This window comes from Triturus cristatus, chromosome 4_1, assembly GCF_964204655.1.
Source record: "Triturus cristatus chromosome 4_1, aTriCri1.1, whole genome shotgun sequence".
Classification (NCBI taxonomy): domain Eukaryota; kingdom Metazoa; phylum Chordata; class Amphibia; order Caudata; family Salamandridae; genus Triturus; species Triturus cristatus.
Genome location: NC_140585.1, coordinates 24,670,647 through 24,742,735, shown reverse-complemented (window position 1 = coordinate 24,742,735; position 72,089 = coordinate 24,670,647).

Genomic DNA, 72,089 nt, shown 5'->3' with positions numbered 1-72,089 from the left:
GATTTATAGTATTGAGGTGTGACTAAATTTAAAATTAAGACCAATAATTGATCACAAACTTTCTGGGGCGGATGTGGTGAAAGCAACACTAATTCAAGGCAAGGCGAGAATCTTCTTCAGCTTGCCCACCCAAGCTCAGTATTCGCAAGTCATTTTTTTTTTCAGAGGAACATAATCCATCATAATGAATTGCCGGCATCGATTCATCATCCTTCAAGCACTAAAGGTTACTCTTGTCCTCTTCATAGGTCGAGTCAACTTCAAGTTGTAACTTCTACTAGGCTATCCCCGCCACCATTATGATTTATTAGGGTTTCTTGTTTGCTAGTCTTCTTGTGTACTGTACTTCTACTACTCGTTCCCGAGTCTCCCTTAGGTGAATGACTGTCGAATTTTCTTTGTTTGCAAATGCTACTCTCAGTATCTACTACTACCACCACCACCATGGCACCTTGGGAAACCAAACCATCATCACCATGCAGCCATCGCTTTGCCTAAGTATAAATAAACATCAATCGCTGGTAAGAGAAGACGTTTAGGGAGGCATAATTAATAATATGGAAATTAATTCATTAATTCACACACACACACCCTTCTGAGTCCAGTTGCAGACTGCATAGACTAGGAGCAGAGACTGACAGTACTGGTAGGACAAGTCACAAGTGAGGGCACCGCATCTATCTGTTGGTGTGTTACACTATCGGCAGATTATTTCAATCCAAAACTGTCTGCGGCCCTCAGCAGCAAAGGAAACCATGTGAAGTAAAAGAGTATCCCCCCCACAAAACATTTACATTGTATGTAGTATTAATATTTTATTCCCCTAACAAAAACAAGGATTGGCATAGCCAATAGGTCTCGCCTTTGGGACCTTGTAAGTGTTTAGCCATCCAACAGTTGCATTACTAAATACTTAGAAGGTCCCAAAAGCGAGACCTATTGGCTATGCCAATGCTTGTTTTAATTCGCATAGATTGTTAGTGTATTTACAAAGCACCTGGCAACGGCAGGGCTCCTCCTATACCCCACACAAGCTGTTCTGCTGCTCTTCAAGCTTTTCCACTGGAAAGTATAGGATATCTTTTGTAGAGCGTGTGACTTCTTTTAATACAGAAAGCAGGCAAGCGCGCATTACTGGTAGTAAGGTGGGGTGCATTCTTGGAGCGATAGGGTGGAATGGTGAGAGAGTTCGAGATGGAGAAGAGACTAGGGAAGCTGGAAAGATGGAAGTGATTTGAGAGAATGGGAGAGTTGGGGTAGCGGTGAAAGGATCTCTGTTGTGGCGCGGAAGGGGGCAAAACTATGAGAGGCGCGGATAGGAGTTTGACAGCGAGAGTGATGACGTGCGACAAAGAACGACTGCACATGTCAAATGTACTCTGTGACTGCCCATGCACAGTGCCTGTGTACTAGTCCAGAATATTTGCTTAGTCTACAACTACACAATTATCTTATTTTTGTATTATGGCCATACTCTGTTACATCAATGTCAACTGCTTAATTTCACTTTCACCCTGACTACTACAACAAGGCAGATGATGTCTGATCCAAATGATCATTGATTATATAAGGGACGACGTGAATTGTGTAACCATGCAGCCGATAGGCCAAGGCATGGCAGGGTGATACAGTCAAAAATTACATAGGTAGGGAGTGGGCCTCGGAATTGGAGGGCGGGGCTTGATAATGGGTAGGTGTGTGTACATACATACACAATATATATGCTGTACTTGCAAACTACTGTGAGTCAAGGAGTATTCTGAAATACAACCTTGGATCAAAAACCTTGCAAAAAAAACAGTCCTTGTTTCTCTTTCCAGCGATTTTTCCAGTTATCATTGCATTGCTCTTCTAGCATTATATTTTTTCATTGTAATCTTACTCTATTCTTCACCCTTGGCTTTGCCACTCTGGCACGGTTTATTTTTTATTTTTATTTTACATCGTCTTCATCCAGTGACAGTCTCCACCTATGCTATGATGATTGAATACCATCCAGGCATCCATCCATTCAAAGTAAACATGGCTATCATTTTTCTTAATCTCTCAACAAACCATTCACCAACAACATACATTTGTATTTATTTTTTTTAAATCACCACCGTCCTTCCTTGCTTGCCTTTGAGGTTTACCCATGAAACCCCCTAGAGGAGTCTTCCTATCACCCATACAGTTTCACCCACCCAGACAGGTATCCTTTCTTTCACTTTCTACCCATCCTTCATCCACCCATGCGTCCTTCCTTGCTTGCATTTGAGTTTGACCCATCAAACCCCCAGAGGATTCCTATCACCCATAGAGTTTTACCCACCCAGACAGGCATCCTTTCTTTCACTTTCTACCCATCCTTCATCCACCCATGCATCTGATTCCTATCAGCCACCTATGCATCCCACGCCCTTCTCTGCCAGTCATATATTACATGTCACCCGCCCTTCCTCCTTCCGTCCTTCTGTGGAAATTTAGCTTGCAAACTGAACATTATCTGCGCCATCTTGCCCCTCCCCAGCACCACGCACAGCGAACGCACGGCTGCCATTTTAGGCACCCCACTCATTGTCAATCGCCAGCGCGGTCCCTTTGGCGCTGCAAGCATCCCCCGCGCGCTGGCCACCCCCGCTCTCTCATACAGGCCATAAACCCTCTCCTTCTGCGCGACCCTGCTACGGAACCACTTCCGACCGACAACCCATACATGGTCATGCCTCTCCTTTGATAACCCCCTTCCTCTGCGCCCCATTGTCTGAACTGGTCCCAGGCCATCACCTAGCCCTGCGGATGCAGTTTATTGCCCCTACTGTAAGGGAAACACCCCACATCAAAGGGATTACAGTAGAATCAAAGCCCCTACCCCCTGAGACCCGGCCGGTTGCCCACACCCCCGGGAATTAGCGGAATTCCCTGCTGCGCGATAGCCATCTCCCACTGCGGGTAGGGTGGGAACCTCTACTGTAACCATGTGTGGGATCGGATCTGAGCCGGGGCTTCAGGGGATATTTCCCCGCACATCAAGGGAATCTCAAGAATGTACTATGTATAATAAAGCAATAAACCAGTGTATAAGAGACCAGGTCTCAGAGATGCAGTTAGAGCACCTCGTGACGATACCTTGCTGTCTGATCTGATGTGTTCTGCTCCGACGGAATAAAACCTTGTTTCCTGCCTTCCAGTCTCCGGCGCCTGCCTCTTTTATTGGTAAATTATCGAGTGGTATGAGAGGCGATTACCGCCGGGCAAATACTTGAAAGGTTATCGACTGAAACTGCCGCTACCATTTAACAATTGGCGCCCCAAACGTGGGGCCCATCAGCGACACGTGGATCCAGTGGGAGAGGTCCCGACGACAGAGTGAACGACTGCAACGATCGGGAGAGCTCCTGCCCAATAGACCCTCGTCTGGCAGCCGATCATCCGAACTTCACTGGTTCCGAGCAGACCTCTCTCGAGTGATCTACGGTCCTGACTGGGAACCATCAGGAGTGCCGCGGCAAATACGGAGAATAGAGGACGATCGGGCGCTGGAGGCGGAAGACGAGAAACTGTCCACGCGGTCCGGGTAAGGTCGTGAAATACGACAAAAGTGCGAAATAATTGATTGATTGTTTGAATACTAGTATTGCTCATTGATTGTTCTTTTTGAGATATTCGCTGTCTACAAACGGGGAGGAGTAGAAATACTCTCTCTCTCTCCCTTTGCAGATAGTGAAGGGTAGGTAACGCAGACTTTTGTCCCCGTTGAAACCCGTCGTGCCTATCTTTATCTCCCCATTGATTGATTGTCCGAACATTGATTGCTTTGAAGAATAGTGCTTTTTGAGATATTCTCTGTTTGCAAATAACGTAGAATAGGAATATTCTGTCTAGTCTTTGCAAATAGTGAAGGGTAGGTAACGCAGACTTTTGTCCCCGTTGAAACCCGTCGTGCCTATCTTTATCTCCCCATTGATTGATTGATTGATTGTCCGAACACTAGTTGTTCGATATTGGTTCTTTGGAGGTATTCTCTGCTTACAAATAACGAAGAATAGAGATATTCTGTCTAGTCTTTGCAAGCAGTGAAAAGATAGGTAGTGCTGACTTTTGTCCCCGTTGAAACCCGTCATGCCTATCTTCTCCCCACTGATTGGTAGTTGGTTCTGCCCGGACCGCTTATTAGAGGTGAACCACCCGGCTCCACTGGAAGGCACCCCTAATAAGGACATGTTCACTAAATATGGACTAGTCGCCGTAGCTTATAGCAAGCTGTGGCATAAATATACCAAGAAGGACCCCGAAAGTCAGTGGCCACTGATGGGATCCTTCGACGACCGCAAGATAGAAGCGCTAGAAGTAGCTCTGCGTAGCAATAAGACGACGCCTACTATGCTTGACAGTATTGGCATGTGGCGCAAAGAAGCGACGCAACGGAAAAAGAGGGAAGAAGTAAAAGCAGAAAAGGAATTACGAAAGGCAGCTCACCTTGCCGCTAGAAAGTTAGAAGAAGACATAAAGGAGAGAAGGGAAACTAAACTAAGACAGGAGCCCGAAACTTCAGGCCAGTACGCTGTTAGGACCCCTTCTTTGCTCTACCCTGAGTTGTCCTCCAAGCAGCGAACGAATGACGAGTTACTGTTAGGTCCCCCGATCATTTACATGCCCCCTCCGTATGCACCCTCCCAATCAGTAGTGCAACACCCACAACCCCCGAACACGAGCGAAAGCAGTACAGGGGCCTCGGCCCTCACGGCCTCCGCGCCGGCTGAGCCTCTTGTACTGAACCCAATGTCGACTACAACGCTAGATGACCATGAGATGGGAAAGAAAGAGTCCACCAGAATGAATCGATTAACTAAGGATGAACGAACAGGAATCGACAAGATAGTAAAGGCACTGGTAGGATCCTTTTTTACCTTACAAAAACTAAAATAACGCTAGGAGTTAGCCCTTTGTGGGACATATGAAACCAAGGGAAGGAGTCAAGCTCACGGTCGAGACGACCGCGAGGTAGCCCGACTCCATTACTCTCGCTACCTAAACATGTCTGCCCTACTGCCCACCCCGCCCAATAAGCATGACAAAATCCCGCACAAACGGAAGCCTGCTGACACCCACCATCGACGTCACCAAACTAGGGCTAGATCGCGCACAATTGGGCTATGTTATTTTTCCGATTGCACAGTAACCTTCTTGTGCTCGTCATCAGACTACAAATATGTACAAACACTCCAACGAAGCAATGTAGTTATAACATTTTAATAACTTATAGGATACAACAAACACACCAACAGGGTAAACAGGTTAAAACACGTTTTAAAACAACTATTTACATGACAGTCTGCTGCAACCTCCATCCCAAAGCCTTAACGTCCACGTGACACCGTCCTCGCCTCTCCTTCCTCAAAATTGCAACATTGGCCTGTTTTGGGCGGTCCCTCTTAGTTGACTTTGGGCTATAAAAACCATGCAAAAATCCATTGACATCAGTGGCGAGCGATTGTGCGAATAGGCCGGAGGCTATACGAAGCGCCGAAGTTCTGGCAACACCAAGGCGGAGCCCGCCACGCTGTGCGGGCCTTTCCGCTTTCTCTTCTTCTTTCTTTAATGAGGGCTGGTGCCCTGGCGGGGGGAAGCGACGCGGACGGGCCTCCCCCACCTCCCCAGGTGGAGGCTCGCCGGGCAACCCAACCGTCTTTGACTCTCCGGCCAGCTAAGCTGCACCCAACCGTCTTTAATTCGCCGACCAGCTAAGCTGCACCCAACCGTCTTTCACTCACCGGCCAGCTAAGCTGCACCCAGCCATCTTTTTCATCGGCCTGCTGAATTTCACCCTGGCACGCTGTGCGGGTCTTCCCAGTCACTTCTTCCTTCAATAACGGAGGGTGCCCTGGCGGGGGGAGGCGACGCGGACGGGCCTCCCCCACCTCCCCAGGTGGAGGCTCGCCAGCAGATGAGGGCACCCCAACCGCATCTTTCACACGTCAGCCAGCTGAGTTGCGCCCTGCCACTTCATTCGCCGTTCGGCTGAGCCGGCACCCCTGCACGCGGCCGCCAGGCAACCACCCAAGCACCGGGTTCACCAGGACTGCCGCTAGCACCCGACGTGAGGAGTGGGCCCCCGCAGCAAGGTAATCGGGGACCCACCCCGGTGGTGATACCATCCAAACTGCTGTCGTCGCTGCTACTGGAATCACCCCGGTGGCAGTACCATCCGAACTGCCGCTGTTACTGCTGCTGGCTCCTCTCCGGTGACTGTACCGAAGAGCTGCTGCTACTGCTGCCCTTGAACTCCGGCGGTTGACCCCTCCGGTTCCAGGCCTGGCCCACCGTGAGACAATTCTGGACTCGAAAGCTTGTTTGCTAGGGCATGGGCCCCACCCTTGACAGAACGCTCCCCTCAGCCTTGCAGAATTGGTTGGAGTCATTTGACGTTCGACTCCTGCGGACTTCCGGTAAGGACAAAACCACCACCATTGCTCTTTTTGCCCCCGGGCGGCAGCCACCTTGCCTCCGCTTGATACAGTGAGACAGTAAAGCGTCGGCGGAAGAACCCGCCTGCTGCCCCGCCCTAAGAACAAACCGTGGCATTGCTACAAGGTTGCAGTGACGCCATGCTGACGCAAAGTTGACGCTAACGAAAGTTCTCGAACTACCGAAAGGAATCCTGGTTCAACAGCTAATTCATGGAAAGACTTAGACTGTGCACTGACCCGACCCCGCCCCAAGATGGCGCTGATGTAGGAGTGGCCTACAACTCCTTGTGGCGTTCCAGTCACGTGACATTTGTGTTAAAAAAAAGAGAGATATATATATATATATGCGATGCTTACACACATGATGGTGGGGAAAAGGGGGGGAACCGATTTTTATGTTAATCCAGTGTTGCTCATGTTGCTCGACGCCTCTCACACCGTGGCCGGCCTATAGCGGCTGTAGGCCCGTATTTCTACACTGACATTGTTTTAAATAAAGGGCTTCTTAAAAAGGAATTACGAAATCAGTGTCATGACTAATCATCTGGGTTGTTGAAAGTTTTTTCTTTTAAATAAATGATTGTTACTCCTAAGCGAAAGCATACAGATAATACAGACACAATTTGCCTAAAAATCTTTTTGTTTAACGGAATTTGTACCCATCACGCCTGCCCTTTTTCCAAGAATTGTCAAATCAATAATGAACTATAACTTAAGGTATATGTCGCATGCAAGGTATGGTATCCTGCACCATAATACACGACCAATTGAGAAATACATGCACGACCAGGGAACGCGAATTTAGGAGATGAATGAACTAGAGCATCTTTGCCTCAAACTAAAGAATAATGGGTCCGTGGTATTACCCAACCCTGCGGCTAGCCTGGTACATGGTAGGTAGAACCTTTCGTGTCTGCGCGCGCTGGGGTATTTTGAATACTGCACCTCCCCTCCCCTCTTATTTCCCCTCTATAGGTCACGACGAAGTTCCGACTGAAGAGTGGAGTGGACATGGACCGCACCATGTTCAATATCAGGGAAAACATAGACAAACGTTGTGAGATAGTGCGTAAAATTACAGACCACCATTGGGAACATGAAAAACTGTATGATATGATTGTGCGTGTGTACTACGATTATACGATATGAATGTGTATGCATTTCATGTTCGGATCACTTGAAGAGAGCGTCATTGTATGATTGAAGTGCGCGTCCACCGATCAAAGGGAGGAGAATAAAGGGTCAGACAACCCATAAGATGAACTACAAAATACTGAAGGTACGCAGCATGCATAGGAATAGAGGACAGGAAAGGAGAGGTCCCCGTGCTCGACGCAGCCCTGAGTCTCCGTCTTGATGCATGTACTGTCACACCCTATCCGGCATTTGTGTGTACGTGATCACCGAATTTATGTCTTTTCCCCGCTTGTGTTTTCTTGCATGGAACAGACCCATGCTACTCCATGTTGTGTGTGCACCAAGTGGCCTATTATCTTACCCATCTCTCTCTCTCTCTCGTTTTGTGTCGTATGTATGCCAAAATAGCCTACTTGATGCACACGTCTCTCTCTCTCTCTCTCTCTCTCTCTCTCTCTCTCTCTCTCTCTCTCTCTCTCTCTCTCTCTCTCTCCCCCTCCCTCGCAAAAGGCTCTCTCTTGCCCTCTTTTCTTCTTGAATAAATTAACGACATACACCCCTTTGGTAAGTGTATAATTGGCCTGAACACAGTGGTGTTCGAACAAATTGACAGAAACAAAAACGACCATACTTTACCACGTTACTACCTCTCCTTTTTACAAACATTAAGCCTAATCGGCTGAGAAGGAAAGGACAGGTAAGACGACTGATGTCTCCCAATCTGACCCTCAACACGGGGACTATATGTCAGTGGTTTTTGTTCTTAAAGGACACCATCTCCACCACCCAGAATTACCCCTGACCAATTAGCCCGAAATAGAATGTCTAAAGCACCCTGTTCTCCCAGAGATAACTCCAGCCCTATACTAGCCGTCTCAGAGTATCCCGAACGGAACAGCTGATGGCCCTGTTTTAAACTGATAAAGGGTCACCTACTGTATGAAAAGGATACTCATGAACGCATGACAGTAGCACCTCGCACTTACGGGTATTACCAAACCTTGTATTATAAGGCGCAGAAACCGACACCTAGAAGGCCAGACGATGGACAGGGACACCCACAGAACCCTGCACCACAGCAGTAATTAATAGATTAGTAACACGCACATTAACATCAGAATTAATAGACACCAATCATGTAGTAACAGATAAGAGCATTTCCGCAACTACTCAGTGGTTGGGAGAGAGAATGAAGTATGTAAATGTCTTCCCTGCCAAGATCTCTAAGACTTTCGTTTCTTATAACCTATTCAAGGATAACCTGCAGCCATCGGAAGAGAGGGGTCGGACGTGACGCACAGTCTGGCTGCGGATCATAAAGCATCTATGACATCGACCAAGGGGGAAGCGACGAAGCAACAAGGGTGTGAGACGAGACACCATTATCAGAACGATGAGCGCGAAGGGCTACATCGAGGCCCCTGCTCACTGACCAGCGTGCCTGAAGTCTCAACCCGTCGGGCCCGACTGATGGGCCCAGTGCTGAAAAGATTCTGCCCCCCTTTGGTCCGCATTTTTGATCCGATCCCATGCCACCCCATTCTCTCTTCCTCTTTCATTTGGACTAATGACTTTGACCTACTACCGAGGAACAAAAGGCCGGCACCCTGTCTCAAAAGTACCTGTGGTGAACTGTGTTAAGGAACAGGACTATGATCAAAGAACAGTGAGTGGTCACACCCTGCCACGTGAAGAAATCGGATTTGAGCTGGACCTTAGTTCCACCGCCGGTGCTCAACAGTGCCAACGAAAGAAGAACAACAATGAGAGCTTACCAGTGATAGCTCTTTATGAAACAAGGACACTGGAAAGAAGAACCCATGTCAAAGTTGAAAATCCTCTCCCAACCACCTTATTATATTAACTATCTTCTTATCAAGTTTTCATGATGTTGCATCAATCACTTCCGACTGTACACTGAGAAGTTAAGAAAATGTAACTTTGTACAGTAACATTCATACAACACCAGCCATGTACACGACTATACTGCAACTTTGAATGTACTTCCTCCTCGCCTACTTTATCAAACTGTATGAGACAATGTACAAATGTGTCAGATTACTCCTGCCTACCCTAACGACTCTGTATCTTTAAAATGTGTGACGAACATTGACAATACTGTAACTGAAAGGCTAACAAAGGTGAATATTGGCCGGACAAGCTGGCGAGATATGTTAAAAGGGAGGACTGTGGAAATTTAGCTTGCAAACTGAACATTATCTGCGCCATCTTGCCCCTCCCCAGCACCACGCACAGCGAACGCACGGCTGCCATTTTAGGCACCCCACTCATTGTCAATCGCCAGCGCGGTCCCTTTGGCGCTGCAAGCATCCCCCGCGCGCTGGCCACCCCCGCTCTCTCATACAGGCCATAAACCCTCTCCTTCTGCGCGACCCTGCTACGGAACCACTTCCGACCGACAACCCATACATGGTCATGCCTCTCCTTTGATAACCCCCTTCCTCTGCGCCCCATTGTCTGAACTGGTCCCAGGCCATCACCTAGCCCTGCGGATGCAGTTTATTGCCCCTACTGTAAGGGAAACACCCCACATCAAAGGGATTACAGTAGAATCAAAGCCCCTACCCCCTGAGACCCGGCCGGTTGCCCACACCCCCGGGAATTAGCGGAATTCCCTGCTGCGCGATAGCCATCTCCCACTGCGGGTAGGGTGGGAACTTCTACTGTAGCTATGTGTGGGATCGGATCTGAGCCGGGGTTTCAGGGGATATTTCCCCGCACATCAAGGGAATCTCAAGAATGTACTATGTATAATAAAGCAATAAACCAGTGTATAAGAGACCAGGTCTCAGAGATGCAGTTAGAGCACCTCGTGACGATACCTTGCTGTCTGATCTGATGTGTTCTGCTCCGACGGAATAAAACCTTGTTTCCTGCCTTCCAGTCTCCGGCGCCTGCCTCTTTTATTGGTAAATTATCGAGTGGTATGAGAGGCGATTACCGCCGGGCAAATACTTGAAAGGTTATCGACTGAAACTGCCGCTACCATTTAACACTTCTTTCCCTTTTCGTTCAACCCAACCATCAAGGTCCCCTGACTCTTAGTCTTCTCCATAAAACTTTCCCAGCTGAGTTGAAGTCAAATAGAAGAGGCCATTAGTTACTGCCACAATTCACTCCCTGTGCTCTTGTTATCACCACCAGGGGCCGAATTGTGGGGCTTTCCAGTATTCTAATATGCCTCCAGAAAATCCCGGGTATGCATATCCTGACTTCCAGGCATTTGGTCATCATTTAGGAATTGACATCCATTCCCAAGCCATGCCGGGTTTTGTGGAAGCCGGTCTGCTCATGCTAGAAACTCCATTTCGTATAATCCCCTGCTCACTGATTTGTCTCCACCTCTTCAGGCCAAGGATGGGTGGGGGAATTCAGCTCACATGTGGCTGGCTGCTGCTAGCCTGCTCACACCTGATGCGCATGAGTACTGTGAGCTCTTTTAAGCCCCAGATCCCTTCAGCCCAGGGTTGGGTATTGTAGCTGTTTTCCGGTGAGACCGATCCTTGTTTCCTGAGCTTTTGATATGCCTTGATTCCTGAGCTATAGTTAATCCTTGTTTCCTGAGTTCCTGAGCTATAGTTATTCTTTGTTCCTGGGCTTCAGGTATTTCTTGTTTCTGATTTGCACTGCTTGCAGTCCTCTCTTGACTCCTTGTTTCCTGAGCTGTGGCTATTTCCTGCTTCCTTGAACTAGCACTTCCAGCAGTGCTACCTTGACTCCTGAAGCTTTAGTAATTCCCTGTTCCTGAACACAGGAATTGTATCACAATTTTCTGGATCAAGTGTTGCCACAGTCACTTTATTCAGAACATCGTCATCTGATGTCTGAAATGCAATACTATCTGGGGTACAATAGATGGCACAGTTCATTTTACAAAGGATATTGCATCCAAGTAAATTTAGGGGACTGCAATCGCACACTACAAAACGGTGCATGTCTTTAAAGGGACCAATTTCCACCTCTACTGATTTATTAGGAGGAGCTTTAATTTGTCTGTTGGAGACGCCTACAACTTGAATGAATTCACCTGAGAAAGGAAGGTTTGGAATCTCAACTGATCATACAGTAGAATGGGTAGCACCAGTGTCCACCAGGAAAGTAACATTTACACCATTCTCCTTTCCATCCACGAACGGACCTGACTGATCTACCTCTAGAGTTGCGCCAAGCATGCACTCCTCTTCCTCTCCTAGGCACCGTCATAAACTTTCATCCGATTCATTTGCATCCGGTCGTAGCCAATACTGTGAAACAGCAGCTGGGCGCGGCAATTTCATTACCTGCTCTCCACCGTAGAATCCTGCCTCTGCACTGTATCTTTGAAGATTTACACTCTTTGGGGAGAGGTGGCTGCGGCACCTGACTCTGTTGAGTAACTACCTGTTGCTGTGGCGGTTGCTGATAACCCGACTCATTCTGCACCTGTGGATTTAATGATTTATTCTCGGTATTAACTTTTGGAGGTAATTAACACTCGTTTTTCAAATGCCCTAATTTTCCGCAATTATGACATGGCCATTTCTTTTTAGCTTCTTCTATATTCATCTGACCTTTTCCCTTACCAATGTTGGGTTTGATTTTTGTCTGCCCTGTGTCATTAATCTGGTTAAGTATTTGAGCTTCTTGCTGTTCTGCAACCTTCACCTGTGCCCACATTGCTTTTTCTTTGAGTTTACGTTGTCTAGCTTCTATGTCATCACTACAATATTTTGCATACCTTAACACCTCATCCACTGTACTAGTCTGCCAACATAACATGTGCTGTTTAATCATTTCACTTATCTCGGGTCTCAGACCATACACAAATCGATATACAAAGTGACATGTCTTTTTCACTCAAGCTCTCATATCCACTGTACTGTTTAAAAACTAGAAGCAACCTTTCATAATAAGCATGCACATGCTCTTTTGCTTCCTGTGTTGTTCCATCAATCTTCACCCAATCTGTTTCTCTTGGAGGAATCTTATTTTTCAAAAATGTGATTACTTGCTCATATTTTCTCATTACTTCTGTACCTGGAGCTCCTGTTTTGGCGTCTCTAGGATATTCTTCCTTTGACCAATCAATTGTGATTTTACATTCTGTCCATAAATCAGCAGGTACAACAATCTCAAACAATCCATCCTAATCTTCCCACAATACTTTTGAAACCTTTACAAATCTTTCCACTTGTCTGAACTATTCTACAGGCTTTTCTCTCAAACTCGGAAAATCATTTGTAAATGACAATATATCCTGTCTAGACCATGGGACATGTACATAACCTCCTCCTGGAATTTCTCTCATTGGACATTCTACCGCTATTGGTTCCTTTTCATTTAATGGGAAAGCTTAAATAATTGTATCAGTCATATCTTCTTTTTTCTTTGTGCATCTACTTCTCCATTTATCTACATATCCCCATTTTCTCAGTAACACAATTAGTTCTTTTATTTGAGTTAACCGTCCTGAAGTGTTCAAATTCGCTATATCTTTTTCACTAAAATCTACTCTATAAGGTTTCTGTAATCCTCTAACTTTTGCAAAATCTACTCCCAACCCAATTGCTGTTTCTTCCAATTTTTCATGCAAACTCCTAGCTCTCCATGTTATTCTTTTGCACATAAACATCAACTCCTCATTTTGGTATGTTTTTAACCAATCTGTAACCAAAAGAAGTACCAAAGCTGTTCCTTTGAGCTAATGAGACGAACCAAAGGGTGTACAAATAACCGATGTGAATAACACTAAGTCGGATATGGGAGCCCTCATACAACCATCTGGGTGTCGTGACTCACGTACCCATCGGGATGTAAAGCGTCATCATCGGGCTGCTCCTACGTCGAGTCGGCTGGTGCAATACCCGACGGGCTCTTTTAGGGAGCGCTCTTGTGGAGATCTTTTTATCCAGACAGCCGTTAGGTGAGGTGGGAGTAGAGGGCTCTATTGTAATGTAGATGAAAATGTATAGTGGGGAAATATTAAAATAGGTAAGGGAGTGCTATCTCAATCAATTTATTATGAAGCCTCCTTACCTAGTTAAAAATTGTGTGAGGTGGAGTGTAGATGCCTAGAATTATGTGCTAGGTTGTCAACACTGCCTCATCTGGGGTCAACATGTTTCTCGCTCTATCTGAGAATTACTCTAGCGATTCATCAGGACCTATTATATTCTATCTACATGTAAGCTGTACAACAAATTTATAATCAGCATTCTTATAGATTTTACCTGCAGCTCGGTCTACCTATAGGAGAGGGAAGGAAGACCAGAGTGATTAAAGAATGCATGAGCACAGTGTATTGTGGTTACAAGGTGCGTCTCGTGAGCTAAATTTGTGCAACTGTAGTGACGGTGCACACTAAGCGTAGTGATAAAAACAAGAACAAAAAACACACAAGCCATGTGATGTGAACACTCCATAATGTGTCGTTTGGTTCCAAAACAGTCTTTTAAAACACATAACAAAAGCGTGCTGTGCGCACTTACCCTATCAGATTCATAGGATAGCGCACTGCAGTTCCTGGTAGGTAACGCAAGGGGTTCCTTGCGTTCTGTAATAGTATATTAGAAGGGCGCGATGACAGAATGGCATAATCAACAATAAAACTCCAGGGTAGTATAGACCCCTTCTCTTATATTGGCACATACAGAAAAAACATATCTACACCTCCCCACAACTGACCATCGCAACAGAGCACAAAAACAAAGTTTAAGTGTAGAACCTTGTCGTGGCGAAATATGAAACCCTTTCTCTAGTATTACGTCAAATCAGAGATAATGTTTCCTTAAAACTACTCGCCAGAAGTGTCATCAGAACTAAGCCTGTCGATGTGGTTCTTATATCAGGTAAAACTCGGTCAGTGAAAATAAGGGAAAATAATGGAAAATAATAAAGAGCATAAGTGTACTTACTGACGCGCCGAGTCTGCGTTTCCGGATGACCTACCCCGCTCTACCAGGACTGGGAGGTGGAGTGTCGCGTATCGCGGGGATTCAAATAGGATGTGCTCCTGTGTCAGGCGGAAGTAAAGGTCGGGGCCGTTTGGCGGTAATTGGTTTTGCTCTGACGGCTCATGATGGTCGCCATCTTGGGTGAGTATTTCATTATTGTTAGTGATAGCGCAATTAAACACGAATCAGTGATTGACCGGTAATGATGATTCGGTCAACACTCCAGGCTTTGTCTTACTGGGGACAATTCATATATCAAGGGGTTGACGCTGCAGTTCAACAGCCCGTTCGTATCGTTAATTCTAAAAATAAAATTGAAAACTAATATTCAGGGGGGAGAGAGAGAAGAGTGCGTTGTCCCTTAGCCCTAATCAATAGTTCTCGATGAGAGGGCAATGTATGTAGAAGAAAAGGGCACCTAGGCGTGGCATTAGGAGTGGATCTAACGCGGTCGCGTAGAGGTGTGATATAGCACTAATGATCATTGTAGCAATGTGGGTGTGACTCAGGGTGGTTTTAGGGATGACCATGGGATCGCTTCGTTAAGGCCAGTGGTGTGGGACTCCAATCTGTACACCCACCTTTGTTCTTTCACCAATAGGGCATCTTTGGTAATGTTGGGAAAAGATTCCAAAATTAACCATGTAAATGAGTCTGGTGTGTGTCCCATTTCTTGGAAATGCATACACATTCTCGTGTTGGTTCTTTTGCAGCGAAAGTTGCTGCGGTGTTCCGTAATGCGTGTTTTTATTGGGCGGGTTGTCATGCCAATATATTACAATCTGCAGGGGCATACAATGAGATACACGCAGTTTGCTGTATTACAGTTGGTATGGCGCCGTAATTCCCACTTAAAGCTATTGCTGAATTGGACTGACTTGTGTGTTGTAGTTAGGGGGCACACAGAACAGGAGCCACAAGGGTAATGCCCACTGACAGGTGGTAGGTTCCATAGTAGTCTTTGGTTGGAATTCCCCTGTGTACGTGGGCGGGTGTGAATCAGTGTGTCCCTCAAGTTTTTTGTGCGTTTGAACGAGAACCTGGGAGCTTCAATGTTCATTGTGCCCGTATTAAGGATATTCCAGTGTTTTTTAATGCATTTAGTGATCTCATTGGAAGCGGGAGTAAATGAGATAACACAGGTAAGGACATCGGTAAGGTTTTGTGTTTTAGGTACCAGCAGTGCTTCACGATGGTTATTGCGTGCTCTCTTATTGGCTAAAGCAATATATTTCTCTGGATATTCACGCACTCACCCTGGATGGTGGCTGGAGTAGAGTAACAGGCTGTTCCGATCTGTCGGTTTTTTGTATAGAGATGTGGTAAGAGTACCTCTGTTTAGACAAATATTCAGATCTAGGAAAGGAATGTTCTTTTCAGAGATCGTGTGTGTGAACTTAAGATGTGGATCAAGGGTGTTGATCCAGCCGCAGAATTCAATACAGGCTGACATCTCTCCTTTCCATAGTATCAGGATGTCGTCAATGAACCTCTTCCAAAGGTATATGTCAGCAGAGAATGGATTTGAGTTATGGAAAACATTGCGTGTCTCAAAGTCAGACATGTAAAGACATGCTAGACTCAGCGCAAATGTGCTGCCCATACAAGTGCCTTGTGTTTGTTTGTAAATTTGGCCTTTGAATTCAAAATTTTTTTTTTTAATTGCGCTATCACTAACAATAATGAAATACTCACCCAAGATGGCGACCATCATGAGCCGTCAGCGCAAAACCAATTACCGCCAAACGGCCCGACCTTTACTTCCGCCTGACACAGGAGCACCTCCTATTTGAATCCCCGCGATACGCGACACTCCACCTCCCAGTCCTGGTAGAGCGGGGTAGGTCATCCGGAGACGCGGACTCGGCGCGTCAGTAAGTACACTTATGCTCTTTATTATTTTCCATTATTTTCCCTGACCGAGTTTTACCTGATATAAGAACCACATCGACAGGCTTAGTTCTGATGACACTTCTGGCGAGTAGTTTTAAGGAAACATTATCTCTGATTTGGCGTAATACTAGAGAAAGGGTTTCATATTTTGCCACGACAAGGTTCTACACTTAAACTTTGTTTTTGTGCTCTGTTGCGATGGTCAGTTGTGGGGAGGTGTAGATATGTTTTTTTCTGTATGTGCCAATATAAGAGAAGGGGTCTATACTACCCTGGAGTTTTATTGTTGATTATGCCATTCTGTCATCGCGCCCTTCTAATATACTATTACAGAACGCAAGGAACCCCTTGCGTTACCTACCAGGAACTGCAGTGCGCTATCCTATGAATCTGATAGGGTAAGTGCGCACAGCACGCTTTTGTTATGTGTTTTAAAAGACTGTTTTGGAACCAAACGACACATTATGGAGTGTTCACATCACATGGCTTGTGTGTTTTTTGTTCTTGTTTTTATCACTACGCTTAGTGTGCACCGTCACTACAGTTGCACAAATTTAGCTCACGAGACGCACCTTGTAACCACAATACACTGTGCTCATGCATTCTTTAATCACTCTGGTCTTCCTTCTCTCTCCTATAGGTAGACCGAGCTGCAGGTAAAATCTATAAGAATGCTGATTATAAATTTGTTGTACAGCTTACATGTAGATAGAATATAATAGGTCCTGATGAATCGCTAGAGTAATTCTCAGATAGAGCGAGAAACATGTTGACCCCAGATGAGGCAGTGTTGACAACCTAGCACATAATTCTAGGCATCTACACTCCACCTCACACAATTTTTAACTAGGTAAGGAGGCTTCATAATAAATTGATTGAGATAGCACTCCCTTACCTATTTTAATATTTCCCCACTATACATTTTCATCTACATTACAATAGAGCCCTCTACTCCCACCTCACCTAACGGCTGTCTGGATAAAAAGATCTCCACAAGAGCGCTCCCTAAAAGAGCCCGTCGGGTATTGCACCAGCCGACTCGACGTAGGAGCAGCCCGATGATGACGCTTTACATCCCGATGGGTACGTGAGTCACGACACCCAGATGGTTGTATGAGGGCTCCCATATCCGACTTAGTGTTATTCACATCGGTTATTTGTACACCGTTTGGTTCGTCTCATTAGCTCAAAGGAACAGCTTTGGTACTTCTTTTGGTTGTATATTGCAGGGCTCACCTAGCAGGACCTTCTTTCCAAAAGCCCTTTCCGCCCCCCATTTTCTCGTTTAACCAATCTGTACCAATAGTTCCTATAATCAATTCTTCCATGTCTATTTTTAATCTCACTGCATCCAAAGGTTGTGGTTCTGTATCTTTTCTCTACAAATTCCTGACCCAATCACTTAATTCTTCTGTCGTTGGACCCACAGGGGTCGTATTTAAATCTACCCTATTCACACGTTTCTCTGGTGTTTCTGTTGCTGATTCAGTTCCCGTAGGAATTTTATTTATCGGACTCTGATTTATTGTCAAATCCATAGGTGGAGTTAATCTGACTGAATCTTTCGTTTCCCTAATTTCAGGATAAATCTTTTCTCGTACTTTTTGCATACTGGAATTTAAGGGAACCGTTATGGAATGTTCATCTATCTTCTGATTTTCAAATACAGGTATCACTGAACCTATAGTTACTGGCACAGTTACAGCTTCTACATTCTTTGTCAATTCTTATATCTTTTCAGCCAATTCTTTTGTTGTTCTTGCCAGTTCAGATGCACTATGATTATCAGGTTCTACAGTCTGTGCTATTTTCTGTCTATTGAATGAATTATTTATTTCAGAAAATCGTTCTAGATTTTGATTTATCCCAGTTTTCATTGGCGGTGCATTTGGTGTCACCACCGCAGAAACCTGTTGATATGGAGGGGGTCTTTTATTTAATATGTCTTCCAGCAACTCATCATCTGTATCACTATCTCCATATCCACACCTTTCTGGTATTGTATGCTTATTTTTCTCCGTACACTTTTTCCCAGTTCCCTCTTTAACTGTTCTAGCAGGAAACATACCATCCATCATATTAGCGTACCGCTATCGTCTCATCCTGTCCTCATGATTCCAACCCCATACTCTTCCAGGAACAAAACCATCATCCCTTGTACCACTGTGTCTCTCTCTTTCATACATCTAATTTTCCCTAGGACTTCAAACTGTGTCGGTCTAGGTCTCGGTTCATGCTTCATCATTTTATTTCTTAAATTTTGTATTATACCTGTGCTAAATGAACCAGTTTCTGGAAATGCCAATACCTCATCATTTTGAGTATATTTCGCCCAATTTCCCAACCAAATACAAGTATGAGAACCATATTTCGTCATCATGTAAGATGCAAGTGTTTTTGGTGGAGGAAGCACTTCTCCCTCTCTCGTCACAATCTTTTTATCTTTCTTAAAGAAAATCTTGAATTTCTTAAACCGTGAAGGTTTCTCTATCTCTCGTCGATCATAATAAGGCATATTTCACAATTATTTGCCGAAACAATTCACACAACTCTTCTCTAATATGCTTAACTATTCTGTCGTATCCCAGCGCGAACCACACTAACGCACCAACCAGAAAGCTTTTACATCACTCTCACACTGACCAATCTCAGCGCGACTCACACCTTTGTACCAATCAGAGAGCTCTTCATATTTCCGTAACTGACCAATCCCAGTGCGGTTCTTGTTGACGTCAGCTCTACTCCTGCTTCTGCTGACCCCTCCTTTACAAAAATTATCTGCACAATTTTATAACTCGTTTAATTTATAAGGTCGGTTAGTTACGACATAAACACGTTTTCCATTGTCTGTTTCGTTAAACAAAAGTGATAGTTTTGCAAACATTCAAGAATTCTGTTTTTCCTGTAGGCAGCGCTTACCTCTACCCTACCACAGAATTTGCTTTCGCCCATAAAGTAGCACTTCCCTCTTCCTTACCCTTCTCTCAAGCAAGAAGTAAACCCGTTTCTCTGGAGATAAAACACATGTGGAGGCTACACTGCTCCTGAGAATTAAGGCCAGAGTTTCACAAGAAAACCTGTTGCTATTCCATTCAACGTAATTCACACATGAATTTCCCTATAATAACACAATCCTGTGTTATCACCAGATTGAAATCAGACAATGTACAATTCCATGTGACTTCTCTCGTCACACAAATCCACTTCCTACTTCCCGGAAGCTTCAAAATTCCGACTACATATAACGTGACACAGACTCAACATGGAGTGTTAAACATTGAGATTAATAATCAATAATCAATAATCCGCTTAACTGACCTATAGAAACCATAACTCTGCTACCAAGAAAACTGATACAGTGCAGCTAAAACAAACCCTTTACAAACGTCACCCAACCCAGGAAAACTCTCACACCACTTATTCATCGGTGGGGCCATTACACCGAAAACACACATTCACTCAGTTTTCCGGATAAGTGACAAGCTGGCGAGCTGCAAGACACACGGGGTACCTTAATATTAATTTTCTCTAAATAATAATTATATACATTATATACATTTAACTCTAGAATTTTCTGGATTACACATCAAGGGACTCCGTTAATTTTCAGTCGATGGACCAACTAGTAAGAATCAGTTGAGAGCGATTATGTCCAGCTCAATCACAATTAAACCTTTAATCTTTATAGATCATACATTTAATTCTAATAACCACAGACTCAGTTTGAGTTAACATGAAATTTTATCTAGATTCATTGAATACATTTAATAAGGAAAATGTATTAGACAAAATTATAATCATTAGTTTCATAAGTGTCTTATGTAAAGATTCAAATTGAAACAGAAAATACTCATTATCCTTGGCGTTAGGGCAATGACGAGGATGGTTCACCAGAGCATGAACCGCAGATCACAGGATAGGTTCCCAAACTGACTAACTTTCCCTCTAACCGCCTCGGACGTTTTCCCTCCCAGGATAGCATTCCACGACGATCTCGTTCCTTTTCCCCATCAAAGTTCGAAGTTCAGAATCTGTCAAAGTCTTTTCAGCATCTGGGAGAAAAATCGTCTCAACAGACAGCGTGTCATGTTGAATAGAAAAATAAGCAAGTGCCACAACGTCATCATAAGCACCATTTATCCATTTATACCCTTTCACTAACTTGCTATACCCAGAATTGAAACTTTTTAGGGGGTGTATTCATTTCTATTGGTCCCTTGGAGGGGTGGTGATGGTCACCTCTTTGTCCTCCTTGCTTAAACCGGTTCTGTAAATTACATATTCAGGAAGAGACTTGTCATGTTCCAACATTTGTAACAACTGCTATTATTAATAAATGCTGCAGTCCAAGTTTTTTATCCGTTTCCATGCTTTTGTACTGAGAATCTTGGCATCCACTCTTGTGCTAGGCCAGTGTGGCCTTGACATCTCTCACTCCAGGCATAGGCCACACTTGTGACTGTAACTTCCATTCTGCTCATGCGCAGGGGCCATCTTGGTTACACGTAATCACAGCTCGCGGCAGCGGCCATTTTCTCAGCGATGCCTAGCAGGCCTGAACGGAACTAATGTGAAAACAACATAGCAGAAATTAAACATAGAAAATAAGCCCTTCTGTTTACCACCCACCATTCTAATGACCTGTGTTAGGTGTTACGTAGCACAGGCGACATTTAAAGCCATTTCACTTACTTTCTGCATTCTTTGCCACAATATATTTAACTACAAATGAAATACATGCAATTTTTCTTCTATTTTCTACACAGAACACAAACCTATGTTAATTTAATTCCACATCTGTAAGTAAAATAGATTTTGCATATGCCAGTTAGTTTTCCCGAGTGTAGTGTCTAATTAAAGGTGCATTGATTGATTAGTACATCCATTCAAACAATTAGTAATTTTAAGGTTATGAGGTCATTAACTTCGAAGGGGGTACAACATTTTTGTATTTTCCCCTGCTCTATCACCTGCTGCCTTCTGAACTTAAGTCTGCAGCCTGCCGGACATCTGAGCCAGGGCCTGCAACCTGCCGGCCATCTGAGCCCAAGCCTGAAGCCTGCCTGCCATCTGAGCCCAAGCCTGCAGCATACCTGCCATCTGAGCCCAAGCCTGCAGCCTGCCTGCCCTCTGTGCCCGAGTCTGCAGCCTGCCTGCCACCTGAGCCCGAGCCTGCAGCCTGCCTGCCATTAGTACCGGAGCCTCCAGACTGCCTGCATTCAGAGCCCAAGCCCACAGCTCACCTGCCTACTAAGTCAGAGCTTCCAGCGTGTCTGACTTCAGAGCCAGAACTTCCAGCCTGTCTGACCTCCGAGCCAGAGCTTCCAGCCTGTCTGACTTCAGAGCCAGAGCTTCCAGCCTGTCTGACCTCCGAGCCGGAGCTTCCAGCCTGTCTGACTTCCGAGCCGGAGCTTCCAGCCTGTCTGACTTCCGAGCCGGAGCTTCCAGCCTGTCTGACCTCCGAGCCAGAGCTTCCAGCCTGTCTGACCTCCGAGCCAGAGCTTCCAGCCTGTCTGACTTCCGAGCCGGAGCTTCCAGTCTGTCTGACTTCCGAGCCGGAGCTTCCAGCCTGTCTGACTTCAGAGCCAGAGCTTCCAGCCTGTCTGACTTCCGAGCCGGAGCTTCCAGCCTGTCTGACCTCCGAGCCAGAGCTTCCAGCCTGTCTGACTTCCGAGCCGGAGCTTCCAGCCTGTCTGACTTCCGAGCCGGAGCTTCCAGCCTGTCTGACTTCAGAGCCAGAGCTTCCAGCCTGTCTGACTTCCGAGCCGGAGCTTCCAGCCTGTCTGACTTCCGAGCCGGAGCTTCCAGCCTGTCTGACTTCAGAGCCGGAGCTTCCAGCCTGTCTGACTTCCAAGCCGGAGCTTCCAGCCTGTCTGACTTCAGAGCCAGAGCTTCCAGCCTGTCTGACCTCCGAGCCGGAGCTTCCAGCCTGTCTGACTTCCGAGCCGGAGCTTCCAGCCTGTCTGACTTCCGAGCCGGAGCTTCCAGCCTGTCTGACTTTCAGAGCCAGAGCTTCCAGCCTGTCTGACTTCCGAGCTGGAGCTTCCAGCCTGTCTGACTTCCGAGCCGGAGCTTCCAGCCTGTCTGACCTCCGAGCCAGAGCTTCCAGCCTGTCTGACCTCCGAGCCAGAGCTTCCAGCCTGTCTGACTTCTGAGCCGGAGCTTCCAGCCTGTCTGACTTCCGAGCCGGAGCTTCCAGCCTGTCTGACTTCAGAGCCAGAGCTTCCAGCCTGTCTGACTTCCGAGCCGGAGCTTCCAGCCTGTCTGACTTCAGAGCCAGAGCTTCCAGCCTGTCTGACTTCCGAGCCGGAGCTTCCAGCCTGTCTGACTTCCGAGCCGGAGCTTCCAGCCTGTCTGACTTCAGAGCCAGAGCTTCCAGCCTGTCTGACTTCCGAGCCGGAGCTTCCAGCCTGTCTGAATTCCGAGCCGGAGCTTCCAGCCTGTCTGACTTCAGAGCCGGAGCTTCCAGCCTGTCTGACTTCAGAGCCAGAGCTTCCAGCCTGTCTGACTTCCGAGCCGGAGCTTCCAGCCTGTCTGACTTCAGAGCCAGAGCTTCCAGCCTGTCTGACTTCTGAGCCGGAGCTTCCAGCCTGTCTGACTTCAGAGCCAGAGCTTCCAGCCTGTCTGACCTCCGAGCCAGAGCTTCCAGCCTGTCTGACTTCAGAGCCAGAGCTTCCAGCCTGTCTGACCTCCGAGCCGGAGATTCCAGCCTGTCTGACTTCCGAGCCGGAGCTTCCAGCCTGTCTGACTTCCGAGCCGGAGCTTCCAGTCTGTCTGACCTCCAAGCAAGAGCTTCCAGCCTGTCTGACCTCCGAGCCAGAGCTTCCAGCCTGTCTGACTTCCAAGCCGGAGCTTCCAGCCTGTCTGACTTCCGAGCCGGAGCTTCTAGCCTGTCTGACTTCAGAGCCAGAGCTTCCAGCCTGTCTGACTTCCGAGCCGGAGCTTCCAGCCTGTCTGACCTCCGAGCCAGAGCTTCCAGCCTGTCTGACTTCCGAGCCGGAGCTTCCAGCCTGTCTGACTTCCGAGCCGGAGCTTCCAGCCTGTCTGACTTCAGAGCCAGAGCTTCCAGCCTGTCTGACTTCCGAGCCGGAGCTTCCAGCCTGTCTGACTTCCGAGCCGGAGCTTCCAGCCTGTCTGACTTCAGAGCCGGAGCTTCCAGCCTGTCTGACTTCCAAGCCGGAGCTTCCAGCCAGTCTGACTTCAGAGCCCGAGCTTTCAGCCTGTCTGACCTCCGAGCCGGAGCTTCCAGCCTGTCTGACTTCCGAGCCGGAGCTTCCAGCCTGTCTGACTTCCGAGCCGGAGCTTCCAGCCTGTCTGACTTCAGAGCCAGAGCTTCCAGCCTGTCTGACTTCCGAGCCGGAGCTTCCAGCCTGTCTGACTTCCGAGCCGGAGCTTCCAGCCTGTCTGACCTCCGAGCCAGAGCTTCCAGCCTGTCTGACCTCCGAGCCAGAGCTTCCAGCCTGTCTGACCTCCGAGCCAGAGCTTCCAGCCTGTCTGACTTCCGAGCCGGAGCTTCCAGCCTGTCTGACTTCCGAGCCGGAGCTTCCAGCCTGTCTGACTTCAGAGCCAGAGCTTCCAGCCTGTCTGACTTCCGAGCCGGAGCTTCCAGCCTGTCTGACTTCAGAGCCAGAGCTTCCAGCCTGTCTGACCTCCGAGCCGGAGCTTCCAGCCTGTCTGACTTCCGAGCCGGAGCTTCCAGCCTGTCTGACTTCCGAGCCGGAGCTTCCAGCCTGTCTGACTTCAGAGCCAGAGCTTCCAGCCTGTCTGATTTCCGAGCCGGAGCTTCCAGCCTGTCTGACTTCCGAGCCGGAGCTTCCAGCCTGTCTGACTTCCGAGCCGGAGCTTCCAGCCTGTCTGACTTCAGAGCCAGAGCTTCCAGCCTGTCTGACCTCCGAGCCGGAGCTTCCAGGCTGTCTGACTTCCGAGCCGGAGCTTCCAGCCTGTCTGACTTCCGAGCCAGAGCTTCCAGCCTGTCTGACTTCCGAGCCAGAGCTTCCAGCCTGTCTGACCTCCGAGCCGGAGCTTCCAGCCTGTCTGACTTCCGAGCCGGAGCTTCCAGCCTGTCTGACTTCCGAGCCGGAGCTTCCAGCCTGTCTGACTTCAGAGCCAGAGCTTCCAGCCTGTCTGACTTCAGAGCCAGAGCTTCCAGCCTGTCTGATTTCTGAGCCGGAGCTTCCAGCCTGTCTGACTTCCGAGCCGGAGCTTCCAGCCTGTCTGACTTCCGAGCCGGAGCTTCCAGCCTGTCTGACTTCAGAGCCAGAGCTTCCAGCCTGTCTGACTTCAGAGCCAGAGCTTCCAGCCTGTCTGACCTCCGAGCCGGAGCTTCCAGGCTGTCTGACTTCCGAGCCGGAGCTTCCAGCCTGTCTGACTTCCGAGCCAGAGCTTCCAGCCTGTCTGACTTCCGAGCCAGAGCTTCCAGCCTGTCTGACCTCCGAGCCGGAGCTTCCAGCCTGTCTGACTTCCGAGCCGGAGCTTCCAGCCTGTCTGACTTCCGAGCCGGAGCTTCCAGCCTGTCTGACTTCAGAGCCAGAGCTTCCAGCCTGTCTGACTTCAGAGCCAGAGCTTCCAGCCTGTCTGATTTCCGAGCCGGAGCTTCCAGCCTGTCTGACTTCCGAGCCGGAGCTTCCAGCCTGTCTGACTTCCGAGCCGGAGCTTCCAGCCTGTCTGACTTCAGAGCCAGAGCTTCCAGCCTGTCTGACTTCAGATCCAGAGCTTCCAGCCTGTCTGATTTCCGAGCCGGAGCTTCCAGCCTGTCTGACTTCCGAGCCGGAGCTTCCAGCCTGTCTGACTTCCGAGCCGGAGCTTCCAGCCTGTCTGACTTCAGAGCCAGAGCTTCCAGCCTGTCTGACTTCAGAGCCAGAGCTTCCAGCCTGTCTGACTTCCGAGCCGGAGCTTTCAGGCAGCCTGCCTTCTGACCTTGAGCCTCAGTCTTACCTACTTTTTGACCCTGTGCTTCCAGTTTGCCAGCCTTCAGAGGTCTCAGCAAGTATACATTCAGAGACTGAACCTCTAGCATCAGAGATACAACTCTCAACATTTAAGCCTCCAGGACCTGGGTCTCCTGCATACCCGCTTCCAAAGTCTCCGCATGCGAATCTTCTGTATGTTTTCCTCCAGGTCCAGAACTTCAGGTCTGCTTCCTGTCACCTCCTTTTTCTTCAGCCAGCTTGCCTTTGACCTCTGTGCCTCCTGCCAATCAGTTATCTGCTTTTGACCCTACAATCAATCTGCTTTCATTTTTAGAGTGCTACTCTAGCCTGCCATACATCATCTAGACTTCAAAAACCTTTCATTCATGATTCTAAGCCCCTTTTACTGGATTTGGACTCTTCAGGTCCTGCCTCCAACAATGCTGTTAATTTACAGCCTATTATTCTACCCTCGAGAACATCACAGTTTTCGTGCAGTCCTCTCGTATCTTGCACTACATCTCTGATGGAAATGGACTTATTTCATCACAGCAAAGGCTTTAAATTGAGTCCCAGATTCCAGAAGCCGGTCGTTTGAGGGGGGGGTTGAGTGCCTGAAAGGTTTCAGGGCTCTGTCCATCATCTCCTTGTGTTTGCTTTGTTTGCCCACAGATGGCAGGCAATGCCCAGGCTTGGGTTCTTTGCTCACCTTGCCACTGGATTCACGCTAGCCTGGCTGATGAAGGGTGTTACCCAGAAACCGGTCCCAGGATGCTTGTTTCCGGTTCAGAGAAGACCTGGCTTGGTAGTTCGGGCTGGACTGAACCCATGAGGCACAGGGCCAAGACTGATTTGCATATAGCTGGGTCTGAACTGAGGTGGCAAAGTGAGCTAAAGAATGATGATGGATTCAACCCCAGATCTGTGACTGGGGGTGAGTATCTGAAAAGTTTCAGAGCTCCATCCATCATCCCCTTGTGTTTGCTTTTTTTGCCGTAAGTTGGCAGAGAATACCCAGACGTGGGTCCCTTGCTCACTTTGCCACTGGATTCAAACTTGCCTGGCTGATGAAGGGTGTTACCCAGAAACCTGTCCCAGGAGGCTTGTTTCTGGTTCAGGGAAGATCTGGCTTGGCAGTTCTGGCTGGACTGTTCCCATGAGGAAAACGGCCAAAACTGATTTGCACATATCTGGGTCTGAACTGAGGTGGCGTAGTGAGCTAAAGAATGATGATGGATTCAACCCAGATCTGTGACTGGGGGTGAGTGGCTGGAAAGTTTCAGCGCACTGTCCATCATCTCCTAGTGTTTGTTTTGTTTGCCCTAAGTTGGCAGGGTATCTCATACGTGGGATACTTGCTCACTTTGCCACTGGTTTCAAGCTAGCCTGGCTGATGAGGGCTGTTAGCCCGAAACCGTTCCCAGGATGCTTGTTTCCGGTTCATGGAAGACCTTGCTTGGCAGTTCAGGCTGGACTGTTCCCATGAGGCACAGTGCCAAAACTGATTTTCATATAGCTGGGTCTGAACTAAGGTGGCAAAGTGAGCTTGTAGGAACCTGGGGTCACCAGGCCCTATGGGCGGTAACGTGGTGCGAGCCGGTCGGGCAACCAGAGGGCTATGTGTTAAGCAACCATACACCACACGCTTCTCATGGGCTAGAGACACACACAATAAGGGACGCAACACCGTTTAAATTATGCAAATACTTCAAGTTTATCCAAGTATAGCTGGTCAGTTGCAGGTCAGGAGATAACAAGGCGATACATGTGTAGTGATACCATCAATCAGTAGATACGGCAATCCTGGCGATATACATGCAGTGCCTAACCTTATTCATATACCCACTGCAGATGGCTAAGTGCGGGTGATTATAGCGCTGTGCGCGCTAAGAGAGGTCTTTCTCTGAACAGGCCGTCTAACTCAGCACAATACTCGTAATGGGTGACATTGGGTACATCAACATGGAGCCTGTAGCACTGAGCGCTCCGCGTAATCAATGGCACTTAAGACTGTGAAGCAAGGCATATAAAACAAAGCGCTACGCGCAATCATTTGCATATAAATACGTTTGAGCAGAGTATAGAACACAACGCGCTACTCGTAACCATTTGCATGTAAATACTTTCGAGCAGAGCACATAACACAACGCGCTACTCGCATTCCTTGGCATATATTTACTTTCTCGCAGAGCATATAACACAACGTGCTGCTCGCTGTCCCGGTCTCTCAGGACGTGGAAGCGGAGTCGGTGGCGTGAAGCGCCGCGCGAGGGTAATGTCAGTCAGTACTTCGGAAGGCTTCCAGCGGGGAGTGTTACCGGACTCGAGGAACAAGTCCCTATGCTCCGGTGCAGTTCACAGGGCACCGCGTTCAGTATCGTGGAAGGGGGGACACGGACAGGATCCCTCGGCGGGGTCTCTCCGTCACGCAGGCAGGGGAGGGGACTCCCACGGAGGGGACAACCCGGGCCAAGTGCGGTGTGGTTTCCAGACCAGCAGGGGGCGCACCAGGGGGGATCTCGGCCTCCGGGCTTACCTCCGTCTCGGCGTCAGCAGGCGTCCGTCCTCACGACGATGGGGGAACTCGGCCCCGACCTTGCGCACCTCCTCACCCGGCTGCGACGGCAGCGACGGGGCCCCGGGCTTCTCCTGGGCCTCGCGACACAGCAGGGCACTTCTCCAGGCCTCCAGGCCGTGGCGGTGAGTGCGCTGGCTTCGTCGTCGCGGGGGGGGCTCAAGTTAAGGATGGGGATATGGTGCTCAGTGGAGCACGCCGCCGGGGGTCCCAGACCAGGTCAGGGAGCGCGGGGGTCACAGCGCTAGTACCTGGTCGATCCCCGGTGGCTTGGCAATCGGCTTAGCATTTAGTTTGATAGGTCAGCTTGGACACGCAGTCTCAGCTCTGGCATTCAAGGCTTACAGCTCGCTCTTGTCATGCAGTCTCAGTTCTTACAGTTAGGTTTCAGTTCTCAGTTGACAGATGAAGTCTTGTGGCGCAGATGTATCTGGCGCCCTTAAGGCGTTCTGTTCCAGGGGGTAGGAATGGAGAGGGCGACTAGATCCTTCCTAGTCAGGCTGGCAGAGAGTCTCTGCGTCCTCCTACTACTGGGCAAGATCAGTGGGATTCACAGGGCACCTCACTCACTTAAGAGGCAGTACCTTAATCCTGTCACTCTCAGAGGCATAAGTCCCTGGCTAGGCCCTACCGCCTACACTCCTGGTGGATTCTTCCAGCTCTGCTTCACCCCAATGGCCAACTCACCACAAAAGTTTCCCTCCCACTCTTAAGTAGCCCTAGGTCAGGTGACCTCTAGCCAAGGCGGCAAAAGTAAAACCCCACCTCCCTTCTAGAAGGTTCCAGCACATTCCAGGAGCTTCCCCACTCTACCTATGGGATAAAAAGGCGGGCTGGTGTCGCAACATTGTTGTGGGTCCCAGCCAGCTCCTGGCAGCTAGGGTGGTACTATGAAAAACGACCACCCTGCAGTAGCAGGGGTCTGTGGCAGCCATCTTGGGAGAAGGGAGCACCTGCACCTTAACACTGATTGGCAATGAAAAGGCGCCCGGAGACCTAGTCCAACATAAAAATGAGGGTGGAAAAAAATGAGGCATGATACAAAAATAGACGGGGAGACCACCCTAGGGCTGACAGGTCCAACATGCATCTCCCCCAGCCGAAAGAGGGGAGAGCTACCCAACCTCTAGGGAGTTCTCTTCACTAAGGCGGAAAAACCTGGAGAGACCGTCAGCATTGGCGTGGTCAACTCCGGGCCGATGTTCCACCCGAAAGTCCATCCCCTGTAGGGAAATGGACCACCTCAATAACTTGGGGTTTTCGCCTCTCATCTGCATGAGCCAGCGAAGGGGGCGGTGGTCGGTCTGGATAAGGAAGTGAGTGCCAAAGAGGTATGGTCTCAACTTCTTCAGAGCCCTACCACCGCGAAGGCTTCTCTCTCAATGGTGCTCCATCGCCGTTCCCGAGGGAGGAGTCTTCGAGATATGAAGGCCACAGGTTGGTCTTGGCCCTCGGTGTTGAGTTGCGAGAGCACCGCACCTATGCCGTGCTCTGAGGCATCGGTCTGTACAATAAATTCCTTTCTGAAATCGGGTGTTGCTAGTACTGGAGCAGTACACATCGCATCTTTCAGCGTATCAAAGGCTTCTTGGCATGCAGCTGTCCATATGACCTTGCGAGGTTGTTTCTTTGAGGTCAACTCCGTCAAGGGTGTCACGATGGTACCATAACCCTTGACGAACCGACGGTAATACCCAGTGAGGCCGAGGAAAGCTCGGACCTCTGTTGGGGTCTTGGGGGGCTCCCAAGCCAAGATGGTCTCAATTTTGGCCTGAAGGGGTTGCACCTTACCTCCGCACACCAGGTGTCCCAGGTACACGACAGATCCCTGTCCAATCTGGCACTTGCTGGCTTTAATGGTTAAGCCAGCGCGTTGCAACGCCTGCAATACCTCCTGGAGGTGTTGCAGATGGTCCTCCCAGTTGCTACTGAAGACAGCTATGTCATCCAAGTAGGCTGCTGAGAAGGACTCCAGGCCAGATAGTACCTGATTCACTAACCGCTGGAATGTGGCCGGAGCATTTTTGAGCCCCAAGGGCATCACTCGAAATTGGTAGTGGCCCTCTGGGGTGGAGAACGCAGTCTTCTCCCGTGCTCCGTCGGCCATGGCAATCTGCCAATATCCGGATGTCAGGTCAATGGTGCTGAGGTACCGGGCTGCTCCCAGCCGGTCCACCAGCTCATCTGCACGTGGGATGGGGTGAGCATCTGTCTTCGTGACAGAGTTCAACCCCCGGTAGTCCACACAGAACCGAAATTCTGGCGTCGTACCCGGTGGGGCCGCTTTCGGCACCAACACCACTGGACTAGCCCACGGGCTGCTGGAAGGTTCTATCACCCCCAGCTCCAGCATCTTTGCCATCTCACGCTGGATGCTATCCTTCACTCGGTCGGAGAGCCGGTAAGACTTGTTCTTCACCGGGGGGCTCTCCCCTGTGTCCACGTCATGGGTACCAAGATGAGTGATTCCAGGCGTGAGGGAGAACAACGAGGCGAACTGCCCCAGGACATGGCGACAGTCCCTCTGTTGCTCTGGGGTCAAGGATGGGGAGAGGACTACACCTTCTACCGAACCATCCTTCTCCTGTACCGCTAGAAGGTCAGGAAGAGCTTCACTCTCTTCCTCTTCGCTCCCATCCGTCACCATAAGGAGAGCAAGCTCCGATCGCTCATGGTGCGGCTTCAGGCGGTTGACGTGGAGCACCCTGAGGGGCTGACGGGCGGTTTTCACATCCACAACGTACGTGGTCTGACCTCGCCGCTCCACAATGTCGAACGGGCCAGTCCACTGGTCCTGGAGGGCACAAAGCTCCCCAGGTTCCATAACCCACACCTTCTGTCCAACGTCCAACTCGACCGTTCGAGCGTTGCGGTCATACCACTCCTTCATCACGGTCTGGCTAGCCTCCAGGTTCTCTGTGGCTGCCTTCCACAGCTTGGCCATCTGGCTGCGGAACGCCAGCATGTAGCTGACAATGTCTCAGGGAAGCTTCTGCGAAGTCTTCTCCCACCCCTCTTTCACTAAACTGAGGGGACCCCTAACGGGATGGCCATAGAGCAATTCAAACGGGCTGAACCCGACTCCCTTCTGCGGTACCTCCCGATAGGAGAATAACAAGCAGGGGAGGAGGACGTCCCACTTCCGCCTCAAGCCTTCTGGTAGGCTTCGGATCATCCCCTTCAATGGCTTATTGAAGCGCTCTACAAGTCCGTTAGTCTGGGAGTGGTAAGGAGTGGAGAACCGGTAGGTCACTCCACACTCCTTCCACATGGCCTGCATGTAGGCCGACATGAAATTCATGCCCCTGTCCGACACCACGACCTTCGGGAATCCCACTCGGGTAAAAATTCCCAACAGTGCCCGCGCCACCACCGGTGCAGTGATGGTCCTCAGAGGAATAGCCTCTGGGTACCTTGTGGCGTGGTCCACCAAAACCAAGATGAACCGGTGTCCCGCTGCGGTCGGAGGGTCCAATGGCCCAACAATATCGATACCGACCCTCTCAAAAGGGGTCCTGACCACGGGGAGCGGTTTCAACGGGACCTTCAACTTAGTCCCAGTCTTGCCACTAGCCTGACAAGACTTGCAGGTCTTGCAAAAGGTGTCTGAGGCAATCTTCATCCTGGGCCAATAAAAATGGGGGACTAACCGTGCAAAGGTTTTGTCCTGGCCCAGGTGTCCGGCTAAGGGTATCTCGTGCGCTAACTCCAGCAGGAAGGCCCGGTAACATTGGGGGACCACTATGGCCCTCGAAGATCCATGTACCGGCACCCTGGGCTCACTGTATAGGAGGCCATCCTCCCAATACACATGATAACCTCCCAGTTCCTGACTGGCCACTTGGGCTTCGGCCTGCCACCGCATGCCTTCAAGAGTGGGGCACGCCCTTTGTGCCTGACAAAATTCCTCCCGGGTAGGCCCTCCTTCCACATGCCAGTCAGCAAGGGTCGGCAAGTCCTTCACAGGAACGACATCTACCTCCGCGGACTCCGGGGGCACCTCTGCGGCCTCCCCATCCGACTCACGGGGCATGTCCTCCACCACCTTCTTCTTTCCACGTTTGGCTGTGGGTTGGGCCATAATTCCAGGCTCCAACCCCGGGTGAGTTCCATGCCGGGCAGCCATGGACCGCGTGCTCACGCAAGTCCACCCTGGTAATCCCAGCATCTCAGTGTGAGCGTGAAACTCGACATCCTTCCACTTGGTGTGCTCCAGGTCGTTCCCTAGCAAACACCCCACAGGCAAGGCAGGGCTCACAGCAACTCTCAATAGGCCTTTGACTCCTCCCCACTCGAATGGAACACGAGCCACTGGATAGTGACTCAAACTGCCGTCAGCCAATACGGCCGGATGGAACTCCTCGGGGACTACTTGGTCTGGGGACACCAGCCGCCGCACGACAGTGGTCATGCTGGCCCCTGTGTCTCTCAGAGCTTCCACCTCCTCCCCATTAATTCTCACCCTCTGCTGATATTTAGCAGTGTTCGGGGGCAGGGACACTACGGGGACCACCTCTCTATCCCCGAGTGAAACCAGCGTCAGGCCTGTCCACTCCCCTTCCCTATCTAAGGGCAGCTCCACCCCAAGCGCTATACTACTTACCCCGGGACTTTTCCCGCCCAATGAGGCTGGGGGTCGCTTGCGACACTTGGGATCTCCTCGGTAGTGTCCAATCTCCCCACACTCGTAGCACCGCACAATCCTTGGCTGCTGACTCCTGTCAGGGTAAGTGGGTCTTGTGAAATTGGACAGGGGTGGGGTTCCTACTCCCTTCCCAAACTTATTTTGGGGACCTTTCGAGAACTCCACCTTTCTATCTCCCCCCTCTTTCTTCTGGGGGAAACCCTGTCCACCTTTCGAGCCATCTCCCCCGGGGCCCTTGTGAGACACCCGGGTGCTCACCCAAATATCTGCCTCCTCCGCAAGCTCTCGAGGATCCATCAGCTTGCGGTCCACCAGATGTTGGCGCAGCTCCGGAAAGCTCTTATCCAAGAGGTGCTCCCTTAAAAAAAGATCGTACAACCCTTGGTAGTCCTGCACCTGGCTGCCACGTACCCAACCATCTAGTGCCTTCCTCGCGTAATCAAAAAAATCTACCCATGTCTGGGTGGACAGCTTATGGCTGCCACGAAACTTCTGCCTATACTTCTCGGGGTTAAGGCCAAACTGCTTTAACAAGGCCTCTTTCATGGGGGCATACCTGACCTGATCCGCCTTGGCCAAATATAACAGGGTGTCCCTAACGTTGGGAGGTATATACCGGTAGAGACCACCTCCCCAGTTACTCTCGGGTACCCCATGGGCCGTTAAGGCTACCTCGTATGCCTCCAACCACTTCATGATGTCATCCCCCACTGTGTAATTGGCTATTATTTCCTTGGGTAGGTAGAACTTCGATTCTTGAGGTTCCCTGGGTATGCTGCCACCATTGTCCTTATTGGACGCGTTCAATTGGAGGGCGCGTAACTCCAGCTCTTTTAACTGAAGCTCGTGCGCCAGCTTCTTCTCCTCCATTGCCCATTTCTTATTCTCTCTTTCTTGTTCCAATCTGGCTCTTTCCCTTTCTTTTTCCCTTTCTCTTTCATGCTCCAACTTGGCTAGTTCCCATCTTAATTGCCTCTCTTCCCTTCTGTCCTCATACTCCTCCGGAGACGCGCTCCTCCTAGACCCCGTCTTACTAGTGGCCCCAGAACGTCTCCCTGGGGGCACATTTTCAGACATGCCTACATTCAAGATGTCCAGGACTTCCTGGGCGCTCTCCTCTTGAGGTGCATCTGGCGCCTCCTGTCCCTCGTCCCCTCTCCCTTCTGGGTGGGCTTCTACCCATGCCCTAATGGCGGTGCGGAGTTCCGGTCCTTTGGCCCTCCGCATCCCAGGCACCCCCATCTCCTGCGCGAACTCCCTTAGTTGCTTCACAGTATACCCCTCGAGGTCAGCTAACCGGAATTCCATTCAGGCAGGTGGGGACCTAGACTCTAAGGAGAAAATTCCTAGGGTGTAGGCAACAGTTAATAGCTAACCAGGCTTCTTGCACCCTCTACTTGGACAGTGGAACCAATAATCCAGCAAACAATGGTTCGTGAGCTCTGGAACAAAAATGTAGGATAGGCGTTTAATTGTGGCGCCCTTCGCCTCACGGAAGGGTGCTGTATGGTCACAGGTCCTAAGGATCCCACCGCTGCCACCAATGTAGGAACCTGGGGTCACCAGGCCCTATGGGCGGTAACGTGGCGCGAGCCGGTCGGGCAACCAGAGGGCTATGTGTTAAGCAACCATACACCACACGCTTCTCATGGGCTAGAGACACACACAATAAGGGACGCCACACCGTTTAAATTATGCAAATACTTCAAGTTTATCCAAGTATAGCTGGTCAGTTGCAGGTCAGGAGATAACAAGGCGATACATGTGTAGTGATACCATCAATCAGTAGATACGGCAATCCTGGCGATATACATGCAGTGCCTAACCTTATTCATATACCCACTGCAGATGGCTAAGTGCGGGTGATTATAGCGCTGTGCGCGCTAAGAGAGGTCTTTCTCTGAACAGGCCGTCTAACTCAGCACAATACTCGTAATGGGTGACATTGGGTACATCAACATGGAGCCTGTAGCACTGAGCGCTCCGCGTAATCAATGGCACTTAAGACTGTGAAGCAAGGCATATAAAACAAAGCGCTATGCGCAATCATTTGCATGTAACTACTTTGGAGCAGAGCACATAACACAACGCATTACTCGTAATCATTTGCATGTAACTACTCCTGAGCAGAGCATATAACACAACGCGCTACTCGTAACCATTTGCATGTAAATACTTTCGAGCAGAGCACATAACACAACGCGCTACTCGCATTCCTTGGCATGTATTTACTTTCGCGCAGAGCATATAACACAACGTGCTGCTCGCAGTCCCGGTCTCTCAGGACGTGGAAGCGGAGTCGGTGGCGTGAAGCGCCACGCGAGGGTAATGTCAGTCAGTACTTCGGAAGGCTTCCAGCGGGGAGTGTTACCGGACTTGAGGAGCGGGTCCCTATGCTCCGGTGCAGTTCACAGGGCACCGCGTTCAGTATCGCGGAAGGGGGGACATGGACAGGATCCCTCGGCGGGGTCTCTCCGTCACGCAGGCAGGGGAGGGGACTCCCACGGAGGGGACAACCCGGGCCAAGTGCGGTGTGGTTTCCAGACCAGTAGGGGGCGCACCAGGGGGGATCTCGGCCTCCGGGCTTACCTCCGTCTCGGCGTCAGCAGGCGTCCGTCCTCACGACGATGGGGGAACTCGGCCCCGACCTTGCGCACCTCCTCACCCGGCTGCGACGGCAGCGACGGGGCCCCGGGCTTCTCCTGGGCCTCGCGACACAGCAGGGCACTTCTCCAGGCCTCCAGGCCGCGGCGGTGAGTGCGCTGGCTTCGTCGTCGCAGGGGGGGGGGCTCAAGTTAAGGATGGGGATATGGTGCTCAGCGGAGCACGCTGCCGGGGGTACCAGACCAGGGCAGGGAGCGCGGGGGTCACAGCGCTAGTACCTGGTCGATCCCCGGTGGCTTGGCAATCGGCTTAGCATTTAGTTTGATAGGTCAGCTTGGACACGCAGTCTCAGCTCTGGCATTCAAGGCTTACAGCTCGCTCTTGTCATGCAGTCTCAGTTCTTACAGTTAGGTTTCAGTTCTCAGTTGACAGATGAAGTCTTGTGGCCCAGATGTATCTGGCGCCCTTAAGGGGTTCTGTTCCAGGGGGTAGGAATGGAGAGGGCGACTAGATCCTTCCTAGTCAGGCTGGCAGAGAGTCTCTGGGTCCTCCTACTACTGGGCAAGATCAGTGGTATTCACAGGGCACCTCACTCACTTAAGAGGCAGTACCTTAATCCTGTCACTCTCAGAGGCATAAGTCCCTGGCTAGGCCCTACCGCCTACACTCCTGGTGGATTCTTCCAGCTCTGCTTCACCCCAATGGCCAACTCACCACAAAAGTTTCCCTCCCACTCTTAAGTAGCCCTAGGTCAGGTGACCTCTAGCCAAGGCGGCAAAAGTAAAACCCCACCTCCCTTCTAGAAGGTTCCAGCACATTCCAGGAGCTTCCCCACTCTACCTATGGGATAAAAAGGCGGGCTGGTGTCGCAACATTGTTGTGGGTCCCAGCCAGCACCTGGCAGCTAGGGTGCTACTATGAAAAACGACCACCCTGCAGTAGCAGGGGTCTGTGGCAGCCATCTTGGGAGAAGGGAGCACCTGCACCTTAACACTGATTGGCAATGAAAAGGCGCCCGGAGACCTAGTCCAACATAAAAATGAGGGTGGAAAAAAATGAGGCATGATACAAAAATAGACGGGGAGACCACCCTAGGGCTGACAGGTCCAACAGAGCTAAAGTATGATGATAAATTCAACCCGGATCTGTGACGGGGTGAGTATCTAAAATGGTTTCAGCGCTCCGTCCATCATCTCCTTGTGTTTGCTTTGTTTGCACTAAGTTGGAAGAGTATACAGAGACGTGGGTCCCTTGCTCACTTTGCCACTGGATTCAAGCTAGCCTGGCTGATGAAGGGTATTACCCAGAAACCGGTCCAGGATTTTTGTTTCTGGTTTAGGGAAGAGATGGCTTGGCAATTCGGGCTGGACTGTTCCCATGAGGCACAGGGCCAAGAATGATTTGCATATAGCTTGGTCTGAATTGAGGTGGCGAAGTGAGTTAAAGAATGCTGATGGATTTAACCCAGATCTGTGACTGGGGGTGAGTATCTGAAAAGTTTCAGCGCTCCGTCCATCATCCCCTGGTGTTTGCTTTTTTTGCCGTAAGTTGGCAGAGTATGCCCAGACGTGGGTCCCTTGCTCACTTTGCCACTGGAGTCAATCTTGCCTGGCTGATGAAGGGTGTTACCCAGAAACCTGTCCAAGGAGGCTTCTTTCCGGTTCAGGGAAGACCTGGCTTGGCAGATCGGGCTGGACAGTTCCCATGAGGCACAGGGCCAAGACTGATTTGCACATATCTGGGTCTGAACTGAGGTGGCGTAGTGAGCTAAAGAATGATGATGGATTCAACCCCAGATCTGTCTCTGGGGTTGAGTGCCTGAAAGGGTTCAGGGCTCTGTCCATCATCTCCTTGTGTTTGCTTTGTTTGTCCACAGATGGCAGGCAATGCCCAGGCTTGGATTCTTTGCTCACCTTGCCACTGGATTCAAGCTAGCCTGGCTGATGAAGGGTGTTCCCCAGAAACCGGTCCCATGATGCTTGTTTCCGGTTCAGAGAAGACCTGGCTTGGCAGTTCGGGCTGGACTGAACCCATGAGGCACAGGGCCAAGACCGATTTGCATATAGCTGTGTCTGAACTGAGGTGGCAAAGTGAGCTAAATAATAATGATGGATTCAACCCCAGATCTGTCTCTGGGGTTGAGTGCCTGAAAGGTTTCAGGGCTCTGTCCATCATCTCCTTGTGTTTGCTTTGTTTGCCCACAGATGGCAGGCAATGCCCAGGCTTGGGTTCTTTGCTCACCTTGCTACTGGATTCAAGCTAGCCTGGCTGATGAAGGGTGTTACCCAGAAACCGGTCCCAGGATGCTTGCTTCCGGTTCAGAGAAGACCTGGCTTGGAAGTTCGGGCTGCACTGTTCCCATGAGGCACAGAGCCAAGACTGATTTGCATATAGCTGGGTCTGAACTGAGGTGGCGAAGTGGGCTAAAGAATGATGATGGATTCAACCCAGATCTGTGACTGGGGTGAGTGTCTAAAAAGTGTCAGTGCTCCGTCCATCATCTCCTTGTGTTTGTTTTGTTTGCCCTAAGTTGGCAGGGTATGCCCAGACGTGGGACACTTGCTCACTTTGCCACTGGATTCAAGATAGCCTGGCTGATGAAGGCTGTTAGCCCGAAACCGTTCCCAAAATGATTGTGTCCTGTCCAGGGTAGACATGGCTTGGCAGTTTGGGCTGGACTGTTCTCATGAGGCACAGTGCCAAGACTGATTTGCATATAGCTGGGTCTGAACTAAGATGGCAAAGTGAGCTAAAGTATGATGATAAATTTAACCCATATCTCTGACTGGGGGTGAGTGTCTGAAAGGTTTCAGCGCTCCGTCCATCATCTCCTTGAGATTGCTTTGTTTGCCCTAAGTTGGAAGGGTTTGCCCAGACATGAGTCCCTTGCTCACTTTGCCACTGGATTCAAGCTAGCCTGGCTGATGAAGGGTATTACCCAGAAACCGGTCCAAGGATTTTTTTTTCTGGTTTAGGGAAGACCTGGCTTGGTAATTCGGGCTGGACTGTTCCCATGAGGCACAGGGCGAAGAAAGATTTGCATATAGCTTGGTCTGAATTGAGGTGGCGAAGTGAGCTAAAGAATGATGATGGATTTAACCCAGATCTGTGACTGGGGGTGAGTATCTGAAAAGTTTCGGCGCTCCATCAATCATCCCCTTGTGTTTGCTTTTTTTGCCGTAAGTTGGCAGAGAATGCCCAGACGTGGGTCCCTTGCTCACTTTGCCACTGGATTCAAACTTGCCTGGCTGATGTAGGGTGTTACCCAGAAACCTGTCCCAGGAGGCTTGTTTCTCGTTCAGGGAAGACCTGGCTTGGCAGTTCGGGCTGGACTGTTCCCATGAGGAAAACAGCCAAGACTGATTTGCACATATCTGGGTCTGAACTGAGGTGGCGTAGTGAGCTAAAGAATGATGATGGATTCAACCCAGATCTGTGACTGGGGGTGAGTGGCTGGAAAGTTTTACCGCACTGTCCATCAACTCCTAGTGTTTGTTTTGTTTGCCCTAAGTTGGCAGGGTATCTCATACGTGTGATACTTGCTCACTTTGCCACTGGTTTTAAGCTAGCCTGGCTGATAAGGGCTGTTAGTCCGAAACCGTTCCCAGGATGCTTGTTTCCGGTTCAGGAAAGACCTGGCTTGGCAGTTCGGGCTGGACTGTTTCCATGATGCACAGGGCCAAGACTGATTTGCATATAGCTGTGTCTGAACTGAGGTGGTAAATTGAGCTAAAGAATGATGATGGATTCAACTCAGATCTGTGACTGAGGGTGAGTGTCTGAAAAGTTTCATCACTTCGTCCTTCACCTTCTTGTGTTTGCTTTGCTTGCCCTAAGTTGACAGAGTATGCCCAGACGTGGGTCCCTTGCTCACTTTGCCACTGGATTCAAGCTAGCATGGCTGATGAAGGGTGTTACCCAGAAACCGGTCTCAGGATGCTTGTTTCCGGTTCAGGGAAGACCTTGCTTGGCAGTTTGGGCTGGACTGTTCCCATGAAGCACAGGGCCAAGACTGATTTGCATATAGCTGGGTCTGAACTGAGGTGGCGAAGTGGGCTAAAGAATGATGAGGGATTCAACCCAGATCTGTGACTGGAGGTGAGTGTCTTAAAGGTTTCAGTCTCTATCCATCATCTTCTTGTGTTTGCTTTGTTTGCCCTAAGTTGGCAGGGTATGCCCAGACATGGGACACTTGCTCACTTTACCACTGAATTCAACCTAGCCTGGCTGATGAAGGATGTTACCCAGAAACCGGTCTCAGGATGCTTGTTTCTGGTTCAGGGAATACCTTGCTTAGCAGTTTGGGCTGGACTGTTCCCATGAGGCACAGGGCCAAGAATGATATGCATATAGCTGAGTCTGAACTGAGGTGGCGAAGTGAGGTAAAGAATGATGATGGATTCAACCCAGATCTGTGACTGGGTTTGAGTATCTGAAAAGTTTCAGTGCTCCGTCCATCATCTTCATGTGTTTGCTTTGTTTGCCCAAAGTTGGCAGAGTATGCCCAGACGTGGGTCCCTTGCTCATTTTGCCACTGGATTCAAGCTAGCATGGCTGATAAAGGGTGTTACCCAGAAACCGGTCTCAGGATGTTTGTTTCCAGTTGAGGGAAGACCTTGCTTGGCAGTTGGACTGGACTATTCACCTGAGGCACAGGGCCAAGACTGATATGCATATAACTGGGTCTGAACTGAGGTGGAAAAGTGAGGAAAAGAATGATGATGGATTCAACCCAGATCTGTGACTGGGGGTGAGTGTCTGAAAGGTTTCAGCGCTCCGTCCATCATCTCCTTGTATTTGTTTTGTTTGCCAAAAGTTGGCAGGGTATTCACAGACGTGGGTCCCTTGCTCACTTTGCCACTGGATTCAAGCTAGCCTGGCTGATGAAGGATATTACCCAGAAACCGGTCCCAGGATGCTTGTTTCCGGTTCAGAGAAGACCTGGCTTGCAAGTTCGGGCTAGACTGTTCCCATGAGGCACAGGGCCAAGGCTGATTTGCATACAGCTGGGTCTGAACTGAGGTGGCGAAGTGGGCTAAAGAATGATGATGGATTCAACCCAGATCTGAGACTGGAGGTGAGTCTCTAAAAAGTTTCAGTGCTCCGTCCATCATCTCCTTGTGTTTCTTTTGTTTGCCCTAAGTTGGCAGGGTATGCCGAGACGTGGGTCACTTTCTCACTTTGCCACTGGATTCAAGCTAGCCTGGCTGATGAAGTGTATTACCCAGAAACCAGTCCCAGGATTTTTGTTTCTGGTTTAGGGAAGACCTGGCTTGGCAATTCGGGCTGGACTGTTCCCATGAGGCACAGGGCCAAGTATGATATGCATATAGCTGGGTCTGAACTGAGGTGGCGAAGTGAGCTAAAGAATGATGATGGACTCAACCCAGATCTGTGACTGGGGGCGAGTGTTGTAGGAGAGTAGGGTCTGCTTTCTATGTTCACCCCCACTTTTTGCTTTTGCTTTACTGGTTTTCGACTTAGATGTGGCTGTGGGCCTGCTAATCAGACCCACAGCCCTGCTGTTCTCTCTCTAAATTAATACTATGTACTTTAGGTGCATAACCCATTTGGATAGGATCACCTTATTGGCCCCTGTACAGTGTACCCTAGGTACCCAGGGCATAGGTGTACCCTAGGCCTACCAGGGGCTGCAGCATGTATTATGCCACCCCTGGCCTGGCCTCCCATTTTGACACAACTGGCTGATCACTCAGCTGGGGCAAGGTCGTGTAATCACCCCTTGCTTAGGTGTAGTATTCCTATACCTAACTTACATATAGACACATGTGTACCTATCAGTCACTCCTATGGCAGGCCTTGACAATCCTGGAGGCAGAGTGCTTGGTAACATGTGAGATGGTGCTCTAGCATGAGCTGAGCCTGTCTGCAGCTTTCGGAACCATGTCCTTATAGCTGTTCTATGATATAGCCTACCATATACTCTTAAAGTGCCTTATAATCTTAGACGGTTATGGTAACTATGGTTTGGCTTTATCAAAACATGTTGTGTAAGGTGTCTAACACTAGGGAATAATACCCCCATGCCATTTCTGGACATGAGAATATTATTCCCCCCTTCTAGAGGGAAAGACATGTTAAAATCATACTTCAACTGTTAGCCTCTGACCAAAGCCTCAGCATCACAAAATGGATGCTGCTGCCACGACACAAGTCTGACCTCCTGCAGCTGGGAGTGATCCCAGCCAGGGAGGCCTGGACAATAGGTTTCCTGCTTGGGGAGGTGCTAGCACCTCCCCAGACAGCCTTTAATGTATTGGGGCAGGGTGGGCTGAAAGGAATGAGACATGCCTGGGGCACACAAGGTGTTCCTTGCATAGTCCAGTTCAAACCGGCGCTGGGGCACTCCAGCCCCAGCTCTGGCGCGAAACTGGACAAAGGGAAGTGGGTGTAACCACCCCCTCCCAGGTCCCACCCATAGGGCGTGACCTAGCAGGTATCCCAGCCCCCCAGATTAGTATAAGAGTGGGAGTTGGGCCTCAAGACTTTAGATTATCCTGAACCTGCAAAACTGAACAGAAACTCTGGACCTTCGACATTCGACGAAAGAAGAAGACTGAAGAATCTCCCTTGTAGCCAAGGAGTGGCTACCCTGTGCAAACAGGCACCATCAAGAGACTACCCTTTGCTTTGCCCACGTTCTACGAGGAACCGACTGCAGAGCCCGACCAGAGCCTTGACTTCCAGACTTCTCCGACCCTCATCCACATCTGCAGCAGAGCTGAGATCCGTGGAGGCGACGAGCGACGTGGGACCGGCTACCTGGGAAAAGTGGCTAGTAACTTAAAGCGCAGCTTCTGAGGTACCCTCGAAGTTGTGCACCGGGGATTGAGAAGCCCCAACCCCAAGCACCATCTGCACCGAAGATCAGCCCCCCACACTCCACGAGTCCTGCGTGGGGCCCTTCAGCATTTTCCTGCTTGTGACGACGCACCCTGAAATCTTCTGCGCTGGTTTGGCTCCTCCAGACTGGCTCCCGCTTCTCTGCAAAGAAGAAGCACCCCAGACCTTCCTGGTCTGCACCAGAAGCAAGTCCTCCGTTCTTCGTGGGTTCCGCTTGCCAAGGCTTGGTGAGTCCTAGTCCAACTTCGACGCCGCCGACAGCAAGAGCCTTCGTGGGACAGCTCGCCTCCTGGTCCTGGACGCTTCCTGGTCCTCCTGGCTGCAGCGACAAGCTTCACCTTCACCTGCAATCTTCACGACATCGCCTGGTTCCTTCCTGGTTCCACGTGGTCACTGGCTAGTGACCTTGACTCTGTCCCTTCTGCTTGCAGGTTTCTTCTCTTCTTGATCCCAGCCTTGGGATCCACCGGACACTCTTCACTGACTGCCTGTCAGCATCTTTCTTCAGGCATCCATAGGAGTCGACGACGAAAACGACGCATCTTCACCCCTATGCACCCGCAGCCTGTGGGCTAGGTAACTTGGGTACTCCGGTGCTCATCAGGATAGTGACTATCCTAGTGTCTAGTTTTCAAGTCTCAACTTCCTAGCTACTCCGGAAGTGTCCTAAATCTACCGTTTTCTAAACTGTACTATTGCTATTGACTTTTACGCATTACGCGTGAGTGTTTCCACTCTGCACACGAATCCCGTGGGCCTCCCACTTCCTAACTAACGCTAGTGTAGTGTAGCCCCAGCGATTCCCTAGGCCTAGGCCTATTCTATTTCCGTGACAGTGGTTCTTATACCACTTACTTAGTATATGGTTTGCGTGGCCCCTAGGGCCTAACTGTATTACTTACCTGTGTGACTTAATGTATGCATAAATAAGACTGTGTTGTACTTACCTCTAATCTCATAAAGAGTGCTGAGGGTTTGCTTAGAATAAATACACTTTATTTTATATATATATCTGTTGTGGTGTCCTTTCATTTGGTATTCAAGGGATTATATATGGTATCACAGCTGGCTTCACATGCCATTCAGAGTTTAGCCTAAGACTGCTCTTGTCCATGCTACCACTAGGATAGCTGGTCTATAAGGTTGACTTTACAACCAATCACCATAAGGGTATTTGGACTGATATAAGGTGTACACTATAACTAGTGACATCATACATCAGGCCAACTTCTCACATTGGTGAGCAGCGGTTGGGATCTGAGCTTGCTGTTGTAATACCATTGTAATCTTGAGATACTAAATTGAAAGATCACACAGATATTGTCTAGGTACATATAACATAGATTATTATACTTAAGTCCTACTGGACTTTGTAGTTGTAGGTTGAAGGGAGTAACACACCCTGACTACAACTACTAGAAAGGTTTAGTAGATACAACTAGTGTAGGTAGGTGCACACACCACACCCTCACTAGATCATGTCTCTGAGAGTAGATCAAGTGGATGCTCTCTCAGGAGGATCAGGTCTGCAAAAGATCCCCTCTAGATATGATACCTTAACATTCCAGGAGATGAGACACTTGTGTACCTCCAGAGGAATATAACAGGGTGCAAACCCTACCCTCCTTCAGTTAAGACAACTCCTAGAGGAGTATGATGCTCAGAGGGCATCTCAGGCAGGTGCCCTAGGCACAGAGGAGGGTCTACCCACCACAGAGGAGTCAGATGGGGCTTCAGATGGGGAGGTAGACAGCCAGAGCCAAGTAAGGAGACTTAGCCAGGCTAACTTAAGTTTACATGGGAGTTTGCATGGGGTCCCCCCACAAGTAGGCATTCACAGAGAAGCAGGAGGGACAGATCCCCTTCAAGGGAATCCATCCACTCCCATGTCTCTAGCATCTCTAATGCTTCCTCTCACAGGGGAATGACTTCACCTGAGAGAAAGGAGCATGCAGCCAGAATGAGGGGGGCTAATCTGAGGATTCAGAGGGAAGAACTTGCCCTTGCCAAAGAGAAGCTTGCTCTGGCTAGAGAGCAAAAGTTAAGTGGGTTAGAACCCACTGGTGGCAGCAACATTCCTAGAGATAGAGACAGGCACTATGATAATAGAAACCTGAGCAAGATTGTCCCTCCCTACAAGTGTGGGGATGACATCCACAAATGGATAACTGCTTTGGAGAGAGCTTGCAAAGTACAGCAGGTACCCCAAAGTCAGTGGACAGCTATCTTGTGGCTCTCCTTCTCTGAGAAAGGAAGAGACAAGCTCCTCACAGTTAGTGATGAGGATGCAGATAATTACACTGTCCTGAAGAGTGCTCTGATTGATGGGTTTGGCCTAACCACTGAACAATACAGGTTGTTGTTCAGGGATACCCAGAAGACACAGACTCAGGACTGGACTGACTTTGTAGATTGTGCCACTAAGGCTCTGGAAGGCTGGCTAATGGGGAGTAAGGTTAAGGACTATACAGGATTGTATAATTTGATCATGAGAGAGCAAATACTTAACAACTGTCAAAACCAGCTATTGCATCAACACCTGATTGATTCTGATCTGACTTCTCCCCAAGAATTGGGAAAGAAGGCAGATAGATGGGTCAGGACTAGAGTTAAGCAGAAAAACCAGAACCAGGGCGGTGATCAGAAAAAGGCAGACCAGAAGGGTAATGAGCAGAAACAAAAAGACCAGAAGTCTTCACCAGGCCCCCAAAAGGCTCAGGGGGAGGGTGGTTCCAAAAAGGATAAGAAGAAAGATGGCCAAAAGAAACCATGGTGCAACTATTGTAAGTCCAACTCACATTGGTTTAGTGAGTGCACCAAAAAGGATAAGCCCCCAGCCACCATTGCCCCTAAGGCAACTGTACCCCCTAGTTCAGCTGTAAGTGGTGGTTCCCAGCAAAAGGGTGTAGTAGGGTTAACCCTGGGAACTGAGGAGGACTCTGGCCTAGTCAGAGTACCTACTCAGGCTGTTCTGATCTGTGATGGGGACTTAGCTTTGTCCTCTACTGTAGGCCCCAGTAACCTGGGCAAGTACAGACAGACACCTTTTATCAACCAAAGAATGGCTCAGGCCTACAGGGACACTGGAGCTAGTGTCACAATGGTGACACCTGCTTTTGTGGACCCTGGACAGATCATACTAGGTGAGAATTACCTAGTGACCAACGCTAGCAATGCCCCTACCTCCCATAGTGTGGCTATTGTTAACTTCTCCTGGGGAGGGGTAACTGGCCTCAAGAAAGTTGTTGTTAGTTCAGACCTTCCTGTAGAGTGTTTACTGGGCAATGATCTTGAAACTTCAGTTTGGTCTGAAGTGGAGTATAGGACCCATGCAGAAATGCTGGGGATAGATGCACATGTCCTTGCTGTGACCAGGTCACAGGCCAAAAAGTGCAACACTGAACAAGTGCTGGATCCTGAAACTATGGACCAGTCACAACCCAAGAGAAAGAGCAGTAGGGTTAAGGCTGTGCCTTCCCCCCTGCCTCAGGTGGTGGATCAGCCCTCCCAGGAGGATGATTCTGAGAGCCCTGAAGGAACTGTCCTAGAAGAACTTGAACCTGATCAGGTTGAGTTTCTTGGGACAGGGGGACCTTCAAGGGCAGATCTGAGGCAGGCTCAATTAGACTGCCCCTCTCTTGAACCCCTCAGACAGCTGGCTGCTGCTGAGGCTGCAGGGAATGCTCAAGGTACCCATAGAGTGTATTGGGAAGAAGGGCTACTGTACTCAGAGGCTAGAGACCCCAAGCCTGGTGCATCCAGGAGGTTGGTCATACCACTGAAGTTCAGAGGCTTCCTTCTAACCTTGGCCCATGATATTCCCCTTGCAGGGCATTTAGGCCAGAACAAGACTTGGGACAGGCTTGTCCCTCACTTTCACTGGCCCCACATGTCAGAAGATACTAAGGAGTTTTGTCGCTCCTGTGTCACCTGCCAAGCCAGTGGCAAATCAGGTGGCACCACAAAGGCCCCCCTCATACCACTACCTGTGGTGGGGGTCCCCTTTGAAAGAGTGGGCATAGATATTGTAGGACCAATGGACCCACAAACAGCATCTGGGCACAGATTCATACTGGTGATAGTGGACCATGCCACCAGGTACCCAGAAGCAATTCCCCTGAGGACCACAACAGCTCCTGTTGTGGCAAGGGCCCTGCTTGGAGTATTCTCCAGAGTGGGCTTTCCAAAGGAGGTCATTTCTGACAGAGGTGCCAACTTTATGTCAGGATACTTGACTGCAATGTGGAAGGAGTGTGGTGTTAACTATAAGTTCACCACACCCTATCACCCACAGTGCAATGGGCTTGTTGAGAGATTCAACAAGACCCTAAAGGGAATGATAAAAGGATTACCAGACAAGCTTAGGCGAAGATGGGACATCCTTTTACCCTGCCTTCTGTTTGCTTACAGAGAGGTCCCACAAAAGGGGGTTGGCTACAGCCCTTTTGAGCTTTTGTTTGGGCATCCTGTAAGAGGACCCCTGTGTTTGGTGAAGGAAGGATGGGAGAGACCTCTCAGACAACCCAAACTAGACATAGTGGATTATGTACTTGGTCTCTGCTCCAGGATGGCAGAGTATATGAAGAAGGCTTCTAAAAACCTTGAGGCAAGCCAAGAACTCCAAAAAGCTTGGCATGACCAAAAGGCTGTACTGACTGTTTACCAGCCAGGACAGAAAGTGTGGGTGTTGGAGCCAGTGGCCCCAGCAGCACTCCAAGACAAATGGTCTGGACCCCACACTATTGTTGAGAAAAAGGGAGAAGTCACCTACTTGGTGGACCTTGGGACTCCCAGAAGCCCCCACAGGGTGCTTCATGTCAACAGATTGAAGGCATATGTTGACAGGGCAGACATGGGGCTACTCATGGCTACAGATGAGGGGCAGGAGGAAGAGAGTGACCCTCTCCCAGACCTGTTGACTCAGAACCCTGATGATGGCTCAGTTGATGGTGTGGTCTTTTCTGACAGCCTCACTGTCCATCAGCAACAGGACTGCAGACAAGTTCTGCAAGCCTACAGACATATGTTCTCTCTGACCCCAAGTCAGACAAACTGGTGCACCCATGAGGTGGACACTGGTGACAGTCTGCCTGTGAAGAGTAAAATCTACAGGCAACCTGACCATGTCAGGGACTGCATAAAAGTTGAGGTACAAAAGATGTTGGAGCTGGGAGTCATTGAACCTTCAGAGAGCCCTTGGGCTAGTCCTGTAGTCCTTGTGCCAAAACCTCACACCCAAGATGGTAAGAGAGAGATGAGGTTTTGCGTGGATTACAGAGGTCTCAATGCTGTCACTAGGACAGATGCCCACCCAATACCTAGGGCGGATGAGCTCATTGACAGACTGGCGGCTGCTAAGTTTTTGAGCACATTTGACCTAACAGCAGGCTACTGGCAAATCAGACTAGCTGAGAGTGCAAAGGCCAAAACTGCTTTCTCGACCCCAGGAGGACATTATCAATTTGTGGTAATGCCCTTTGGTTTGAAGAATGCACCTGCCACTTTCCAAAGGCTGGTGAATCAAGTCCTTACTGGGTTGGATGATTATTGTGCAGCTTATCTTGATGATATTGCTGTCTTTAGCTCCACCTGGGAGGATCACCTGGTCCACCTGAGGAATGTTTTAGAGGCCCTGCAAAAGGCAGGCCTCACTATCAAGGCCACTAAGTGCCAGATAGGGCAGAGCAAGGTTGTATACCTGGGCCACCTAGTTGGTGGGGGTCAGGTTCAACCACTGGAGAGCAAGATCCAGACCATAAAGGACTGGGCTCCTCCAACTACCCAGACTCAGGTCAGAGCTTTCTTGGGCCTGACTGGGTACTACAGAAAGTTTGTTAAGAACTATGGGTCCATAGTGACACCACTTAATGACTTGACCTCCAAGAAGATGCCAAAGAAAGTTCAGTGGACAGTAAGCTGTCAAAAAGCATTTGATGACCTGAAGCAGGCCATGTGCAGTGCACCTATTCTGAAAAGTCCAGACTACTCCAAAGAGTTCATTGTCCAGACAGATGCTTCTGAGTTAGGTGTGGGAGCTGTTCTTTCACAACTGAATGTAGATGGTCAAGACCAGCCCATTGCTTTTATAAGTAGAAGGCTGACCCCTAGAGAGAAACGTTGGTCAGCTATTGAGAGGGAGGCCTTTGCTGTGGTTTGGGCCCTGAAGAAGCTGAGGCCATACTTGTTTGGCACTCACTTCAAGATTCAGACAGACCATAAGCCCCTCTTGTGGCTAAATCAGATGAAGGGTGAAAATCCCAAACTTCTTAGGTGGTCCATTTCCCTACAGGGGATGGACTTCACAGTGGAACATAGACCTGGGACTGACCATGCCAATGCAGATGGACTCTCCAGATATTTCCACTTAGAACATGAAGACTCAACTGGTCAAGGTTAGTTTAATGTCCCTAAGTTTGGGGGGGGGGGGTTGTGTAGGAGAGTAGGGTCTGCTTTCTATGTTCACCCCCACTTTTTGCTTTTGCTTTACTGGTTTTTGACTTAGATGTGGCTGTGGGCCTGCTAATCAGACCCACAGCCCTGCTGTTCTCTCTCTAAATTAATACTATGTACTTTAGGTGCATAACCCATTTGGATAGGATCACCTTATTGGCCCCTGTACAGTGTACCCTAGGTACCCAGGGCATAGGTGTACCCTAGGCCTACCAGGGGCTGCAGCATGTATTATGCCACCCCTGGCCTGGCCTCCCATTTTGACACAACTGGCTGATCACTCAGCTGGGGCAAGGTCGTGTAATCACCCCTTGCTTAGGTGTAGTATTCCTATACCTAACTTACATATAGACACATGTGTACCTATCAGTCACTCCTATGGCAGGCCTTGACAATCCTGGAGGCAGAGTGCTTGGTAACATGTGAGATGGTGCTCTAGCATGAGCTGAGCCTGTCTGCAGCTTTCGGAACCATGTCCTTATAGCTGTTCTATTATATAGCCTACCATATACTCTTAAAGTGCCTTATAATCTTAGACGGTTATGGTAACTATGGTTTGGCTTTATCAAAACATGTCGTGTAAGGTGTCTAACACTAGGGAATAATACCCCCATGCCATTTCTGGACATGAGAATATTATTCCCCCCTTCTAGAGGGAAAGACATGTTAAAATCATACTTCAACTGTTAGCCTCTGACCAAAGCCTCAGCATCACAAAATGGATGCTGCTGCCACGACACAAGTCTGACCTCCTGCAGCTGGGAGTGATCCCAGCCAGGGAGGCCTGGACAATAGGTTTCCTGCTTGGGGAGGTGCTAGCACCTCCCCAGACAGCCTTTAGTGTATTGGGGCAGGGTGGGCTGAAAGGAATGAGACATGCCTGGGGCACACAAGGTGTTCCTTGCATAGTCCAGTTCAAACCGGCGCTGGGGCACTCCAGCCCCAGCTCTGGCGCGAAACTGGACAAAGGGAAGTGGGTGTAACCACCCCCTCCCAGGTCCCACCCATAGGGCGTGACCTAGCAGGTATCCCAGCCCCCCAGATTAGTATAAGAGTGGGAGTTGGGCCTCAAGACTTTAGATTATCCTGAACCTGCAAAACTGAACAGAAACTCTGGACCTTCGACATTCGACGAAAGAAGAAGACTGAAGAATCTCCCTTGTAGCCAAGGAGTGGCTACCCTGTGCAAACAGGCACCATCAAGAGACTACCCTTTGCTTTGCCCACGTTCTACGAGGAACCGACTGCAGAGCCCGACCAGAGCCTTGACTTCCAGACTTCTCCGACCCTCATCCACATCTGCAGCAGAGCTGAGATCCGTGGAGGCGACGAGCGACGTGGGACCGGCTACCTGGGAAAAGTGGCTAGTAACTTAAAGCGCAGCTTCTGAGGTACCCTCGAAGTTGTGCACCGGGGATTGAGAAGCCCCAACCCCAAGCACCATCTGCACCGAAGATCAGCCCCCCACACTCCACGAGTCCTGCGTGGGGCCCTTCAGCATTTTCCTGCTTGCCGCGTCTGTCCGGTTGCTTGCCCGCTGGCTAGTGGCCTTTGTGACGACGCACCCTGAAATCTTCTGCGCTGGTTTGGCTCCTCCAGACTGGCTCCCGCTTCTCTGCAAAGAAGAAGCACCCCAGACCTTCCTGGTCTGCACCAGAAGCAAGTCCTCCGTTCTTCGTGGGTTCCGCTTGCCAAGGCTTGGTGAGTCCTAGTCCAACTTCGACGCCGCCGACAGCAAGAGCCTTCGTGGGACAGCTCGCCTCCTGGTCCTGGTCGTCCTCGACGCTTCCTGGTCCTCCTGGCTGCAGCGACAAGCTTCACCTTCACCTGCAATCTTCACGACATCGCCTGGTTCCTTCCTGGTTCCACGTGGTCACTGGCTAGTGACCTTGACTCTGTCCCTTCTGCTTGCAGGTTTCTTCTCTTCTTGATCCCAGCCTTGGGATCCACCGGACACTCTTCACTGACTGCCTGTCAGCATCTTTCTTCAGGCATCCATAGGAGTCGACGACGAAAACGACGCATCTTCACCCCTATGCACCCGCAGCCTGTGGGCTAGGTAACTTGGGTACTCCGGTGCTCATCAGGATAGTGACTATCCTAGTGTCTAGTTTTCAAGTCTCATCTTCCTAGCTACTCCGGAAGTGTCCTAAATCTACTGTTTTCTAAACTGTACTATTGCTATTGACTTTTATGCATTACGCGTGAGTGTTTCCACTCTGCACACGAATCCCGTGGGCCTCCCACTTCCTAACTAACGCTAGTGTAGTATAGCCCCAGCGATTCCCTAGGCCTAGGCCTATTCTATTTCCGTGACAGTGGATCTTATACCACTTACTTAGTATATGGTTTGCGTGGCCCCTAGGGCCTAACTGTATTACTTACCTGTGTGACTTAATGTATGCATAAATAAGACTGTGTTGTACTTACCTCTAATCTCATAAAGAGTGCTGAGGGTTTGCTTAGAATAAATACACTTTATTTTATATATATATCTGTTGTGGTGTCCTTTCATTTGGTATTCAAGGGATTATATATGGTATCACAGCTGGCTTCACATGCCATTCAGAGTTTAGCCTAAGACTGCTCTTGTCCATGCTACCACTAGGATAGCTGGTCTATAAGGTTGACTTTACAACCAATCACCATAAGGGTATTTGGACTGATATAAGGTGTACACTATAACTAGTGACATCATACATCAGGCCAACTTCTCACAAGTGTCTTAAAGGTTTGAGTGCTCCATCCATCTCCTTGTGTTTGCTTTGTTTGCCCAAAGTTGGCAGGGTATGCCCATACATGGGTCCCTTGCTCACTTTGCCACTGGATTCAAGCTAGCCTGGCTAATGAAGGATGTTACACAGAAACCGGTTTCAAGATGATTGTTTCTGGTTCAGAAAAGACATGGGCAGGGAGTTCGGGCTGGACTGCTCCCATGAGGCACAGGGCCAAAACTGAGATGCATATAGCTGGGTCTGAACTGAGGTGGCGAAGTGAGCTAAAGAATGATGATGGACTCAACCCAGATCTGTGACTAGGGGTGAGTGTCTTAAAGGTTTCAGTGCTCTATCCATCATCTCCTTGTGTTTGCTTTGTTTGCCCAAAGTTGGCAGGGTATGCCCAGACATGGAACACTTGATCACTTTGCCACTGGATTCAAGCTAGCCTGGCTGATGAAGGGTGTTACCCATAAACCGGTCTCAGGATGCTTGTTTCCGGTTCATGGAAGACCTTGCTTGGCAGTTCAGGCTGGACTGTTCCCATGAGGCACAGTGCCAAGACTGATTTTCATATAGCTGGGTCTGAACTAAGGTGGCAAAGTGAGCTAATGTATGATGATAAATTCAACCCAGATCTGTGACTGGGGGTGAGTATCTAAAATGGTTTCAGCGCTCCGTCCATCATCTCCTTGTGTTTGCTTTGTTTGAACTAAGTTGGAAGAGTATACCGAGAAGTGGTTCCCTTGCTCACTTTGCCACTCGATTCAAGCTAGCCTGGCTGATGAAGGGTATTACCCAGAAACAGGTCCAGGATTTTTGTTTCTGATTTAGGGAAGAGCTGGCTTGGCAATTCGGGCTGGACTGTTCCCATGAGGCACAGGGCCAAGAATGATGTGCATATAGCTTGGTCTGAATTGAGGTGGCGAAGTGAGATAAACAATGATGATGGATTCAACCCCAGATCTGTCTCTGGGGTTGAGTGCCTGAAAGGTTTCAGGGCTCTGTCCATCATCTCCTTGTGTTTGCTTTGTTTGCCCACAGATGGCAGGCAATGCCCAGGCTTGGGTCCCTTGCTCACTTTGCCACTGGATTCAAACTTGCCTGGCTGATGAAGGGTGTTACCCAGAAACCTGTCCCAGGAGGCTTGTTTCTGGTTCTGGGAAGACCTGGCTTGGCAGTTCGGGCTGGACTGTTCCCATGAGGCACATTGCCAAGACTGATATGCATATAGCTGGGTCTGAACTGAAGTGGCGAAGTGAGGTAAAGAATGATGATTGATTCAACCCAGATCTGTGACTGGGGGTGAGTGTCTTAAAGGTTTGAGTGCTCAGTCCATCATCTCCTTGTATTTGCTTTGTTTACCCAAAGTTGGCAGGGTATGCACAGAGAGGGTTCCTTTGCTCACTTTGCCACTTGATTCAAGCTAGCCTGGCTGATGAAGGATATTACCCAGAAACCGGTCCCTGGATGCTTGTTTCCAGTTCAGAGAAGACCTGGCTTGCAATTTCGGACTGGACTGTTCCCATGAGGAACAGGGCCAAGACTGATTTGCATATAGCTGGGTTTGAACTGAGGTGGCGAAGTGGGCTAAAGAATGATGATGGATTCAACCCAGATCTGAGACTGGAGGTGAGTCTCTAAAAAGTTTCAGTGCCCTGTCCATCATCTCCTTGTGTTTTTTTTGTTTGCCCTAAGTTGGCAGGGTATGCCCAGACGTGGGGACTTGCTCACTTTGCCACTGGATTCAAGCTAGCCTGGATGATGAAGGCTGTTAGCCCAAAACCGGTCCCAAAATGCTTGTGTCCGGTCCAGGGAAGACGTGGCTTGGCAGTTTGGGCTGGACTGTTCCCATGAGGCACAGTGTCAACACTGATTTGCATATAGCTGGGTCTGAATTAAGGTGGCAAAGTGAGCTAAAGTATGATGATAAATTCAACCCGGATCTGTGACTGGGGGTGAGTGTCTAAAATGGTTTCAACGCTCCGTCCATCATCTCCTTGTGTTTGCTTTGTTTGCCCTAAATTGGAAGAGTATGCCCAGGCTTGGGTCCCTTGCTCACTTTGCCACTGGATTCAAGCTAGCCTGGCTGATAAAGGGTATTACCCAGAAACCGGTCCCAGGATTTTTGTTTCTGGTTTAGGGAAGACCTGGCTTGGCAATTCGGGCTGGACTGTTCGCATGAGGCACAGGGCCAAGAATGATTTGCATATAGCTGGGTCTGAACTGAGGTGGTGAAGTGAGCTAAAGAATGATGATGGACTCAACCCAGATCTGTGACTGGGGGTGAGTGTCTTAAAGGTTTGAGTGCTCCATCCATCATCTCCTTGTGTTTTCTTAGTTTGCCCAAAGTTGGCAGGGTATGCCCATACATGGGTCCCTTGCTCACTTTGCAGCAGGATTCAAGTTAGCCTGGCTGATGAAGGATGTTACCCAGAAACCGGTCCCAGGATGCTTGTTTCCGGTTCAGAGAAGACCTGGGCAGGCAGTTAGGGCTAGACTGTTCCCATGAGGCACAGTGCCAAGACTGATTTGCATATAGCTGGGTCTGAATTAAGGTGGCAAAGTGAGCTAAAGTATGATGATAAATTCAACCCGGATCTGTGACTGGGGGTGAGTGTCTAAAATGGTTTCAACGCTCCGTCCATCATCTCCTCGTGTTTGCTTTGTTTGAACCAAGTTGGAAGAGTATACCGAGACGTGGGTCCCTTGCTCACTTTGCCACTCGATTCAAGCTAGCCTGGCTGATGAAGGGTATTACCCAGAAACAGGCCCAGGATTTTTGTTTCTGATTTAGGGAAGAGCTGGCTTGGCAATTCGGGCTGGACTGTTCCCATGAGGCACAGGGCCAAGAATGATGTGCATATAGCTTGGTCTGAATTGAGGTGGCGAAGTGAGATAAACAATGATGATGGATTCAACCCCAGATCTGTCTCTGGGGTTGAGTGCCTGAAAGGTTTCAGGGCTCTGTCCATCATCTCCTTGTGTTTGCTTTGTTTGCCCACAGATGGCAGGCAATGCCCAGGCTTGGGTCCCTTGCTCACTTTGCCACTGGATTCAAACTTGCCTGGCTGATGAAGGGTGTTACCCAGAAACCTGTCCCAGGAGGCTTGTTTCTGGTTCAGGGAAGACCTGGCTTGGCAGTTCGGGCTGGACTGTTCCCATGAGGCACATTGCCAAGACTGATATGCATATAGCTGGGTCTGAACTGAAGTGGCGAAGTGTGGTAAAGAATGATGATTGATTCAACCCAGATCTGTGACTGGGGGTGAGTGTCTTAAAGGTTTGAGTGCTCAGTCCATCATCTCCTTGTATTTGCTTTGTTTACCCAAAGTTGGCAGGGTATGCACAGACAGGGTTCCTTTGCTCACTTTGCCACTTGATTCAAGCTAGCCTGGCTGATGAAGGATATTACCCAGAAACCGGTCCCTGGATGCTTGTTTCCAGTTCAGAGAAGACCTGGCTTGCAATTTCGGACTGGACTGTTCCCATGAGGAACAGGGCCAAGACTGATTTGCATATAGCTGGGTCTGAACTGAGGTGGCGAAGTGGGCTAAAGAATGATGATGGATTCAACCCAGATCTGAGACTGGAGGTGAGTCTCTAAAAAGTTTCAGTGCCCTGTCCATCATCTCCTTGTGTTTTTTTTGTTTGCCCTAAGTTGGCAGGGTATGCCCAGACGTGGGACACTTGCTCACTTTGCCACTGGATTCAAGCTAGCCTGGATGATGAAGGCTGTTAGCCCAAAACCGGTCCCAAAATGCTTGTGTCCGGTCCAGGGAAGACGTGGCTTGGCAGTTTGGGCTGGACTGTTCCCATGAGGCACAGTGCCAAGACTGATTTGCATATAGCTGGGTCTGAATTAAGGTGGCAAAGTGAGCTAAAGTATGATGATAAATTCAACCCGGATCTGTGACTGGGGGTGAGTGTCTAAAATGGTTTCAACGCTCCGTCCATCATCTCCTTGTGTTTGCTTTGTTTGCCCTAAATTGGAAGAGTATGCCCAGGCTTGGGTCCCTTGCTCACTTTGCCACTGGATTCAAGCTAGCCTGGCTGATAAAGGGTATTACCCAGAAACCGGTCCCAGGATTTTTGTTTCTGGTTTAGGGAAGACCTGGCTTGGCAATTTGGGCTGGACTGTTCGCATGAGGCACAGGGCCAAGAATGATTTGCATATAGCTGGGTCTGAACTGAGGTGGTGAAGTAAGCTAAAGAATGATGATGGACTCAACCCAGATCTGTGACTGGGGGTGAGTGTCTTAAAGGTTTGAGTGCTCCATCCATCATCTCCTTGTGTTTGCTTTGTTTGCCCAAAGTTGGCAGGGTATGCCCATACATGGGTCCCTTGCTCACTTTGCAGCAGGATTCAAGTTAGCCTGGCTGATGAAGGATGTTACCCAGAAACCGGTCCCAGGATGCTTGTTTCCGGTTCAGAGAAGACCTGGGCAGGCAGTTAGGGCTAGACTGCTCCCATGAGGCACAGGGCCAAAACTCAGTTGAATATAGCTGGGTCTGAACTGAGATGGCGAAGTGAGTTAAAGAATGATGATGGACTCAACCCAGATCTGTGACTGGTGGTGAGTGTCTTAAAGGTTTCAGTGCTCCATCCATCATCTCCTTGTGTTTGCTTTGTTTGCCCAAAGTTGGCAGAGTATGCCCAGACATGGGACACTTGCTCACTTTGCCAGTGGATTCAAGCTAGCCTGGCTGATGAAGGGTGTTACCCAGAAACCAGCCTCATGTTGCTTGTTTCCAGTTCAGGGAAGACCTTGCTTGGCAGTTCGGGCTGGACTGTTCCCATGAGGCACAGGGCAAGACTGATCTGTATATAGTTGGGTCTGAACTGAGATGGTGAAGTGAGGTAAAGAATGATGATGGATTCAACCCAGATATGTGACGGGGGTGAGTGTCTGAAAGGTTTCAGCGCTCCGTCCATCATCTTCATGTGTTTGCTTTGTTTGCCCAAAGTTGGCAGAGTATGCCCAGACGTGGGTCCCTTGCTCATTTTGCCACTGGATTCAAGCTAGCATGGCTGATAAAGGGTGTTACCCAGAAACCGGTCTCAGGATGTTTGTTTCCAGTTGAGGGAAGACCTTGCTTGGCAGTTGGACTGGACTATTCACCTGAGGCACAGGGCCAAGACTGATATGCATATAACTGGGTCTGAACTGAGGTGGAAAAGTGAGGAAAAGAATGATGATGGATTCAACCCAGATCTGTGACTGGGGGTGAGTGTCTGAAAGGTTTCAGCGCTCCGTCCATCATCTCCTTGTGTTTGCTTTTTTTGCCGTAAGTTGGCAGAGAATGCCCAGACGTGGGTCCCTTGCTCACTTTGCCACTGGATTCAAACTTGCCTGGCTGATGAAGGGTGTTTCCCAGAAGCCGGGCCCAGGATTCTTGTTTCCGGTTCAGGGAAGACCTGGGTAGGCAGTTTGGGCTGGACTGTTCCAATGAGGCACAGGTTAAAGACTGATTTGCATATAGCTGGGTCTGAACTGAGCTGGCAAAGTGAGCTAAAGAATGATGATGGATTCAACCCAGATCTGTGACTGGGGGTGAGTGTCTGAAAAGTTGCAGCGCCCCGTCCTTCATCTCCTTGTGTTTGCCATACAGGATCTTCCCTCTTGTGCCCTGGCTGTCTACAGTTATATCACACCCCAACCTTTGTTGAGTCATAGTTCTTTTGCTGACGCCCCCTTCCCTTGGAATGTTGCTCTGGGCTCCCCATCATGGCATCTTTCGGGGTCTCTTTGGGCTTCTCTGTCTTTCTAACCTTGTCCCCATCTTTCCTGAGGAGAGGGGCCTGTCTCCCCTTTTTGTATTCACCATCTTGACATTTCTTATGCACCCTAGTGAGTATCCGGTCTTCAGCCTTCTTCCCCAGCTCACTGTGACTAGACAGCTTAGAGTCTACCACTTGCCAGTGTAACTTCGCTGAGCTACAATTTGTAAGTATGTGCTCTTTCACCACTAAATTGTAAAGCCCCTCATCTGTATCCATCTTGTAACCTTTAATTCAGCCTTCCATTGACTTCACAGAGGAGTCTAGAAAATCCACCCATGTCTGTGTTGCTCACTTGTGTATGCTCCTAAATGTTTGTCTCTATTCCTCTGGGGTAAGACCAAAGACCTCAATGAGTGCCTCCTTCATGAGGGTGTAAGACTGCCATCCCATTCTCAAGTGTCAGCAGCCTATCTCATTGTGGTCATTCAAGTCATGTAGGACTACCAAACGGTGAGTATAAGTGCTATTTATTCAGTTAAAGCAACAGAAGTCAGTTTAGCACTGAATGCTATAGAGTTTAAACAAAGAGGTGGGGGGGAACTATTTACAGGTCAGTTCCTTCCCTGGGACCCGGGTTTAACTCCTTTCTGTCGGGTGCTTGGTCCTTCGGTTCTTGTTCCTGGCCGTCCCAGAAGAAGAGAAGAGGCGGTCTAATTCCCTTGAATATAAATAAATAGGAGATAAAGTCAGGCATCTGCGTAATTGGTTTTAACTTAGAGGTTAAACCTCCACCGTCACCCAGGGTGCTCTCAACTTTCTTTAGGGTTGCCTGTTCTATACCAGGAGCAGCAACCCCTGTCTTAGTGACTCGCGTCACCAACACCTTCCCAGTGCCTTTGAGTGCACATGCATGGAGTGCCCTAAAAACCCTGTGGGTGCCCTTTCCTCCACCTTCCTAAGGAAAGGAGGCTCAAAAATGGTACTTGCCTTAAGCCACGAACCTCCTGGGCCGTGACTGGGGAGTCCCGCCGCCCTGCTCTCCTTTTGGCCGGTTTGACTCTGGCGCAGTGCCTCTTGGCGCTATCCTGACGCTCTCTGTCGCCCTCCCCGCTTCGGGGCTCTCACTCTGGTCCTCACTGCCTCTTCCCTCCCGTGGCGTAGACTGTGTTCCTCCTCCCTCCGTTGTTTCTGCTCTGGCGTCCTCGTGCTCTTCTTCGTCCCCATTCTTCCTCTTCTCTTCACCGGTCTCCTCATGGGCCATTTTCCTCCTCTGCGTCACGTCCACTTGCAACACTAGAGAACTGCCCTCCTCCTCCGAGTGTCCGGACCCCGCCGTCATATTGAAAATCCCTCCAGAGGACGTCGCGGGATTACACTCTCCCTACTGTTGGTCTGAGTTCCCAAGGCAAGGAGCCCTAAGGGGGTGTATTCACCCTTCTCATCCTGAGAGCTCTGCCATAGAATGCCAGCCACTTGGCTACGACATCCCCCTCTGAGTATTTTGGAAGAATATCCATGGGCAACCTGGGATCATAGTCACCCCCTGCTCTAACTTGTCCATTATCTCTGCTTCTCTGTTGCTGCCACCATGCTCTTGGGGTGTCATCCCCAGCTTCACCATTCTCTCCTCCAGGGCCAACTTCTTTTCTTCAAGGGCCAGCTTCCTCTCTTGGATTTATACGAGGCTGAGCTTGGCTGTCAGGTTCTGTGGTCTTCTCACTCAGGGAGAGCTCCTTTCACTCCCAGTAATTGATCGAATTGGTGGGACTCCACTTTCGTTATCACCATCTGTTCCCACAAAATCTCCATCGTCCCCCTGTTGCCCACTATCAGCGAGAGGAGTCTCCTCTTCCAGCTAAATCTTGTCCATCCTGGATTCTTCCCAAGCTTTGAGGGCTTTCTCAAGATCCCCTTTGGATGCAGTATTTCCTGGGAGAAGTTTTCTCTCCCTGCACTGTGACTGAAGGGTGTCATTCTTGAGTGTGGGCAGGGCAGCCAAGTTGATTCCGCATCTCTCCACCTTTGAGTACTTTGTAACACAAACAGTTTCTACTTGTGACTTATCTTCTGAAGAACAGGTGCTTTTGGAATTTCAGAACTTGGCTATTTGATAAACTTTTTCTCGATGTTGACTTGGCAATCTCTTTTAGTGGTTACCAAATTATCCGTAGTCAGGTACAGATAAACACAAGTTCTGGATCCCGCCACTAGGCACCACTGTGAGGGTTTGAGTGTGTGATATGATGTGGTTTTGAGGCCTTACCATGGAACACACTCACAAAAACTGTCTTGGGTCCAATTATGCTCATGTTATCACCTTTGCTCAACCCTGGGCAGCTGTGGCTTCGAGCAGCAAGGCTTGACTAAGGAACTTAGCGTACAGCATTTTACAGCACCAAGCAATGAACTAAGAAAGTCACACAACAATTTATTAAGTTAGACAACTACTTACCAATAAAAGAGCGGATTTGTATGAGCTTTTAGATACCTTGATGACGGAGAGTTCCGGGGATACAGGTTTTTGAAGCTATAAATTCTTTTATATGCAACCTCAAACAGGTATTGGTCAGCAAACGTTAGACATTTTTTAAAGAGTTTGTTATAGAACTTAGGCCTGGCTCGGTGGTCAGATCCAACAGGATGAAGGTCTAGGGGGCCAGAGAGGATACTTCAGTTACTACAGCTACATTTTTAGGCAAGTTACAAACTTTACAGGACGACTGTGATAGACTATATTGGAGTTGTTCTGATGCTGAGGACGCAGGCTAAATGATGCTCAAGGATGCTCAGGTTGAGGTGCGGTCGATGGAGGTGTCTGCGCTGAGTCCTTGGTCCACGGGTGATGTGAAACAACTTTGCCCATGGAGATCGAAACTAGGGGTGGGTGGGAAACTCCAATCTGCCAGCGGAGTTTGCAGAGTTTTTGCACTCTGTGCTCTACTTGGAGCTTGGAGTTTGACAAAAAATCCGCTATCCGCAGCGTGGTGGAGTTTACCGGCGCACGTCCTACCTTCCATTGTATTTTCACTATTGCTGAAGTGAGCTGGTAGCTGAATACTGCTGGGAGGGGAGCAACCCTTCTTCTGTTTCTACACATGCCTGAGAATCGCAACAAGGCTTGAAACGCAGTGAATGGGGGGTAGGGCCTGATGGTGAAGGCAGCCTGTAACTGCTGCTGCACCATCAGCAGTGTGGCTGTGAAGTGCCGGAGAACCCATCCAATCCCTGCGTGGCCACTCACCACTTAAGTTAGTGCCTCTCACTGCCTTTTTTAAAACTGTAATTCATAACAGAGGTTTGGAGCAGCGTTTTAAGTGTTCTTCCCACTCACATGCATCGATTAACTTTCTACTTCCGGTGTGTGTTACTTAAGGTGTTTTTATGGACAGTGGCCCTATTGCCCTATGCGTTGGGCTCAAGTGAAGACCGACGATGGGTTTTACATGAAAACAGCGAAAGGATGAATAGACACGTCTGTATGTGGGGCATTTTCTTCGTACAGCCGCCTGATTGGGGGAGTCAATGCTTTTCTAAGATAATTTGGTTGCATCAACCAGCCACGTTGCAGACTGGAGGCTTAACAAATTGCTGTTCATGCCCCCTCTCGGCCTACTAATTGAATCTAATAGGAGCGTGATCTTTTTATGTAAATTTTATTATTGTATTTATTAACTTGTATCACACTGTTTTATTTCTTGTGTGCTTTTATGGTTGCTTGCAGCCGAATAAACCTGAAATGGTGATGATGATGAGGAAGTGTTTGTGTGTTGGCAGGAGCTATAATTCTGTGCTTTTTAGGTCTCACAATTTAGGTCTTGCATGCGCAAGTCTGGCCGAGACATTTAGTGTACGGGTTTTTAGGTCTCGCTGGAGCCAGCGCTTTAGCGCTGCTCTCGCGAGAGCTTTTGTAAAAGGGGGATCTGGAAGTGCAAACTAGTGCTTTTCAGGCCTCCAAATACAGTGCATGTGCGCCGGGCGCGCGCACCATTTGGCAGCCTGAAAAGCACTGCCTGATCACTTTCGCGGACACAGCCACCATCTGTCTCCTCCGTCACGGCTCATTAAGTTGCATTCTCCTCTGCCTCCGCCCGATCACTTTAACTTTCACTTTCTAGTTTTATTATGCTCACGAGCCCGGCGAAGGCTCGTTAATTACTTGGCCATTTGAGGATCAACTCTGCAAAACATAGGCACCGAATCTGTTTTCACTTGCTGTATTTTTCTTAAATCTGTACATTGCTTCTAACACGCCTCCATATATAGAACGAGTCAATTCCCGGATCCCACTTCCATGGCATGAGACGCGTGCCTCGGACAGCGGTAAGATTTATCACTTGGATGCTATAACCCTTAGCTTGCCTGGCAATCTGTTGAGCCTTTGATGTTGGTCTCCTTGCGGGATTTCTTAACCCTTAATAGGCGCGTAATTCTGCTGACTGTTCGATCTAGCCTCTAACCAACAGTCAGAGCTGGCGCGCAGAGAAGTAACTTGTGCTTATTTAAACAGCTGCACATAGCCCCCATGCTTCCCTTTAAATATAACAAGGCATAATACATTGTTTTAAGCCTGTAAGAATCACTAGATATCTCGTAACTTCCCTGAGTCTTTGTTTTTGAGGACGTCTCCAACCAACAGCAAGATGTGACGCATATGAGCAACTCGTGCTCATACGAACAGCTGTAACCAGCCCCCTTGTTCATTTGTAGCGTTTACACGTACATGTATTCTTTCAGGCCCGTAAAGATTAACTGCGAATATTTCACTTTGGCTGATGCGCTAAACATAGGTCTTGCTCTATTTCCAAACCATAGGTGCCAACACGCATGCTGCGGCCTAGGACACATGTTTTTTCACCCTAATAACTCTTCTGCAATATAGGAAAAGAAGTTTGTACAGGTACATTCGACTCCATGGGTATCTCTTTTATCATCCAGCATGCCCGAGTTGATCTACTAATGCCTTTGGAGCTCGTGCCTTTAATATTTTCAGAGGACTACTGCCCTGAGCAGCTGGAGTCCCTGGGTGAAAGACAATTACCCCCCGTCTTCCTGCAGGACTCATAATAGTGATGGGGTCAATAATTACCCTTATCATCCCAAAATATTTAAAACCAGATTCGAAATCGAACCGTGAGAGGAGATGTTTGACCTCCTACACCAAGACTATGACAATATTTGTCTGTCCCCTGCACATTTGGGCAGTATGGCAACACGTAAGCTAAGGTTTAATCTGTCACTATACTTTCAAATAAAACATTCGAATAAGAACGTCCTTCCACTGGGCCAAAATCAATATTTCTCCCCCGAACATGGCTCAGTCTGCTCCGATACTTTGATTTTGCTTCGCTTTTAACAAACTGCTCCTCCCCCCCCACACCCAGTCATGCCCACGCTCGTCCAGATGCCGGTGCATTCCTCCTCAGATATCACCAACAAGCATTTAAACCTTTCTATCGCGTTAGCTTCGGTTGATTTAACCAGAAAACAACCCCTAGAATTCTATTCCCTTGCTCTCAAATCCCATCTTTATCAACTTGAACTCTGTAGCCCCTCAAGTGAAAACGGTAAATCTCCGAGGAACATTGATCCACACGCAAGATTGCTACCAAGCGCTGCTTTTTATTTTATTTTTTATTAATGTAAGTGAGTGAAAGGGAGCACTGGACACGGTTTAACCTGGGAGCACATGACTCGCAGTGGCCCAAGCATCCCACTTAAAGCACCAGTACCTGCAAAAACCCACCCAGGAAAAATAAGCATTGGCAGTGCCAATAGGTCTCACCTATGGGAGAGCTATAGGCTATGTACATTTACTTTATCAGTTTTGTACACCTGATTAGCTGCTGTGCAGCATGGCTGAAAGTTACACAAGCATTTGCAATGCAATAGGTCTCGCATTTATGCGAGTTTGAGCTATTGACATTGCAAATAATAATACTTTTTATTTTTGTTTTTCTTTTAAAAACATAAATAAAAGGCATTTTTATGTACAATGCCAATAGCTGAAACTCTCGTAACTGCGAGACCTATTGCATTGCAAATGCTTGTTTAAAGTGCTGCCACAGGCTTTTGATGGCCTAAAGCTTGCGTGCTCGTGAGGGTGCACGTGCGCAGCCGCCATGTGTCTTTCCTCCGCCGCGCTTGATCGCGATCGCGATCACTTTCACTTTCGCTCCAATGGTTGTTATTATACCTGTCAGCTCGGCCTAGAACATTCCCAGATGACATCACTGCGGACCGTCTGTATGTTTAAATGGGCTTCAATGCAAAAGTTTGCGAGACATTTGCATTTAAATTAAACTCGCTCGGCTGGCATGTCATCCAAGGAGTCTGCACCGAGTCAAAACAGGTTCAGAGGTTTTTATTTTGTTGCGCATTTCAAAAGATGCCCGCAGGCTGCGAATAAAATTTTTGGTGCACTAGTGACCTAGTAAATTTTCTATCATATGCAGCTACAACTATATTGAAATCCATAAATCACTGACCCCAGTTATGTCATGATTACAGTGCGATTCTTGCTGTTTGCTCTATTGACTATTTTCTAGAAGCAGTACATCATGAGTGACATTTGCAGCCTTCTGCAAATTATGGAGCAAAAAGGGAGTATTTCTTCAATAAGCTATTGATGTCTGCTAAATGTTGCTTTTAACACTTTCATGGTTACTGAATCTCAGGCAGGTACACTAGCTTGTTAGTCCGTTAGATTGTGAAACAATCTACAAGTTCAAATGTAGATAATAGTTTAATATTTTTATTTTAAGTGTGCAGCTCTTTTATTGCTTTCAAACAAATATACTGTGAAAAGCTCACTTTCAAACAAATATTGAAAAGCTCACTTTCAAACAAACATACTGGGAAAAGCTCAGGTCATAATAGAATTAACAAGCATTGGTATAGCCAATAGGTCTAGCATTTGGGACCTTATAAGTGTTTAGCCATGCAACAGTTGGTGTTGTTGCACCAAGGATATTGTGCTGCATAACTAAATAGTTATACGGTCCAAAAAGCGAGACCTATTGGCTAATGCTTGTTTAAAATGAATGGATGTTGTTGGAACAGGTCAGCTCAGGGTATCCCGGGGCAACGATTCTGCCAGACAGATGGCTCGAGTCCAGTAGCGGCTCATGGAGGGAGTGCTACGGGGCGGTGGGCAGGGCGGGGGAGGGGCAGGGTGGGGTTAGTAAACTCCGGCATACGGCTGAACGGAGGTAAGTACATAAATAAATAAATAAAACGAATGGTGATGCAGCGTGCGCAATGTAATTCATTTGAATTATTTATGGACCTACCTCCGTTCGGCCGTATGCTGGAGTTTACTACCCCCCACCCTGCCCCTCCCAACCCCCCCACCGCCCCAGGAGCTGCTACTGCTCGAGTCAACATCTGATTCTAATGTGAAGTCGTCATTTTGATGTAATTTGTGAACGGTTTTCATAATCAGGCGGTGGCCTTCTGTTGCTACTTTCACTTGCCACCAATGCTATGCTTGTCTTGGAAAGCTGTGCCTCTGTCCCAAACTCTGCATTCTTCTAACGAGATAGTAAGTGAGCTGGAAACCTTGAAGCATGTATTAGCCTTCTATACAAACCTGATTCACTTATGTCTGACTGTAAGTGACATCAGCGTATGTCAGGTGGCTGACTGCGCATATATGGCTTGTATAGCACGTATCTGAATTCACAAATATTTCAAAGATGTCTGACTGTTTATATACAAGCCTGTGTCACCGATGATTCCCTCTACAGGCACAGTAATCTGTCTCTTCAACAGGTGTCTCGGAAATCTATCTATGGGGTTTTGTTCCCAGAATGAAATGTTCTCGCTCTTCCACCGTAACCCCGGCGGTCTATAGTTCTGATTTTAGCATTCCAGCACTAATTATTATCATTATTATTTGTCAAGCGTGAACCCCAGGGGGATCTCTGAGCGCCACAGTATCAGGCAACAGAAGCAGAGCCATGTCCAGTGAGAGATTGAATAGCCAGGTTTTGAGGAGTTTTCTGAACTGAGCGAGAGGAGAGCAGGAGCGAATGATGGGGGGCCATATATGAAAAAGGGCGACCGCCCACTCTGCTTTTATTTATCCTTTTAGGGCACAGTGACAATTGGTCACTAGATCTGAGTTGTCGGGTGGGGATGTAAGGTTTTCATTTATTTTTTAGATCAACTAGTCCCTTCCCCTGCAGTGTTTTGAAGACCATACGCAGGAGCTTGAACGCCACTCGTTTTTTTATGGGAAACCAGTGGAGCAGGCGCAGAAGGGGTTCAGATGGCGATCGTGGGGGGCGATGTAGAGCAAGGCGAGCTGCTGTGTTTTGCACCACCTGGAGCCTTGAAAGAAGTTACCAAAGTCTAATTGGCTCACGAGTGGTGCCTGAATTAGAGATTTTCTGGCTTAGAGAGGTATCTACGGGAACACATTCTTAAGCATTCGCATCAGGCCAAAACATGTACCCGAGATGCTTTTCACATGTTCGTCCATGGATAGGTTGTCATCCAGTATAACTCACAAATTCCTCACCCATTATTTCGGAGTTGGCGATGTTCCCAGTTCTGGAGGCCACCAATTCACGGACCATATCTCGTCTGCCTTTACGATTAGAAGAATCTCTGTTTTATTAGTATTGAATTGCAGAAAGTTTGCTGTCGTCCACGCTGCCGTTTTTAGCATGCAGTTTTAAATTTATCCTTAGTGATGGGAGGGTCAGGATCAATTGTGATCATCAATTGTGTGTCATCTGCATAAGAGATGGTATCGAAGCCACATGATCTAATAAGCTTAGGCAGGGAGGACACATAGATGCTAAAAAGAGTGGGACTAAGAATAGATCCTTGAGGTACCCCTTTGTCAAGGATCATGGGCTGTGAGGTGAACGAGTCTAGCTGCACTACATGTGTTCTTTCAGAGAGAAATTGTTGAAACCATTTTAGCGCCTTTCCGCCGACACCAAACTCCCTCAGTCTTCCAACCAGGATTCCATGGGAGATGGTGTCAAACGCTGCTGACAAATCTAGAAGGATCAACATGGTTGGGGCCCTCTTATCTAAAGCTAGCTTTATAGTATCAGTTACTTCGGTTAGTGCAGATTCTGTGCTGTGTGACACACGGAAACCTGACTGAGAAGAGTTTAGTAAGTTATTCAGTTCTAGATACTTGGTCAGTTGACTAGTGCGTCAATAATTTTGGAGAAGAAAGGGAGTAATGATAAAGGTCGATAGTTCTGCAGGTTCTGTGAGTCGGCCGAGGGTTTTTTCAGTAAAATGCATGTTTACATTTGTACTAATTTTTAAGACAAAAAAATATGAGTTTTCACTGTCTGTCAATTTGATTATTTATAATATGGAAGTGGGTGTAAAATTGCTGGCATGAAATATTCAATGCAATAAAAATGGATAGATTTAAAATTTAAACCTTTTTCACAGCACTCTTCCATCCTGTAAAATACGCGCACATACAACCGGATCTCTGTTGAAGTGGCGTGAGTCGTGCAGTATGCACGCACTTCCTCTTAAGGAGGCACACACCTGTCTGCCTTTGGTTGTGATGACAAGATGTGTGGCTCTGCCCAAACATTAGTAAGTCATATGAAGCTATAGTGGTGGAGATATTGTGAAGGGGGAGATAAAAGTGAGGCTGAGAAATGCACGGGGAGACCTTGTTTTGCAGAACCAGCACTCTGGTGCGATTTTATAGTTCGCACCAGCAGGAAAGAGGAGCTCTGGGTAGATGGCAAACTATCAACCAGAGGAGGATATGATTTGCAAGCTGCAAGCCACAGCATTTTTTTGGGGGGGGTAGGCGCAACCTTTTGATTAGCAGTTTGGCATACGCTCGGATGCATATATCAGGTGCACGGCCTTCAGCAGGACAGATTTGAAAGGTGAATAGGGATGGGCGGAGCCCCACTGAATTCCATGGAGTTTTGATGGTACTCCACGGAATCCCGTGGAGTGCAACTCCATGAGTCCACCCACCCCTAACCGAGGCTCCTCGAAATCCTCTTGGTTGCAGAAGCTGGCCAGTTGGTGCTGGTCTACTGGTCTCCTTGGTGGGGGTTGGTGCCGCTCTTGGTTGACAAATCTGGACTTTGACACCAACTTTTGGCCATCTGCGATTGGTCACTGTGTGTGCCCGGTGGCAGGTAACGGCAAAACATCTGCAGAGACAACCAACTTCCTGGTTTGGGCTTTCTCAGCTCTTGTATCCATGGTGCTGGTTCCAGGGGATCAGTGATCTGATCGCTGGAGTCAGTGCTTCGAAGTGGAGCTGGAAACCTACGTGTCCCTGGGCTAGGAGCCTCAGAGTCCAAACTTTTATAGCTCAAAGTGCAGCCGATGCAGCCCTTCTGACAGTGCAGCCTCTCTTCGTGCAGTTTCAAGGGCAGCAGAGCAGTCCTTCTTTGGTCTTTTCTTCAAATCCAATGTGATATGAAGAGTAGGCTGCCCTATTTATCCCAGGAACGTGCTCTGAGGGGACCACATGGTCACTAGCCAATGGGCTGCTCTGTTCCCTCCCTACTGGTGATATGTTTCCTGCAATGTGCGGCATCTGGCTATGCCAGAGTGCACTTTTTAGACACCTTGGAAGTGTTGGCACCCTTCCTCAGTCATCAGAAGGTTGGGAGCCCACCCTAGAGGTGTGGATACCTATGGGCTACACGCCCATGGGAAAACAATTTTGGGAATGGGATCTCCCGCCTCTCTGTCCCCGTCTCCAAATTGTCTGCAGGAACAAAAGACATCCTACTTGTGGGTGTTGTCTCAGACGGCCCTTCAAATGTGGCCTCCCCGACACCTAAATTTGTGGCAACTTCCTTTGTTGCTTAGCCTGGGAGCCATTCACATGTCTCCCCAGGTGAGCCGAAAATTGTCTGTGCGTAGGGGCCTTTGTGAGGGACATGGACTAGCTGGGGACAGAGTGGCAACTTCCTCAAAGTTGCAGAACTTTAACCAAAACAGGAACTTCGACCAGGGCATCAGGTCGGGTTCACTGCCAGGATTAATTTGACAACTTCCAGAACCCAATTAGGTAGTCCCATTCAGGAGCGAGCCAGGCTGGGGTATCAGGCGGTAACCCTGTGTTAGCCAATGGGGCTGTTACCTTTTCCCCAGAAAATCAACAACTTTGAAGTGTTGCTGTTGAGACATAGGCCTTCCTTAGGGAGACTTGTGTATAGGGTTAGGGGGTAGCGGCTTTGCCACTGACTTTAAATGGCAAAGCCGAACTAGCGCTGTACACACCGCTCTTCCCGTCTGCAGCGGCAGGCGGGGAGACCTTTTGTCCTTTGTCACACTCAGGGTGGCACAAACGGTGCTGCAGCCCTGGGCGGACACTGCCTTACATGCTCTGGGTCCCATATACTAGGGACTTCTAAGTAAGTTAGTGCTTGCCAATTGGGGGTAGCTAAACCTACATACATTTTGTAAGGGTTCGGATCCTGGCACCGAGGTCTGTTTGAAGGCCCCAGTGCACCAGCAGCGTCAGCCCACAAAATGTGGGGGTGAAGATGAAAAGAGGCATTTCCTTGCCCCAAGGTTGACACTCTTCTTTCTGGCTGACTGAGACCTCCCACACCTTGCCGCCCCACCCTTCTCAGTGTCCTCCCACTGTCCTCGAAGGTTTGCTCCCTTCTCCATTCTCTCTTTGACACCTTTCTTGCCTTCATGTGAGTCTCTCCGCGTTTCCTGATGTGTCTTCCACATCTGCCTGCTGCCCGCTCTATCTTGTTAGAAGCTTTCTGCCTCAGGTCGCTGGTTGTTGGGGGCTATTACCCTCTAGCAAAGCCTTTGGCATTATATGATGCATAAATGAATAATTAAATACATTTATAAATAAAAGGTTAAATAAATAAATAAATGCGCATCTGTCTTGGATGACGCCCTCTGTGCAGCAGTAACTTGTGCTCTGTTCCCCCTCTGGGCCCATCTCGGCACAAGGCTCCTCCTCTGAGAGTTGTGCACAGACAATGACACTGCAGTTCCTGAAGACAAGTGACCTCTGACCCCAAAGTTACACTCTTGTGACTGCAGCAGATCACAGTGGAGTCTGCTGAGATGAGCTGGGAGGACGGGCTGCTGCTAATCATGTGACGAGGGACAGGCTGATCCCCCCCCCTGCCCCCGCCTCACCCCCACCCCACTCACCTCCGGATTAACATTCTGGACTGAGGGGTGCTGACCTCAAAGAAGGAGATGACAAGCAGTCAAGAGACCCCTCGACTAGACATGAGACATCCACGTGATGCACACGTGCCCCCAGGCTCACACAGCTCTGTACCAGCCCCCCCCCCCCCCTCCTACCAGGGTGTGCTGGTGCTGCGGACACGCAAGGGAGCGGCCAGAAAATTGCAATACCCCCCACATGAATCATATCACTCACCACAGCAAGGGGCTTACTTAAGAGTTTAAAGTTGGCCGGGTTCTGCAGGTGCTGTGCTGAGACGGGTCCCTTTCGGGCTCTCCCTTTCTGCCCTCAGCCCCAGGGTGAAAAGAAAGTCTAGCCTCCGCAGCAGCCCCGCCCTTCCCTGCCTTTGATGTAACTTTGGAGACTCGTCATAGTTCTTTCCCAGGCCCAGTCTCATCATTTCACAACTGAAGCATTCAGTATTCTAAACAAGGAAGCCATAGTTGTTGCTTCTCGTCTTATGCAACTAACATTCATTGACAAAACCATTAGGCCTGGCTTATTGTAGGTGTAATGTTACTTGTTGTATAAAATATCTGGATTCAATGACAGAAGCAGCAAAACACCAGTCGGGCTCCACAGAGCTCTCACTCTGCTAAGCACAGATTTTTTAGTTTAGGAGTTTTTAGGCCACGCCCTTAATTACATCGCACACGCCCCTGGAGAGACCCCCTCAGTTTTTTCATCCCACTTCAAGCCCTGGCTTATTTACAAGCCCCAGCACCATCCATGGCGTCACTTTTAAAATGGGAAACAGTGACGTACCGCAGCACAAGGGGCTTGTAAATAAGCCCCCAAGTGCGAGAAGAGAGTAAAGCCAATCACCCTCCTTCCATCTTTCTGTCTCCGTAGCAACCCTTCTCCTTTCCACCCACACACCCATGATACATCCACCCACCCATCCATCCATCCTTCCGTCCATCCATCCATCCACCCACACATCCATCCACCCACCCATCCATCCTTCCATCCATCCACCCACACATCCATCCACCCACCCATCCATCCTTCCGTCAATCCATCCATCCACCCACACATCCATCCTTCCGTCCATCCATCCATCCACCCACACATCAATCCATCCACCCATCCATCCTTCCGTCCATCCATCCATCCATCCATCCACCCACACATCCATCCATCCTTCCGTCCATCCATCCATCCATCCACCTACACATCCATGATACATCCATCCACCCACCCATCCATCCTTCCGTCCATCCATCCATCCACCCACACATCCATCCATCCACCCATTCATCCTTCCGTCCATCCATCCATCCACACATCCATGAGCCATCCATCCATCCACCCACCCACCCACCCATCCATCCATCCATCCACCCACCCACACATCCATGATCCATCCATCCACCCACCCATCCATCCTTCCATCCATCCATCCACCCATCCACACAACCATGATCCATCCATTCATCCACCCAACCCCCACCCATCCATCCACCCATCTATCCTTCCATCCATCCATCCACACATCCATGATCCATCCATCCATCCATTCACCCAACCACCCACCCATCCATCCATCCACCCATCCATCCTTCCACCCACCCATCCACCCATTGATTCATCCACCCAATCACCCACCCATCCATCCACCCATCTATCCTTCCATCCATCCATCCACACATCCATGATCCATCCATTCATTCACCCAACCACCCATCCATCCATCCATCCATCCACCCACCCACCCATCCTTCCACCCACCCACCCACCCATTGATTCATCCACCCAATCACCCACCCACCCATCCATCCACCCATCCATTCATCCATCCACCCATTCCTTTTTTCACCTCTTAATCCTTGGAATCGTCCATCCATCCTTTCATCATTACACCTATTCATTCTCATTATTTTCACCTTTCCTTGTATCCTTTCACCTTCTCTTCCTTATGCTTTTCACATTTCCTATCTGTCTCCTCTGACACCTCCTTTACCCATCTTTTGTCTCTCAAATTTACTTTTTCTTCTCTTTCTCTTTCGCCCACTTTTTGTGTGTGTTCATTTCTCTGTAAATGTCCCTTTTGTCATAATGTCCTCACTTCTCTTTCTCCCTTTCCTTTGCTATCCATGTTAATTCCCCTCTCACACCCCTCCCTCACAATATTCCCTAACAGGGTTTGTTTACCAGCAGTTGGTCTGCACACAGAAGAGGCACATACACAAGTAATTCGAATTTTAGTGGGTCCCGGCCCCCAGCCCACTACTGCTACTGTGTCATCTACTGAGCTCTAAGGATGCACCTCTGTCCTCTTCAGTGAGGCACCCAGGGGCGGCTCCTCCGCTAAGGCGGAGGAATGTTGCCCCACTGCTCTCAGAGCAGGAAAAATGAAATGATAATTATATTGTTATTATAATATTTTTTTTGTAGGTTCGGGCTGAGTTAGGGTTGTGCGGGGCTGATGGCGCAGGGTGAGGAGTGGTTTGCACACTCCAGGAGTGCATGACCGTTTGGCTGGCTGAACACGGCAGGCCAAACATTCATGCGCACTTTGCATTACACAGCCTGCTGTGGAACATGCTCAGGTCACATTCCCAGTTCGGCGCTCAGACCAATCACAACACTGCATTGCAGCATTGTGATTAGCTTAGAGGAGGGAGCTAGCGTGCTTCCTTGTTCGGGCCGTGGAGAGATGACGAGGGACTGCGGAGAAGAGGTGACGGCGGAGGACGGACGCAGCAAGGAGGTATTTTTTCTATTATTATTTTGTCCCCCCCTTCTTACCCATCTACCCCTGCCACCCTCCACTCTTATTCCCTGCCAACCGCCACTGAGGCACCACCCATCCCCTGGTACCAAGACATGCACAGAGCTCTCTCAATGCACCTCTGTCCTGGCCACTGAGGCACCACCCATCCCCGGCGCCTGAGACATCCACAGAGATCTCACAATGCACCTCTATCCTGTCCTGCGAAGCACCATTCATCCACTGCTGCTGAGACATCCACAGAGCTCTC